The 72,089-nt window shown below is 39.2% G+C and overlaps 1 protein-coding gene and 2 long non-coding RNA genes across 3 annotated transcripts in view; 2 read left to right on the top strand and 1 right to left on the bottom strand.

The window, feature by feature from the left end:
* Nucleotides 1-39,136: 39,136 nt before the first annotated feature.
* On the top strand, nt 39,137-62,391 carry LOC147759956 (uncharacterized). The gene is made up of 3 exons (XR_015331163.1): nt 39,137-39,444; nt 61,708-61,864; nt 62,270-62,391. It is a non-coding gene; the product is annotated as an uncharacterized LOC147759956 (long non-coding RNA).
* LOC106173332 (zinc finger protein 862-like) lies at nt 53,410-57,829 on the top strand. The gene is made up of 3 exons (XM_086996080.1): nt 53,410-54,516; nt 54,870-56,156; nt 56,493-57,829. Exon 3 carries the CDS (start codon nt 56,496-56,498, stop codon nt 57,708-57,710), a length of 1,215 nt encoding a protein of 404 aa, XP_086852206.1. The 5' UTR covers nt 53,410-54,516; nt 54,870-56,156; nt 56,493-56,495; the 3' UTR covers nt 57,711-57,829.
* Nucleotides 62,392-69,939: 7,548 nt separating the features above from the next.
* The window catches only part of LOC147759955 (uncharacterized), a 2,395-nt gene continuing 245 nt past the window's right edge, over nt 69,940-72,089 (bottom strand). The window contains exons 1-2 of the long non-coding RNA XR_015331101.1: nt 71,376-72,089; nt 69,940-70,526 (exon numbers count right to left, since the gene is read on the bottom strand). The exon at nt 71,376-72,089 is cut by the window's right edge and continues 245 nt beyond it. This is a non-coding gene — a long non-coding RNA (uncharacterized LOC147759955). The remainder of the gene's footprint in view (nt 70,527-71,375) is intronic.

Here is a 72,089-nt window from a genome sequence, read left to right as displayed (position 1 = left end):
TGAGACGGACCTTTCGGGACCCTTAAGACCCACTGATTGCGATAGTTGCGACGGAGTCCATGATTTTTAAAGTACTTTTAATGGGACTAGAGCCAATTTTGACGGCTTTGACTTTCCGATTGCGTTAGTTGAGACGGACCTTTCGGGACGCTTAAGACCCACTGATTGCGATAGTTGCGACGGAGTCCATGATTTTTAAAGTACTTTTAAAGGGACTAAAGCCAATTTTGACGGCTTTGACTTTCCGATTGCGTTAGTTGAGACGGACCTTTCTGGACCCTTAAGACCCACTGATTGCGTTAGTTGCGACGGAGTCCATGATTTTTAAAGTACTTTTAAAGGGACCGGAGCCAATTTTGACGGCTTCGACCTTCCGATTGCGTTAGTTGAGACGGACCTTTCGGGACGCTTAAGACCCACTGATTGCGTTAGTTGCGATGGAGTCCATGATTTTAAAAGTACTTTTAAAGGGACTGGAGCCAATTTTGACGGCTTCGACTTTCCGATTGCGTTACTTGAGACGGACCTTGCGGGACCCTTAAGACCCACTGATTGCGTTAGTTGCGACGGAGTCCATGATTTTTAAAGTACTTTTAAAGGGACTGGAGCCAATTTTGATGGCTTTGACTTTCCGATTGCGTTAGTTGAGACGGACCTTTCGGGACGCTTAAGACCCACTGATTGCGATAGTTGCGACGGAGTCCATGATTTTTACAGTACTTTTAAAGGGACCGGAGCCAATTTTGACGGCTTCGACTTTCCGATTGCGTTAGTTGAGACGGACCTTTCTGAACCCTTAAGACCCACTGATTGCGATAGTTGCGACGGAGTCCATGATTTTTACAGTACTTTTAAAGGGACCGGAGCCAATTTTGACGGCTTTGACTTTCCGATTGCGTTAGTTGAGACGGACCTTTCGGGACGCTTAAGACCCACTGATTGCGATAGTTGCGACGGAGTCCATGATTTTTAAAGTACTTTTAAAGGGACTAGAGACAATTTTGACGGCTTCGACTTTCCGATTGCGTTAGTTGAGACGGACCTTTCGGGACCCTTAAGACCTACTGATTGCGTTAGTTGCGACGGAGTCCATGATTTTTAAAGTACTTTTAAAGGGACTAAAGCCAATTTTGACGGCTTTGACTTTCCGATTGTGTTAGTTGAGACGGACCTTTCTGGACCCTTAAGACCCACTGATTGCGTTAGTTGCGACGGAGTCCATGATTTTTAAAGTACTTTTAAAGGGACCGGAGCCAATTTTGACGGCTTCGACTTTCCGATTGCGTTAGTTGAGACGGACCTTTCGGGACGCTTAAGACCCACTGATTGCGTTAGTTGCGACGGAGTCCATGATTTTTAAAGTACTTTTAAAGGGACTAAAGCCAATTTTGACGGCTTTGACTTTCCGATTGCGTTAGTTGAGACGGACCTTTCTGGACCCTTAAGACCCACTGATTGCGTTAGTTGCGACGGAGTCCATGATTTTTAAAGTACTTTTAAAGGGACCGGAGCCAATTTTGACGGCTTCGACTTTCCGATTGCGTTAGTTGAGACGGACCTTTCGGGACGCTTAAGACCCACTGATTGCGTTAGTTGCGACGGAGTCCATGATTTTTAAAGTACTTTTAAAGGGACTAAAGCCAATTTTGACGGCTTTGACTTTCCGATTGTGTTAGTTGAGACGGACCTTTCTGGACCCTTAAGACCCACTGATTGCGTTAGTTGCGACGGAGTCCATGATTTTTAAAGTACTTTTAAAGGGACCGGAGCCAATTTTGACGGCTTCGACTTTCCGATTGCGTTAGTTGAGACGGACCTTTCGGGACGCTTAAGACCCACTGATTGCGATAGTTGCGACGGAGTCCATGATTTTAAAGTACTTTTAAAGGGACTAGAGACAATTTTGACGGCTTTGACTTTCCAATTGCGTTAGTTGAGACGGACCTTTCGGGACGCTTAAGACCCACTGATTGCGATAGTTGCGACGGAGTCCATGATTTTTAAAGTACTTTTAAAGGGAGTAAAGCCAATTTTGACGGCTTTGACTTTCCGATTGCGTTAGTTGAGACGGACCTTTCGGGACGCTTAAGACCCACTGATTGCGATAGTTGCGACGGAGTCCATGATTTTTAAAGTACTTTTAAAGGGACTAGAGACAATTTTGACGGCTTCGACTTTCCGATTGCCTTAGTTGAGACGGACCTTTCAAGACCCTTAAGACCCACTGATTGCGTTAGTTGCGACGGAGTCCATGATTTTTAAAGTACTTTTAAAGGGACTAAAGCCAATTTTGACGGCTTTGACTTTCCGATTGCGTTAGTTGAGACGGACCTTTCTGGACCCTTAAGACCCACTGATTGCGTTAGTTGCGACGGAGTCCATGATTTTTAAAGTACTTTTAAAGGGACCGGAGCCAATTTTGACGGCTTTGACTTTCCGATTGCGTTAGTTGAGACGGACCTTTCGGGACGCTTAAGACCCACTGATTGCGATAGTTGCGACGGAGTCCATGATTTTTAAAGTACTTTTAAAGGGACTAAAGCCAATTTTGACGGCTTTGACTTTCCGATTGCGTTAGTTGAGACGGACCTTTCGGGACGCTTAAGACCCACTGATTGCGATAGTTGCGACGGAGTCCATGATTTTTAAAGTACTTTTAAAGGGACTAGAGACAATTTTGACGGCTTCGACTTTCCGATTGCCTTAGTTGAGACGGACCTTTCGGGACCCTTAAGACCCACTGATTGCGTTAGTTGCGACGGAGTCCATGATTTTTAAAGTACTTTTAAAGGGACTAAAGCCAATTTTGACGGCTTTGACTTTCCGATTGCGTTAGTTGAGACGGACCTTTCGGGACCCTTAAGACCCACTGATTGCGTTAGTTGCGACGGAGTCCATGATTTTTAAAGTACTTTTAAAGGGACCGGAGCCAATTTTGACGGCTTTGACTTTCCGATTGCGTTAGTTGAGACGGACCTTTCGGGACGCTTAAGACCCACTGATTGCGATAGTTGCGACGGAGTCCATGATTTTTAAAGTACTTTTAAAGGGACTAAAGCCAATTTTGACGGCTTTGACTTTCCGATTGCGTTAGTTGAGACGGACCTTTCTGGACCCTTAAGACCCACTGATTGCGTTAGTTGCGACGGAGTCCATGATTTTTAAAGTACTTTTAAAGGGACCGGAGCCAATTTTGACGGCTTTGACTTTCCGATTGCGTTAGTTGAGACGGACCTTTCGGGACCCTTAAGACCCACTGATTGCGATAGTTGCGACGGAGTCCATGATTTTTAAAGTACTTTTAAAGGGACTAGAGACAATTTTGACGGCTTCGACTTTTCGATTGCGTTAGTTGAGACGGACCTTTCGGGACGCTTAAGACCCACTGATTGCGATAGTTGCCACGGAGTCCATGATTTTTAAAGTACTTTTAAAGGGACTGGAGCCAATATTGATGGCGTCGACTTTCCGATTGCGTTAGTTGAGACGGACCTTTCGGGACGCTTAAGACCCACTGATTGCGTTAGTTGCGACGGAGTCCATGATTTTTAAAGTACTTTTAAAGGGACTAAAGCCAATTTTGACGGCTTTGACTTTCCGATTGCATTAGTTGAGACGGACCTTTCTGAACCCTTAAGACCCACTGATTGCGATAGTTGCGACGGAGTCCATGATTTTTATAGTACTTTTAAAGGGACCGGAGCCAATTTTGACGGCTTCGACTTTCCAATTGCATTAGTTGAGACGGACCTTTCGGGACGCTTAAGACCCACTGATTGCGTTAGTTGCGACGGAGTCCATGATTTTTAAAGTACTTTTAAAGGGACTAAAGCCAATTTTGACGGCTTTGACTTTCCGATTGCGTTAGTTGAGACGGACCTTTCTGGACCCTTAAGACCCACTGATTGCGTTAGTTGCGACGGAGTCCATGATTTTTAAAGTACTTTTAAAGGGACCGGAGCCAATTTTGACGGCTTCGACTTTCCGATTGCGTTAGTTGAGACGGACCTTTCGGGACGCTTAAGACCCACTGATTGCGTTAGTTGCGACGGAGTCCATGATTTTTAAAGTACTTTTAAAGGGACTAAAGCCAATTTTGACGGCTTTGACTTTCCGATTGTGTTAGTTGAGACGGACCTTTCTGGACCCTTAAGACCCACTGATTGCGTTAGTTGCGACGGAGTCCATGATTTTTAAAGTACTTTTAAAGGGACCGGAGCCAATTTTGACGGCTTCGACTTTCCGATTGCGTTAGTTGAGACGGACCTTTCGGGACGCTTAAGACCCACTGATTGCGATAGTTGCGACGGAGTCCATGATTTTAAAGTACTTTTAAAGGGACTAGAGACAATTTTGACGGCTTTGACTTTCCAATTGCGTTAGTTGAGACGGACCTTTCGGGACGCTTAAGACCCACTGATTGCGATAGTTGCGACGGAGTCCATGATTTTTAAAGTACTTTTAAAGGGAGTAAAGCCAATTTTGACGGCTTTGACTTTCCGATTGCGTTAGTTGAGACGGACCTTTCGGGACGCTTAAGACCCACTGATTGCGATAGTTGCGACGGAGTCCATGATTTTTAAAGTACTTTTAAAGGGACTAGAGACAATTTTGACGGCTTCGACTTTCCGATTGCCTTAGTTGAGACGGACCTTTCAAGACCCTTAAGACCCACTGATTGCGTTAGTTGCGACGGAGTCCATGATTTTTAAAGTACTTTTAAAGGGACTAAAGCCAATTTTGACGGCTTTGACTTTCCGATTGCGTTAGTTGAGACGGACCTTTCTGGACCCTTAAGACCCACTGATTGCGTTAGTTGCGACGGAGTCCATGATTTTTAAAGTACTTTTAAAGGGACCGGAGCCAATTTTGACGGCTTTGACTTTCCGATTGCGTTAGTTGAGACGGACCTTTCGGGACGCTTAAGACCCACTGATTGCGATAGTTGCGACGGAGTCCATGATTTTTAAAGTACTTTTAAAGGGACTAAAGCCAATTTTGACGGCTTTGACTTTCCGATTGCGTTAGTTGAGACGGACCTTTCGGGACGCTTAAGACCCACTGATTGCGATAGTTGCGACGGAGTCCATGATTTTTAAAGTACTTTTAAAGGGACTAGAGACAATTTTGACGGCTTCGACTTTCCGATTGCCTTAGTTGAGACGGACCTTTCGGGACCCTTAAGACCCACTGATTGCGTTAGTTGCGACGGAGTCCATGATTTTTAAAGTACTTTTAAAGGGACTAAAGCCAATTTTGACGGCTTTGACTTTCCGATTGCGTTAGTTGAGACGGACCTTTCGGGACCCTTAAGACCCACTGATTGCGTTAGTTGCGACGGAGTCCATGATTTTTAAAGTACTTTTAAAGGGACCGGAGCCAATTTTGACGGCTTTGACTTTCCGATTGCGTTAGTTGAGACGGACCTTTCGGGACGCTTAAGACCCACTGATTGCGATAGTTGCGACGGAGTCCATGATTTTTAAAGTACTTTTAAAGGGACTAAAGCCAATTTTGACGGCTTTGACTTTCCGATTGCGTTAGTTGAGACGGACCTTTCTGGACCCTTAAGACCCACTGATTGCGTTAGTTGCGACGGAGTCCATGATTTTTAAAGTACTTTTAAAGGGACCGGAGCCAATTTTGACGGCTTTGACTTTCCGATTGCGTTAGTTGAGACGGACCTTTCGGGACCCTTAAGACCCACTGATTGCGATAGTTGCGACGGAGTCCATGATTTTTAAAGTACTTTTAAAGGGACTAGAGACAATTTTGACGGCTTCGACTTTTCGATTGCGTTAGTTGAGACGGACCTTTCGGGACGCTTAAGACCCACTGATTGCGATAGTTGCCACGGAGTCCATGATTTTTAAAGTACTTTTAAAGGGACTGGAGCCAATATTGATGGCGTCGACTTTCCGATTGCGTTAGTTGAGACGGACCTTTCGGGACGCTTAAGACCCACTGATTGCGTTAGTTGCGACGGAGTCCATGATTTTTAAAGTACTTTTAAAGGGACTAAAGCCAATTTTGACGGCTTTGACTTTCCGATTGCATTAGTTGAGACGGACCTTTCTGAACCCTTAAGACCCACTGATTGCGATAGTTGCGACGGAGTCCATGATTTTTATAGTACTTTTAAAGGGACCGGAGCCAATTTTGACGGCTTCGACTTTCCAATTGCATTAGTTGAGACGGACCTTTCGGGACGCTTAAGACCCACTGATTGCGATAGTTGCGATGGAGTCCATGATTTTTAAAGTACTTTTAAAGGGACTAGAGACAATTTTGACAGCTTCGACTTTCCGATTGCCTTAGTTGAGACGGACCTTTCGGGACCCTTAAGACCCACTGATTGCGATAGTTGCGACGGAGTCCATGATTTTTAAAGTACTTTTAATGGGACTAGAGCCAATTTTGACGGCTTTGACTTTCCGATTGCGTTAGTTGAGACGGACCTTTCGGGACGCTTAAGACCCACTGATTGCGATAGTTGCGACGGAGTCCATGATTTTTAAAGTACTTTTAAAGGGACTAAAGCCAATTTTGACGGCTTTGACTTTCCGATTGCGTTAGTTGAGACGGACCTTTCTGGACCCTTAAGACCCACTGATTGCGTTAGTTGCGACGGAGTCCATGATTTTTAAAGTACTTTTAAAGGGACCGGAGCCAATTTTGACGGCTTCGACCTTCCGATTGCGTTAGTTGAGACGGACCTTTCGGGACGCTTAAGACCCACTGATTGCGTTAGTTGCGATGGAGTCCATGATTTTAAAAGTACTTTTAAAGGGACTGGAGCCAATTTTGACGGCTTCGACTTTCCGATTGCGTTACTTGAGACGGACCTTGCGGGACCCTTAAGACCCACTGATTGCGTTAGTTGCGACGGAGTCCATGATTTTTAAAGTACTTTTAAAGGGACTGGAGCCAATTTTGATGGCTTTGACTTTCCGATTGCGTTAGTTGAGACGGACCTTTCGGGACGCTTAAGACCCACTGATTGCGATAGTTGCGACGGAGTCCATGATTTTTACAGTACTTTTAAAGGGACCGGAGCCAATTTTGACGGCTTCGACTTTCCGATTGCGTTAGTTGAGACGGACCTTTCTGAACCCTTAAGACCCACTGATTGCGATAGTTGCGACGGAGTCCATGATTTTTACAGTACTTTTAAAGGGACCGGAGCCAATTTTGACGGCTTTGACTTTCCGATTGCGTTAGTTGAGACGGACCTTTCGGGACGCTTAAGACCCACTGATTGCGATAGTTGCGACGGAGTCCATGATTTTTAAAGTACTTTTAAAGGGACTAAAGCCAATTTTGACGGCTTTGACTTTCCGATTGCGTTAGTTGAGACGGACCTTTCTGGACCCTTAAGACCCACTGATTGCGTTAGTTGCGACGGAGTCCATGATTTTTAAAGTACTTTTAAAGGGACCGGAGCCAATTTTGACGGCTTCGACTTTCCGATTGCGTTAGTTGAGACGGACCTTTCGGGACGCTTAAGACCCACTGATTGCGTTAGTTGCGACGGAGTCCATGATTTTTAAAGTACTTTTAAAGGGACTAAAGCCAATTTTGACGGCTTTGACTTTCCGATTGTGTTAGTTGAGACGGACCTTTCTGGACCCTTAAGACCCACTGATTGCGTTAGTTGCGACGGAGTCCATGATTTTTAAAGTACTTTTAAAGGGACCGGAGCCAATTTTGACGGCTTCGACTTTCCGATTGCGTTAGTTGAGACGGACCTTTCGGGACGCTTAAGACCCACTGATTGCGATAGTTGCGACGGAGTCCATGATTTTAAAGTACTTTTAAAGGGACTAGAGACAATTTTGACGGCTTTGACTTTCCAATTGCGTTAGTTGAGACGGACCTTTCGGGACGCTTAAGACCCACTGATTGCGATAGTTGCGACGGAGTCCATGATTTTTAAAGTACTTTTAAAGGGAGTAAAGCCAATTTTGACGGCTTTGACTTTCCGATTGCGTTAGTTGAGACGGACCTTTCGGGACGCTTAAGACCCACTGATTGCGATAGTTGCGACGGAGTCCATGATTTTTAAAGTACTTTTAAAGGGACTAGAGACAATTTTGACGGCTTCGACTTTCCGATTGCCTTAGTTGAGACGGACCTTTCAAGACCCTTAAGACCCACTGATTGCGTTAGTTGCGACGGAGTCCATGATTTTTAAAGTACTTTTAAAGGGACTAAAGCCAATTTTGACGGCTTTGACTTTCCGATTGCGTTAGTTGAGACGGACCTTTCTGGACCCTTAAGACCCACTGATTGCGTTAGTTGCGACGGAGTCCATGATTTTTAAAGTACTTTTAAAGGGACCGGAGCCAATTTTGACGGCTTTGACTTTCCGATTGCGTTAGTTGAGACGGACCTTTCGGGACGCTTAAGACCCACTGATTGCGATAGTTGCGACGGAGTCCATGATTTTTAAAGTACTTTTAAAGGGACTAAAGCCAATTTTGACGGCTTTGACTTTCCGATTGCGTTAGTTGAGACGGACCTTTCGGGACGCTTAAGACCCACTGATTGCGATAGTTGCGACGGAGTCCATGATTTTTAAAGTACTTTTAAAGGGACTAGAGACAATTTTGACGGCTTCGACTTTCCGATTGCCTTAGTTGAGACGGACCTTTCGGGACCCTTAAGACCCACTGATTGCGTTAGTTGCGACGGAGTCCATGATTTTTAAAGTACTTTTAAAGGGACTAAAGCCAATTTTGACGGCTTTGACTTTCCGATTGCGTTAGTTGAGACGGACCTTTCGGGACCCTTAAGACCCACTGATTGCGTTAGTTGCGACGGAGTCCATGATTTTTAAAGTACTTTTAAAGGGACCGGAGCCAATTTTGACGGCTTTGACTTTCCGATTGCGTTAGTTGAGACGGACCTTTCGGGACGCTTAAGACCCACTGATTGCGATAGTTGCGACGGAGTCCATGATTTTTAAAGTACTTTTAAAGGGACTAAAGCCAATTTTGACGGCTTTGACTTTCCGATTGCGTTAGTTGAGACGGACCTTTCTGGACCCTTAAGACCCACTGATTGCGTTAGTTGCGACGGAGTCCATGATTTTTAAAGTACTTTTAAAGGGACCGGAGCCAATTTTGACGGCTTTGACTTTCCGATTGCGTTAGTTGAGACGGACCTTTCGGGACCCTTAAGACCCACTGATTGCGATAGTTGCGACGGAGTCCATGATTTTTAAAGTACTTTTAAAGGGACTAGAGACAATTTTGACGGCTTCGACTTTTCGATTGCGTTAGTTGAGACGGACCTTTCGGGACGCTTAAGACCCACTGATTGCGATAGTTGCCACGGAGTCCATGATTTTTAAAGTACTTTTAAAGGGACTGGAGCCAATATTGATGGCGTCGACTTTCCGATTGCGTTAGTTGAGACGGACCTTTCGGGACGCTTAAGACCCACTGATTGCGTTAGTTGCGACGGAGTCCATGATTTTTAAAGTACTTTTAAAGGGACTAAAGCCAATTTTGACGGCTTTGACTTTCCGATTGCATTAGTTGAGACGGACCTTTCTGAACCCTTAAGACCCACTGATTGCGATAGTTGCGACGGAGTCCATGATTTTTATAGTACTTTTAAAGGGACCGGAGCCAATTTTGACGGCTTCGACTTTCCAATTGCATTAGTTGAGACGGACCTTTCGGGACGCTTAAGACCCACTGATTGCGATAGTTGCGATGGAGTCCATGATTTTTAAAGTACTTTTAAAGGGACTAGAGACAATTTTGACAGCTTCGACTTTCCGATTGCCTTAGTTGAGACGGACCTTTCGGGACCCTTAAGACCCACTGATTGCGATAGTTGCGACGGAGTCCATGATTTTTAAAGTACTTTTAATGGGACTAGAGCCAATTTTGACGGCTTTGACTTTCCGATTGCGTTAGTTGAGACGGACCTTTCGGGACGCTTAAGACCCACTGATTGCGATAGTTGCGACGGAGTCCATGATTTTTAAAGTACTTTTAAAGGGACTAAAGCCAATTTTGACGGCTTTGACTTTCCGATTGCGTTAGTTGAGACGGACCTTTCTGGACCCTTAAGACCCACTGATTGCGTTAGTTGCGACGGAGTCCATGATTTTTAAAGTACTTTTAAAGGGACCGGAGCCAATTTTGACGGCTTCGACCTTCCGATTGCGTTAGTTGAGACGGACCTTTCGGGACGCTTAAGACCCACTGATTGCGTTAGTTGCGATGGAGTCCATGATTTTAAAAGTACTTTTAAAGGGACTGGAGCCAATTTTGACGGCTTCGACTTTCCGATTGCGTTACTTGAGACGGACCTTGCGGGACCCTTAAGACCCACTGATTGCGTTAGTTGCGACGGAGTCCATGATTTTTAAAGTACTTTTAAAGGGACTGGAGCCAATTTTGATGGCTTTGACTTTCCGATTGCGTTAGTTGAGACGGACCTTTCGGGACGCTTAAGACCCACTGATTGCGATAGTTGCGACGGAGTCCATGATTTTTACAGTACTTTTAAAGGGACCGGAGCCAATTTTGACGGCTTCGACTTTCCGATTGCGTTAGTTGAGACGGACCTTTCTGAACCCTTAAGACCCACTGATTGCGATAGTTGCGACGGAGTCCATGATTTTTACAGTACTTTTAAAGGGACCGGAGCCAATTTTGACGGCTTTGACTTTCCGATTGCGTTAGTTGAGACGGACCTTTCGGGACGCTTAAGACCCACTGATTGCGATAGTTGCGACGGAGTCCATGATTTTTAAAGTACTTTTAAAGGGACTAGAGACAATTTTGACGGCTTCGACTTTCCGATTGCGTTAGTTGAGACGGACCTTTCGGGACCCTTAAGACCTACTGATTGCGTTAGTTGCGACGGAGTCCATGATTTTTAAAGTACTTTTAAAGGGACTAAAGCCAATTTTGACGGCTTTGACTTTCCGATTGTGTTAGTTGAGACGGACCTTTCTGGACCCTTAAGACCCACTGATTGCGTTAGTTGCGACGGAGTCCATGATTTTTAAAGTACTTTTAAAGGGACCGGAGCCAATTTTGACGGCTTCGACTTTCCGATTGCGTTAGTTGAGACGGACCTTTCGGGACGCTTAAGACCCACTGATTGCGTTAGTTGCGACGGAGTCCATGATTTTTAAAGTACTTTTAAAGGGACTAAAGCCAATTTTGACGGCTTTGACTTTCCGATTGCGTTAGTTGAGACGGACCTTTCTGGACCCTTAAGACCCACTGATTGCGTTAGTTGCGACGGAGTCCATGATTTTTAAAGTACTTTTAAAGGGACCGGAGCCAATTTTGACGGCTTCGACTTTCCGATTGCGTTAGTTGAGACGGACCTTTCGGGACGCTTAAGACCCACTGATTGCGTTAGTTGCGACGGAGTCCATGATTTTTAAAGTACTTTTAAAGGGACTAAAGCCAATTTTGACGGCTTTGACTTTCCGATTGTGTTAGTTGAGACGGACCTTTCTGGACCCTTAAGACCCACTGATTGCGTTAGTTGCGACGGAGTCCATGATTTTTAAAGTACTTTTAAAGGGACCGGAGCCAATTTTGACGGCTTCGACTTTCCGATTGCGTTAGTTGAGACGGACCTTTCGGGACGCTTAAGACCCACTGATTGCGATAGTTGCGACGGAGTCCATGATTTTAAAGTACTTTTAAAGGGACTAGAGACAATTTTGACGGCTTTGACTTTCCAATTGCGTTAGTTGAGACGGACCTTTCGGGACGCTTAAGACCCACTGATTGCGATAGTTGCGACGGAGTCCATGATTTTTAAAGTACTTTTAAAGGGAGTAAAGCCAATTTTGACGGCTTTGACTTTCCGATTGCGTTAGTTGAGACGGACCTTTCGGGACGCTTAAGACCCACTGATTGCGATAGTTGCGACGGAGTCCATGATTTTTAAAGTACTTTTAAAGGGACTAGAGACAATTTTGACGGCTTCGACTTTCCGATTGCCTTAGTTGAGACGGACCTTTCAAGACCCTTAAGACCCACTGATTGCGTTAGTTGCGACGGAGTCCATGATTTTTAAAGTACTTTTAAAGGGACTAAAGCCAATTTTGACGGCTTTGACTTTCCGATTGCGTTAGTTGAGACGGACCTTTCTGGACCCTTAAGACCCACTGATTGCGTTAGTTGCGACGGAGTCCATGATTTTTAAAGTACTTTTAAAGGGACCGGAGCCAATTTTGACGGCTTTGACTTTCCGATTGCGTTAGTTGAGACGGACCTTTCGGGACGCTTAAGACCCACTGATTGCGATAGTTGCGACGGAGTCCATGATTTTTAAAGTACTTTTAAAGGGACTAAAGCCAATTTTGACGGCTTTGACTTTCCGATTGCGTTAGTTGAGACGGACCTTTCGGGACGCTTAAGACCCACTGATTGCGATAGTTGCGACGGAGTCCATGATTTTTAAAGTACTTTTAAAGGGACTAGAGACAATTTTGACGGCTTCGACTTTCCGATTGCCTTAGTTGAGACGGACCTTTCGGGACCCTTAAGACCCACTGATTGCGTTAGTTGCGACGGAGTCCATGATTTTTAAAGTACTTTTAAAGGGACTAAAGCCAATTTTGACGGCTTTGACTTTCCGATTGCGTTAGTTGAGACGGACCTTTCTGGACCCTTAAGACCCACTGATTGCGTTAGTTGCGACGGAGTCCATGATTTTTAAAGTACTTTTAAAGGGACCGGAGCCAATTTTGACGGCTTTGACTTTCCGATTGCGTTAGTTGAGACGGACCTTTCGGGACGCTTAAGACCCACTGATTGCGATAGTTGCGACGGAGTCCATGATTTTTAAAGTACTTTTAAAGGGACTAAAGCCAATTTTGACGGCTTTGACTTTCCGATTGCGTTAGTTGAGACGGACCTTTCTGGACCCTTAAGACCCACTGATTGCGTTAGTTGCGACGGAGTCCATGATTTTTAAAGTACTTTTAAAGGGACCGGAGCCAATTTTGACGGCTTTGACTTTCCGATTGCGTTAGTTGAGACGGACCTTTCGGGACCCTTAAGACCCACTGATTGCGATAGTTGCGACGGAGTCCATGATTTTTAAAGTACTTTTAAAGGGACTAGAGACAATTTTGACGGCTTCGACTTTTCGATTGCGTTAGTTGAGACGGACCTTTCGGGACGCTTAAGACCCACTGATTGCGATAGTTGCCACGGAGTCCATGATTTTTAAAGTACTTTTAAAGGGACTGGAGCCAATATTGATGGCGTCGACTTTCCGATTGCGTTAGTTGAGACGGACCTTTCGGGACGCTTAAGACCCACTGATTGCGTTAGTTGCGACGGAGTCCATGATTTTTAAAGTACTTTTAAAGGGACTAAAGCCAATTTTGACGGCTTTGACTTTCCGATTGCATTAGTTGAGACGGACCTTTCTGAACCCTTAAGACCCACTGATTGCGATAGTTGCGACGGAGTCCATGATTTTTATAGTACTTTTAAAGGGACCGGAGCCAATTTTGACGGCTTCGACTTTCCAATTGCATTAGTTGAGACGGACCTTTCGGGACGCTTAAGACCCACTGATTGCGATAGTTGCGATGGAGTCCATGATTTTTAAAGTACTTTTAAAGGGACTAGAGACAATTTTGACAGCTTCGACTTTCCGATTGCCTTAGTTGAGACGGACCTTTCGGGACCCTTAAGACCCACTGATTGCGATAGTTGCGACGGAGTCCATGATTTTTAAAGTACTTTTAATGGGACTAGAGCCAATTTTGACGGCTTTGACTTTCCGATTGCGTTAGTTGAGACGGACCTTTCGAGACGCTTAAGACCCACTGATTGCGATAGTTGCGACGGAGTCCATGATTTTTAAAGTACTTTTAAAGGGACTAAAGCCAATTTTGACGGCTTTGACTTTCCGATTGCGTTAGTTGAGACGGACCTTTCTGGACCCTTAAGACCCACTGATTGCGTTAGTTGCGACGGAGTCCATGATTTTTAAAGTACTTTTAAAGGGACCGGAGCCAATTTTGACGGCTTCGACCTTCCGATTGCGTTAGTTGAGACGGACCTTTCGGGACGCTTAAGACCCACTGATTGCGTTAGTTGCGATGGAGTCCATGATTTTAAAAGTACTTTTAAAGGGACTGGAGCCAATTTTGACGGCTTCGACTTTCCGATTGCGTTACTTGAGACGGACCTTGCGGGACCCTTAAGACCCACTGATTGCGTTAGTTGCGACGGAGTCCATGATTTTTAAAGTACTTTTAAAGGGACTGGAGCCAATTTTGATGGCTTTGACTTTCCGATTGCGTTAGTTGAGACGGACCTTTCGGGACGCTTAAGACCCACTGATTGCGATAGTTGCGACGGAGTCCATGATTTTTACAGTACTTTTAAAGGGACCGGAGCCAATTTTGACGGCTTCGACTTTCCGATTGCGTTAGTTGAGACGGACCTTTCTGAACCCTTAAGACCCACTGATTGCGATAGTTGCGACGGAGTCCATGATTTTTACAGTACTTTTAAAGGGACCGGAGCCAATTTTGACGGCTTTGACTTTCCGATTGCGTTAGTTGAGACGGACCTTTCGGGACGCTTAAGACCCACTGATTGCGATAGTTGCGACGGAGTCCATGATTTTTAAAGTACTTTTAAAGGGACTAGAGACAATTTTGACGGCTTCGACTTTCCGATTGCGTTAGTTGAGACGGACCTTTCGGGACCCTTAAGACCTACTGATTGCGTTAGTTGCGACGGAGTCCATGATTTTTAAAGTACTTTTAAAGGGACTAAAGCCAATTTTGACGGCTTTGACTTTCCGATTGTGTTAGTTGAGACGGACCTTTCTGGACCCTTAAGACCCACTGATTGCGTTAGTTGCGACGGAGTCCATGATTTTTAAAGTACTTTTAAAGGGACCGGAGCCAATTTTGACGGCTTCGACTTTCCGATTGCGTTAGTTGAGACGGACCTTTCGGGACGCTTAAGACCCACTGATTGCGTTAGTTGCGACGGAGTCCATGATTTTTAAAGTACTTTTAAAGGGACTAAAGCCAATTTTGACGGCTTTGACTTTCCGATTGCGTTAGTTGAGACGGACCTTTCTGGACCCTTAAGACCCACTGATTGCGTTAGTTGCGACGGAGTCCATGATTTTTAAAGTACTTTTAAAGGGACCGGAGCCAATTTTGACGGCTTCGACTTTCCGATTGCGTTAGTTGAGACGGACCTTTCGGGACGCTTAAGACCCACTGATTGCGTTAGTTGCGACGGAGTCCATGATTTTTAAAGTACTTTTAAAGGGACTAAAGCCAATTTTGACGGCTTTGACTTTCCGATTGTGTTAGTTGAGACGGACCTTTCTGGACCCTTAAGACCCACTGATTGCGTTAGTTGCGACGGAGTCCATGATTTTTAAAGTACTTTTAAAGGGACCGGAGCCAATTTTGACGGCTTCGACTTTCCGATTGCGTTAGTTGAGACGGACCTTTCGGGACGCTTAAGACCCACTGATTGCGATAGTTGCGACGGAGTCCATGATTTTAAAGTACTTTTAAAGGGACTAGAGACAATTTTGACGGCTTTGACTTTCCAATTGCGTTAGTTGAGACGGACCTTTCGGGACGCTTAAGACCCACTGATTGCGATAGTTGCGACGGAGTCCATGATTTTTAAAGTACTTTTAAAGGGAGTAAAGCCAATTTTGACGGCTTTGACTTTCCGATTGCGTTAGTTGAGACGGACCTTTCGGGACGCTTAAGACCCACTGATTGCGATAGTTGCGACGGAGTCCATGATTTTTAAAGTACTTTTAAAGGGACTAGAGACAATTTTGACGGCTTCGACTTTCCGATTGCCTTAGTTGAGACGGACCTTTCAAGACCCTTAAGACCCACTGATTGCGTTAGTTGCGACGGAGTCCATGATTTTTAAAGTACTTTTAAAGGGACTAAAGCCAATTTTGACGGCTTTGACTTTCCGATTGCGTTAGTTGAGACGGACCTTTCTGGACCCTTAAGACCCACTGATTGCGTTAGTTGCGACGGAGTCCATGATTTTTAAAGTACTTTTAAAGGGACCGGAGCCAATTTTGACGGCTTTGACTTTCCGATTGCGTTAGTTGAGACGGACCTTTCGGGACGCTTAAGACCCACTGATTGCGATAGTTGCGACGGAGTCCATGATTTTTAAAGTACTTTTAAAGGGACTAAAGCCAATTTTGACGGCTTTGACTTTCCGATTGCGTTAGTTGAGACGGACCTTTCGGGACGCTTAAGACCCACTGATTGCGATAGTTGCGACGGAGTCCATGATTTTTAAAGTACTTTTAAAGGGACTAGAGACAATTTTGACGGCTTCGACTTTCCGATTGCCTTAGTTGAGACGGACCTTTCGGGACCCTTAAGACCCACTGATTGCGTTAGTTGCGACGGAGTCCATGATTTTTAAAGTACTTTTAAAGGGACTAAAGCCAATTTTGACGGCTTTGACTTTCCGATTGCGTTAGTTGAGACGGACCTTTCTGGACCCTTAAGACCCACTGATTGCGTTAGTTGCGACGGAGTCCATGATTTTTAAAGTACTTTTAAAGGGACCGGAGCCAATTTTGACGGCTTTGACTTTCCGATTGCGTTAGTTGAGACGGACCTTTCGGGACGCTTAAGACCCACTGATTGCGATAGTTGCGACGGAGTCCATGATTTTTAAAGTACTTTTAAAGGGACTAAAGCCAATTTTGACGGCTTTGACTTTCCGATTGCGTTAGTTGAGACGGACCTTTCTGGACCCTTAAGACCCACTGATTGCGTTAGTTGCGACGGAGTCCATGATTTTTAAAGTACTTTTAAAGGGACCGGAGCCAATTTTGACGGCTTTGACTTTCCGATTGCGTTAGTTGAGACGGACCTTTCTGGACCCTTAAGACCCACTGATTGCGTTAGTTGCGACGGAGTCCATGATTTTTAAAGTACTTTTAAAGGGACCGGAGCCAATTTTGACGGCTTTGACTTTCCGATTGCGTTAGTTGAGACGGACCTTTCGGGACGCTTAAGACCCACTGATTGCGATAGTTGCGACGGAGTCCATGATTTTTAAAGTACTTTTAAAGGGACTAAAGCCAATTTTGACGGCTTTGACTTTCCGATTGCGTTAGTTGAGACGGACCTTTCTGGACCCTTAAGACCCACTGATTGCGTTAGTTGCGACGGAGTCCATGATTTTTAAAGTACTTTTAAAGGGACCGGAGCCAATTTTGACGGCTTTGACTTTCCGATTGCGTTAGTTGAGACGGACCTTTCGGGACGCTTAAGACCCACTGATTGCGATAGTTGCGACGGAGTCCATGATTTTTAAAGTACTTTTAAAGGGACTAAAGCCAATTTTGACGGCTTTGACTTTCCGATTGCGTTAGTTGAGACGGACCTTTCTGGACCCTTAAGACCCACTGATTGCGTTAGTTGCGACGGAGTCCATGATTTTTAAAGTACTTTTAAAGGGACCGGAGCCAATTTTGACGGCTTCAACTAACGCAATCGGAAAGTCGAAGACGGACCTTTCGGGACGCTTAAGACCCACTGATTGCGATAGTTGCGACGGAGTCCATGATTTTTAAAGTACTTTTAAAGGGACTAGAGACAATTTTGACGGCTTCGACTTTCTGATTTCGATAGTTAAGTCGGGACGTGTAGAGAATGTGAAAAGAGAGGAAAAGAGACGGTGAAAAGAGACTTGTAGAGACGGTGAAAAGAGACGTGTAGAGAAAGCGAAATGATACGTTAAAGAAGTATAAAAGAAAGGAAAAGATACGTGAAAAGAGACGTTTAAGGAAGGATAAAAGGTACGAAAAGAGACGTGTAGAGACGGTGAAAAGAGACGTGTAGAGAAGGTGAAAAGAGAACAAAAATAGAAACGAAATGAAGGCTAAAACAAAGGAAAAGAGACATGAAAAGAGATGTTTAAAAAAGATAAAAGAATGGAAAGGAGATGTGAAAAGAGACGTGTAGAGACGGTGAAAAAAGATTTATAGAGACTGTGAAAAGAGACGTGTAGAGAAGGTGAAAAGAAAGGAAAAGAGATGTGAAAAGAGACGTGTAGACACGGTGTAAAGAAAGGAAAAGAGACGTGACATGAAGAATAAAAAAAAGAAAAAGAGGCGTGAAAAGAGACGTGTAGAGACGGTGAAAAGAGATGTGTAGAGACGGTGTAAAGAAAGGAAAAGAGACGTGTAAAGAAGGATAAAAGAAAGGAAAAGAGACGTGTAAAGAGACGTGTAGAGACATGAAAAGAGACGTGTAAAGAAGGTAAAAAAAGGAAAATAGACATGAAAAGAGATGTTTAAAGAAGGATAAAAGAAAGGAAAAGAGACGTGTAAAGAGATGTTTAAAGAAAGATAAAAGAAAGAAAAAGAGACGTGTAAAGAAGGATAAAAGAAAGCAAAAGAGACGTTTAAAGAGACGTGTAGAGACATGAAAAGAGACGTGTAAAGAAAGAAAAAAAGGAAAAGAAACATGAAAAGAGACGTGAAAAGAAAGATAAAAGAATGGAAAGGAGATGTGAAAAGAGGTGTGTAGAGACGGTGAAAAAAGATTTGTAGAGACGGTGAAAAGAGACGTGTAGAGTAGGTGGAAAGAGACGTGTAGAGAAGGTGAAAAGAAAGGAAAAGAGATGTGAAAAGAGACGTGTAGAGTAGGTGGAAAGAAAGGAAAAGAGATGTGAAAAGAGACGTGTAGACACGGTGTAAAGAAAGGAAAAGAGACGTGTAAAGAAGGATAAAAGAAAGGAAAAGAGACATGAAAAGAGACATGTAAAGAAGGAAAAAAAAGGAAAAGAGACGTGTAAAGAGACGTGTAGAGACATGAAAAGAGACGTGTAAAGAAGGAAAAAAAAAAGGAAAATAGACATGAAAAGAGATGTTTAAAGAAAGATAAAAGAAAGGAAAAGAGACGTGTAAAGAAGGATAAAAGAAAGCAAAAGAGACGTGTAAAGAGACGTGTAGAGACATGAAAAGAGACGTGTAAAGAAAGAAAAAAAGGAAAAGAAACATGAAAAGAGACGTGAAAAGAAAGATAAAAGAATGGAAAGGAGATGTGAAAAGAGGTGTGTAGAGACGGTGAAAAAAGATTTGTAGAGACGGTGAAAAGAGACGTGTAGAGTAGGTGGAAAGAGACGTGTAGAGAAGGTGAAAAGAAAGGAAAAGAGATGTGAAAAGAGACGTGTAGAGTAGGTGGAAAGAGACGTGTAGAGAAGGTGAAAAGAAAGGAAAAGAGATGTGAAAAGAGACGTGTAGACACGGTGTAAAGAAAGGAAAAGAGACGTGTAAAGAAGGATAAAAGAAAGGAAAAGAGACATGAAAAGAGACATGTAAAGAAGGAAAAAAAAGGAAAAGAGACGTGTAAAGAGACGTGTAGAGACATGAAAAGAGACGTGTAAAGAAGGAAAAAAAAAAAGGAAAATAGACATGAAAAGAGATGTTTAAAGAAAGATAAAAGAAAGGAAAAGAGACGTGTAAAGAAGGATAAAAGAAAGGAAAAGAGATGTGAAAAGAGACGTGTAGAGACGGTGAAAAAAGATTTGTAGAGACGGTGAAAAGAGACGTGTAGAGTAGGTGGAAAGAGACGTGTAGAGAAGGTGAAAAGAAAGGAAAAGAGACGTGTAAAGAAGGAAAAAAAAGGAAAAGAGACATGAAAAGAGACGTGTGGAGACGTGTAAAGAGACGTGTAAAGAAGGAAAAAAAAGGAAAAGAGACGTGTAATGAAGAATAAAAAAGGAAAAGAGACATAAAAAGAGACGTGTAGAGACGGTGAAAAGAAGAATAAAAGTAAGGAAAAGAGACATGAAAAGAGATTTTTAAAAAAGATAAAAGAAACGTGTAAAGAGACGTGTAAAGAGACGTGTAGAGAAAGATAAAAGAATGGAAAGATGTGAAAAAAGACGTGTAGAGACGGTGAAAAAAGATTTGTAGAGACGGTGAAAAGAGACGTGTAGAGACGGTGTAAAGAAAGGAAAAGAGACGTTTAAAGAAGGAAAAAAAAGGAAAAGAGACATGAAAAGAGACGTGTAGAGACGGTGAAAAAAGATTTGTAGAGACGGTGAAAAGAGACGTGTAGAGTAGGTGGAAAGAGACGTGTAGAGAGACGTGTAAAAGAAGAATAAAAGTAAGAAAAAGAGACATGAAAAGAGATTTTTAAAAAAAGATAAAAGAAAGGAAAAGAGACGTGTAAAGAGACGTGTAAAGACATGAAAAGAGACGTGTAAAGAAAGAATGGAAAGGAGATGTGAAAAGAGACGTGTAGAGACGGTGAAAAGAGAGGACAAGAGACGTGAAATGAAGAATAAAAGTAAGGAAAAGAGACATGAAAAGAGATGTTTAAAGAAAGATAAAAGAAAGGAAAAGAGACGTGTAAAGAGACGTGTAGAGACATGAAAACAGACGTGAAATGAAGAATAAAAGTAAGGAAAAGAGACATGAAAAGAGATGTTTAAAGAAAGATAAAAGAAAGGAAGAGAGACGTGAAAAGAGAAGTGTAGAGACGGTGAAAAGAAAGAAAAAGAGACGAGAATATTGATGTAAAAAGAGACGTTGAAAAGAAGTTTAAAAAACAATAAAAGAAAATTATAAAAAGAAGAAAAAAGAGAGAAAATTGTGAAAAGAAAGAATATAAGAGAAATCCATCTCTACACGTCTCTTTTTATGTCTCTACACGTCTCTTTTATCCTTCTAATTGTGTATTTTTTCATTTTCTTTACATATATCTTTTCCTTTCTTTTATCCTTCCACACGTCTCTTTTTCTGTATCTTTTCCTTTCTTTTATCTTTCTTTTAACGTCTTTTCATGTCTCTTTTCATCGTCTCTACACGTCTCTATTCCTCTTTTTTATCCTTCTCTACACGTTTCTTTTTACCGTCTCTACCCGTCTCTTTTCACGTAACTTTTCTTTTCTTTTCACCTTCTCTACACGTTTCTTTTCACCTTCTCTACACGTCTCTATTCCTCTCTCTTATCCTTCTCTATTTGTCTCTTTTCACCTTCTCTACACGTCTCTTTTCACCTTCTTTACACGTCTCTTTTCACCGTCTCTACACGTCTCTATTCCTCTCTTTTATCGTTCTCTACAGGTCTCTTTTCACGTAACTTTTCCTTTATTTTCACCTTCTCTACACGTCTCTTTCCACCTACTCTACACGTCTCTTTTCACCTTCTTTACACGTCTCTTTTCACCGTCTCTACACGTCTCTATTCCTCTCTTTTATCGTTCTCTACACGTCTCTTTTCACGTAACTTTTCCTTTATTTTCACCTTCTCTACACGTCTCTTTCCACCTACTCTACACGTCTCTTTTCACCTTCTTTACACGTCTCTTTTCACCGTCTCTACACGTCTCTATTCCTCTCTTTTATCGTTCTCTACACGTCTCTTTTCACGTAACTTTTCCTTTATTTTCACCTTCTCTACACGTCTCTTTCCACCTACTCTACACGTCTCTTTTCACCTTCTTTACACGTCTCTTTTCACCGTCTCTACACGTCTCTATTCCTCTCTTTTATCGTTCTCTACACGTCTCTTTTCACGTAACTTTTCCTTTATTTTCACCTTCTCTACACGTCTCTTTCCACCTACTCTACACGTCTCTTTTCACCTTCTTTACACGTCTCTTTTCACCGTCTCTACACGTCTCTATTCCTCTCTTTTATCGTTCTCTACACGTCTCTTTTCACGTAACTTTTCCTTTATTTTCACCTTCTCTACACGTCTCTTTCCACCTACTCTACACGTCTCTTTTCACCTTCTTTACACGTCTCTTTTCGCCGTATCTACGAATCTCTTTTCACCGTCTCTACACGTCTCTTTTCATGTCTCTTTTGCTTTTTTTTATCCTTCATTTCATTTCTCTTTTGTTCTCTTTTCACCTTCTCTACACGTCTCTTTTCACCGTCTCTACACGTCTCTTTCCGTACCTTTTATACTTCCTTAAACGTCTCTTTTCACGTATCTTTTCCGTTATACTTCTTTAACATATCTTTTCACCTTCTCTACACGTCTCCTTTCACCGTCTCTACAAGTCTTTTTTCACATTCTCTACACGTCCCGAAAGGTCCGACTTAACTAACGCAATCGGAAAGTCGAAGCCGTCAAAATTGGCTCCAGTCCCTTTAAAAGCACTTTAAAAATCATGGACTCCGTCGCGACTAACGCAATCACCTACTCTACACGTCTCTTTTCACCTTCTTTACACGTCTCTTTTCACCGTCTCTACACGTCTCTATTCCTCTCTTTTATCGTTCTCTACACGTCTCTTTTCACGTAACTTTTCCTTTATTTTCACCTTCTCTACACGTCTCTTTCCACCTACTCTACACGTCTCTTTTCACCTTCTTTACACGTCTCTTTTCACCGTCTCTACACGTCTCTATTCCTCTCTTTTATCGTTCTCTACACGTCTCTTTTCACGTAACTTTTCCTTTATTTTCACCTTCTCTACGGTTCTCTTTCCACCTACTCTACACGTCTCTTTTCACCTTCTTTACACGTCTCTTTTCGCCGTATCTACGAATCTCTTTTCACCGTCTCTACACGTCTCTTTTCATGTCTCTTTTGCTTTTTTTTATCCTTCATTTCATTTCTCTTTTGTTCTCTTTTCACCTTCTCTACACGTCTCTTTTCACCGTCTCTACACGTCTCTTTCCGTACCTTTTATACTTCCTTAAACGTCTCTTTTCACGTATCTTTTCCGTTATACTTCTTTAACATATCTTTTCACCTTCTCTACACGTCTCCTTTCACCGTCTCTACAAGTCTTTTTTCACATTCTCTACACGTCCCGAAAGGTCCGACTTAACTAACGCAATCGGAAAGTCGAAGCCGTCAAAATTGGCTCCAGTCCCTTTAAAAGCACTTTAAAAATCATGGACTCCGTCGCGACTAACGCAATCAGTGGGTCTTAAGGGTCCCGAAAGGTCCGTCTCAACTAACGCAATCGGAAAGTCGAAGCCGTCAAAATTGGCTCCAGTCCCTTTAAAAGTACTTTAAAAATCATGGACTCCATCGCAACTAACGCAATCAGTGGGTCTTAAGGGTCCCGAAAGGTCCGTCTCAACTTACGCAATCGCAAGGTCGAAGCCGTCAAAATTGGCTCCAGTCCCTTTAAAAGTACTTTAAAAATCATGGACTCCGTCGCAACTAACGCAATCAGTGGGTCTTAAGGGTCCCGAAAGGTCCGTCTCAACTAACGCAATCTGAAAGTCGAAGCCTTCAAAATTGGCTCCAGTCCCTTTAAAAGTACTTTAAAAACCATGGACTCCATCGCAACTAACGCAATCAGTGGGTCTTAAGGGTCCCGAAAGGTCCGTCTCAACTTACGCAATCGCAAGGTCGAAGCCGTCAAAATTGGCTCCAGTCCCTTTAAAAGTACTTTAAAAATCATGGACTCCGTCACAACTAACGCAATCAGTGGCTCTTAAGGGTCCCGAAAGGTCCGTCTCAACTAACGCAATCGCAAAGTCGAAGCCGTCAAAATTGGCTCCAGTCCCTTTAAAAGTACTTTAAAAATCATGGACTCCGTCTCAACTAACGCAATCGCAAAGTCGAAGCCGTCAAAATTTGCTCCAGTCCCTTTAAAAGTACTTTAAAAATCATGGACTCCGTCGCAACTAACGCAATCAGTGGCTCTTAAGGGTCCCGAAAGGTCCGTCTCAACTAACGCAATCGAAAACTCGAAGCCGTCAAAATTGGCTCCAGTCCCTTTAAAAGTACCTTAAAAATCATGATCTCCGTCGCAACTAACGCAATCAGTGGGTCTTAAGGGTCCCGAAAGGTCCGTCTCAAGTAACGCAATCGCAAAGTCGAAGCCGTCAAAATTGGCTCCAGTCCCTTTAAAAGTACTTTAAAAATCATGGACTCCGTCGCAACTAACGCAATCAGTGGGTCTTAAGGGTCCCGAAAGGTCCGTCTCAACTAACGCAATCGGAAAGTCGAAGCCGTCAAAATTGGCTCCAGTCCCTTTAAAAGTACTTTAAAAACCATGGACTCCGTCGCAACTAACGCAATCAGTGGGTCTTAAGGGTCCCGAAAGGTCCGTCTCAACTAACGCAATCGGAAAGTCGAAGCCGTCAAAATTGGCTCCAGTCCCTTTAAAAGTACTTTAAAAAACCATGGACTCCGTCGCAACTAACGCAATCAGTGGGTCTTAAGGGTCCCGAAAGGTCCGTCTCAACTAACGCAATCGGAAAGTCGAAGCCGTCAAAATTGGCTCCAGTCCCTTTAAAAGTACTTTAAAAATCATGGACTCCGTCGCAACTAACGCAATCAGTGGGTCTTAAGGGTCTCGAAAGGTCCGTCTCAACTAACGCAATCGGAAAGTCGAAGCCGTCAAAATTGGCTCCAGTCCCTTTAAAATTACTTTAAAAATCATGGACTCCGTCGCAACTAACGCAATCAGTGGGTCTTAAGGGTCCCGAAAGGTCCGTCTCAACTAACGCAATCGGAAAGTCGAAGCCGTCAAAATTGGCTCCAGTCCCTTTAAAAGTACTTTAAAAATCATGGACTCCGTCGCAGCTAACGCAATCAGTGGGTCTTAAGGGTCCCGAAAGGTCCGTCTCAACTAACGCAATCGGAAAGTCGAAGCCGTCAAAATTGGCTCCAGTCCCTTTAAAAGTACTTTAAAAATCATGGACTCCGTCGCAACTAACGCAATCAGTGGGTCTTAAGGGTCCCGAAAGGTCCGTCTCAACTTACGCAATCGCAAGGTCGAAGCCGTCAAAATTGGCTCCAGTCCCTTTAAAAGTACTTTAAAAATCATGGACTCCGTCACAACTAACGCAATCAGTGGCTCTTAAGGGTCCCGAAAGGTCCGTCTCAACTAACGCAATCGGAAAGTCGAAGCCGTCAAAATTGGCTCCAGTCCCTTTAAAAGTACTTTAAAAATCATGGACTCCGTCTCAACTAACGCAATCGCAAAGTCGAAGCCGTCAAAATTTGCTCCAGTCCCTTTAAAAGTACTTTAAAAATCATGGACTCCGTCGCAACTAACGCAATCAGTGGCTCTTAAGGGTCCCGAAAGGTCCGTCTCAACTAACGCAATCGAAAACTCGAAGCCGTCAAAATTGGCTCCAGTCCCTTTAAAAGTACCTTAAAAATCATGATCTCCGTCGCAACTAACGCAATCAGTGGGTCTTAAGGGTCCCGAAAGGTCCGTCTCAAGTAACGCAATCGCAAAGTCGAAGCCGTCAAAATTGGCTCCAGTCCCTTTAAAAGTACTTTAAAAATCATGGACTCCGTCGCAACTAACGCAATCAGTGGGTCTTAAGGGTCCCGAAAGGTCCGTCTCAACTAACGCAATCGGAAAGTCGAAGCCGTCAAAATTGGCTCCAGTCCCTTTAAAAGTACTTTAAAAACCATGGACTCCGTCGCAACTAACGCAATCAGTGGGTCTTAAGGGTCCCGAAAGGTCCGTCTCAACTAACGCAATCGGAAAGTCGAAGCCGTCAAAATTGGCTCCAGTCCCTTTAAAAGTACTTTAAAAACCATGGACTCCGTCGCAACTAACGCAATCAGTGGGTCTTAAGGGTCCCGAAAGGTCCGTCTCAACTAACGCAATCGGAAAGTCGAAGCCGTCAAAATTGGCTCCAGTCCCTTTAAAAGTACTTTAAAAACCATGGACTCCGTCGCAACTAACGCAATCAGTGGGTCTTAAGGGTCCCGAAAGGTCCGTCTCAACTAACGCAATCGGAAAGTCGAAGCCGTCAAAATTGGCTCCAGTCCCTTTAAAAGTACTTTAAAAATCATGGACTCCGTCTCAACTAACGCAATCGCAAAGTCGAAGCCGTCAAAATTTGCTCCAGTCCCTTTAAAAGTACTTTAAAAATCATGGACTCCGTCGCAACTAACGCAATCAGTGGCTCTTAAGGGTCCCGAAAGGTCCGTCTCAACTAACGCAATCGAAAACTCGAAGCCGTCAAAATTGGCTCCAGTCCCTTTAAAAGTACCTTAAAAACATGATCTCCGTCGCAACTAACGCAATCAGTGGGTCTTAAGGGTCCCGAAAGGTCCGTCTCAAGTAACGCAATCGCAAAGTCGAAGCCGTCAAAATTGGCTCCAGTCCCTTTAAAAGTACTTTAAAAATCATGGACTCCGTCGCAGCTAACGCAATCAGTGGGTCTTAAGGGTCCCGAAAGGTCCGTCTCAACTAACGCAATCGGAAAGTCGAAGCCGTCAAAACTGGCTCCAGTCCCTTTAAAAGTACTTTAAAAATCATGGACTCCGTCGCAGCTAACGCAATCAGTGGGTCTTAAGGGTCCCGAAAGGTCCGTCTCAACTAACGCAATCGGAAAGTCGAAGCCGTCAAAACTGGCTCCAGTCCCTTTAAAAGTACTTTAAAAATCATGGACTCCGTCGCAACTAACGCAATCAGTGGGTCTTAAGGGTCCCGAAAGGTCCGTCTCAACTAACGCAATCGCAAAGTCGAAGCCGTCAAAATTGGCTCCAGTCCCTTTAAAAGTACTTTAAAAATCATGGACTCCGTCGCAACTAACGCAATCAGTGGGTCTTAAGGGTCCCGAAAGGTCCGTCTCAACTAACGCAATCGGAAAGTCGAAGCCGTCAAAATTGGCTCCAGTCCCTTTAAAAGTACTTTAAAAACCATGGACTCCGTCGCAACTAACGCAATCAGTGGGTCTTAAGGGTCCCGAAAGGTCCGTCTCAACTAACGCAATCGGAAAGTCGAAGCCGTCAAAATTGGCTCCAGTCCCTTTAAAAGTACTTTAAAAATCATGGACTCCGTCGCAACTAACGCAATCAGTGGGTCTTAAGGGTCTCGAAAGGTCCGTCTCAACTAACGCAATCGGAAAGTCGAAGCCGTCAAAATTGGCTCCAGTCCCTTTAAAATTACTTTAAAAATCATGGACTCCGTCGCAACTAACGCAATCAGTGGGTCTTAAGGGTCCCGAAAGGTCCGTCTCAACTAACGCAATCGGAAAGTCGAAGCCGTCAAAATTGGCTCCAGTCCCTTTAAAAGTACTTTAAAAATCATGGACTCCGTCGCAACTAACGCAATCAGTGGGTCTTAAGGGTCTCGAAAGGTCCGTCTCAACTAACGCAATCGGAAAGTCGAAGCCGTCAAAATTGGCTCCAGTCCCTTTAAAATTACTTTAAAAATCATGGACTCCGTCGCAACTAACGCAATCAGTGGGTCTTAAGGGTCCCGAAAGGTCCGTCTCAACTAACGCAATCGGAAAGTCGAAGCCGTCAAAATTGGCTCCAGTCCCTTTAAAAGTACTTTAAAAATCATGGACTCCGTCGCAGCTAACGCAATCAGTGGGTCTTAAGGGTCCCGAAAGGTCCGTCTCAACTAACGCAATCGGAAAGTCGAAGCCGTCAAAATTGGCTCCAGTCCCTTTAAAAGTACTTTAAAAATCATGGACTCCGTCGCAACTAACGCAATCAGTGGGTCTTAAGGGTCCCGAAAGGTCCGTCTCAACTTACGCAATCGCAAGGTCGAAGCCGTCAAAATTGGCTCCAGTCCCTTTAAAAGTACTTTAAAAATCATGGACTCCGTCACAACTAACGCAATCAGTGGCTCTTAAGGGTCCCGAAAGGTCCGTCTCAACTAACGCAATCGGAAAGTCGAAGCCGTCAAAATTGGCTCCAGTCCCTTTAAAAGTACTTTAAAAATCATGGACTACGTCTCAACTAACGCAATCGCAAAGTCGAAGCCGTCAAAATTTGCTCCAGTCCCTTTAAAAGTACTTTAAAAATCATGGACTCCGTCGCAACTAACGCAATCAGTGGCTCTTAAGGGTCCCGAAAGGTCCGTCTCAACTAACGCAATCGAAAACTCGAAGCCGTCAAAATTGGCTCCAGTCCCTTTAAAAGTACCTTAAAAATCATGATCTCCGTCGCAACTAACGCAATCAGTGGGTCTTAAGGGTCCCGAAAGGTCCGTCTCAAGTAACGCAATCGCAAAGTCGAAGCCGTCAAAATTGGCTCCAGTCCCTTTAAAAGTACTTTAAAAATCATGGACTCCGTCGCAACTAACGCAATCAGTGGGTCTTAAGGGTCCCGAAAGGTCCGTCTCAACTAACGCAATCGGAAAGTCGAAGCCGTCAAAATTGGCTCCAGTCCCTTTAAAAGTACTTTAAAAACCATGGACTCCGTCGCAACTAACGCAATCAGTGGGTCTTAAGGGTCCCGAAAGGTCCGTCTCAACTAACGCAATCGGAAAGTCGAAGCCGTCAAAATTGGCTCCAGTCCCTTTAAAAGTACTTTAAAAACCATGGACTCCGTCGCAACTAACGCAATCAGTGGGTCTTAAGGGTCCCGAAAGGTCCGTCTCAACTAACGCAATCGGAAAGTCGAAGCCGTCAAAATTGGCTCCAGTCCCTTTAAAAGTACTTTAAAAACCATGGACTCCGTCGCAACTAACGCAATCAGTGGGTCTTAAGGGTCCCGAAAGGTCCGTCTCAACTAACGCAATCGGAAAGTCGAAGCCGTCAAAATTGGCTCCAGTCCCTTTAAAAGTACTTTAAAAATCATGGACTCCGTCTCAACTAACGCAATCGCAAAGTCGAAGCCGTCAAAATTTGCTCCAGTCCCTTTAAAAGTACTTTAAAAATCATGGACTCCGTCGCAACTAACGCAATCAGTGGCTCTTAAGGGTCCCGAAAGGTCCGTCTCAACTAACGCAATCGAAAACTCGAAGCCGTCAAAATTGGCTCCAGTCCCTTTAAAAGTACCTTAAAAATCATGATCTCCGTCGCAACTAACGCAATCAGTGGGTCTTAAGGGTCCCGAAAGGTCCGTCTCAAGTAACGCAATCGCAAAGTCGAAGCCGTCAAAATTGGCTCCAGTCCCTTTAAAAGTACTTTAAAAATCATGGACTCCGTCGCAGCTAACGCAATCAGTGGGTCTTAAGGGTCCCGAAAGGTCCGTCTCAACTAACGCAATCGGAAAGTCGAAGCCGTCAAAACTGGCTCCAGTCCCTTTAAAAGTACTTTAAAAATCATGGACTCCGTCGCAGCTAACGCAATCAGTGGGTCTTAAGGGTCCCGAAAGGTCCGTCTCAACTAACGCAATCGGAAAGTCGAAGCCGTCAAAACTGGCTCCAGTCCCTTTAAAAGTACTTTAAAAATCATGGACTCCGTCGCAACTAACGCAATCAGTGGGTCTTAAGGGTCCCGAAAGGTCCGTCTCAACTAACGCAATCGGAAAGTCGAAGCCGTCAAAACTGGCTCCAGTCCCTTTAAAAGTACTTTAAAAATCATGGACTCCGTCGCAACTAACGCAATCAGTGGGTCTTAAGGGTCCCGAAAGGTCCGTCTCAACTAACGCAATCGGAAAGTCGAAGCCGTCTAAATTGGCTCCAGTCCCTTTAAAAGTACTTTAAAAATCATGGACTCCGTCGCAACTAACGCAATCAGTGGGTCTTAAGGGTCCCGAAAGGTCCGTCTCAACTAACGCAATCGGAAAGTCGAAGCCGTCAAAATTGGCTCCAGTCCCTTTAAAAGTACTTTAAAAATCATGGACTCCGTCGCAACTAACGCAATCAGTGGGTCTTAAGGGTCCCGAAAGGTCCGTCTCAACTAACGCAATCGGAAAGTCGAAGCCGTCAAAATTGGCTCCAGTCCCTTTAAAAGTACTTTAAAAATCATGGACTCCGTCGCAACTAACGCAATCAGTGGGTCTTAAGGGTCCCGAAAGGTCCGTCTCAACTAACGCAATCAGAAAGTCGAAGCCGTCAAAATTGGCTCCAGTCCCTTTAAAAGTACTTTAAAAATCATGGACTCCGTCGCAACTAACGCAATCAGTGGGTCTTAAGGGTCCCGAAAGGTCCGTCTCAACTAACGCAATCGGAAAGTCGAAGCCGTCAAAATTGGCTCCAGTCCCTTTAAAAGTACTTTAAAAATCATGGACTCCGTCGCAACTAACGCAATCAGTGGGTCTTAAGGGTCCCGAAAGGTCCGTCTCAACTAACGCAATCGGAAAGTCGAAGCCGTCAAAATTGGCTCCAGTCCCTTTAAAAGTACTTTAAAAATCATGGACTCCGTCGCAACTAACGCAATCAGTGGGTCTTAAGGGTCCCGAAAGGTCCGTCTCAACTAACGCAATCGGAAAGTCGAAGCCGTCAAAATTGGCTCCAGTCCCTTTAAAAGTACTTTAAAAATCATGGACTCCGTCGCAGCTAACGCAATCAGTGGGTCTTAAGGGTCCCGAAAGGTCCGTCTCAACTAACGCAATCGGAAAGTCGAAGCCGTCAAAATTGGTCCAGTCCCTTTAAAAGTAATTTAAAAATCCCATATGGACTCCGTCGCAACTAACGCAATCAGTGGGTCTTAAGGGTCCCGAAAGGTCCGTCTCAACTAACGCAATCGGAAAGTCGAAGCCGTCAAAATTGGCTCCAGTCCCTTTAAAAGTACTTTAAAAATCCCATATGGACTCCGTCGCAACTAACGCAATCAGTGGGTCTTAAGGGTCCCGAAAGGTCCGTCTCAACTAATGCAATCGGAAAGTCGAAGCCGTCAAAATTGGCTCCAGTCCCTTTAAAAGTACTTTAAAAATCATGGACTCCGTCGCAACTAACGCAATCAGTGGGTCTTAAGGGTCCCGAAAGGTCCGTCTCAACTAATGCAATCGGAAAGTCGAAGCCGTCAAAATTGGCTCCAGTCCCTTTAAAAGTACTTTAAAAATCATGGACTCCGTCGCAGCTAACGCAATCAGTGGGTCTTAAGGGTCCCGAAAGGTCCGTCTCAACTAACGCAATCGGAAAGTCGAAGCCGTCAAAATTGGCTCCAGTCCCTTTAAAAGTACTTTAAAAATCATGGACTCCGTCGCAACTAACGCAATCAGTGGGTCTTAAGGGTCCCGAAAGGTCCGTCTCAACTAACGCAATCGGAAAGTCGAAGCCATCAAAATTGGCTCCAGTCCCTTTAAAAGTACTTTAAAAATCATGGACTCCGTCGCAACTAACGCAATCAGTGGGTCTTAAGGGTCCCGAAAGGTCCGTCTCAACTAACGCAATCGGAAAGTCGAAGCCATCAAAATTGGCTCCAGTCCCTTTAAAAGTACTTTAAAAATCATGGACTCCGTCGCAACTAACGCAATCAGTGGGTCTTAAGGGTCCCGAAAGGTCCGTCTCAACTAACGCAATCGGAAAGTCGAAGCCGTCAAAATTGGCTCCAGTCCCTTTAAAAGTACTTTAAAAACCATGGACTCCGTCGCAACTAACGCAATCAGTGGGTCTTAAGGGTCCCGAAAGGTCCGTCTCAACTAACGCAATCGGAAAGTCGAAGCCGTCAAAATTGGCTCCAGTCCCTTTAAAAGTACTTTAAAAATCATGGACTCCGTCGCAACTAATGCAATCAGTGGGTCTTAAGGGTCCCGAAAGGTCCGTCTCAACTAACGCAATCGGAAAGTCGAAGCCGTCAAAATTGGCTCCAGTCCCTTTAAAAGCACTTTAAAAATCATGGACTCCGTCGCAGCTAACGCAATCAGTGGGTCTTAAGGGTCCCGAAAGGTCCGTCTCAACTAACGCAATCTGAAAGTCGAAGCCGTCAAAATTGGCTCCAGTCCCTTTAAAAGTACTTTAAAAATCATGGACTCCGTCGCAGCTAACGCAATCAGTGGGTCTTAAGGGTCCAGAAAGGTCCGTCTCAACTAACGCAATCGGAAAGTCGAAGCCGTCAAAATTGGCTCCAGTCCCTTTAAAAGTACTTTAAAAATCATGCACTCTGTCGCAACTAACGCAATCAGTGGCTCTTAAGGGTCCCGAAAGGTCCATCTCAACTAACGCAATCGGAAAGTCGAAGCCGTCAAAATTGGCTCCAGTCCCTTTAAAAGCACTTTAAAAATCATGGACACTGTCGCAGCTAACGCAATCAGTGGGTCTTAAGGGTCCCGAAAGGTCCGTCTCAACTTACGCAATCGCAAGGTCGAAGCCGTCAAAATTGGCTCCAGTCCCTTTAAAAGTACTTTAAAAATCATGGACTCCGTCACAACTAACGCAATCAGTGGCTCTTAAGGGTCCCGAAAGGTCCGTCTCAACTAACGCAATCGCAAAGTCGAAGCCGTCAAAATTGGCTCCAGTCCCTTTAAAAGTATTTTTAAAATCATGGACTCCGTCGCAACTAACGCAATCAGTCGGTCTAAAACGTCCCCTTTGGCTTGGCTCAACTATCACAATCAGCAAGTCGAAGCAGTCATGCCCAGGAGTCGGGGAAACGTTATTTTGAAAAATTTGTCAGATTTAAGCAATTTAACATATTACTTAATTTTTAAATGCTGAAAATTTTAAGCTTTTACCGTAGTCCCTTTAAAAGTACTTTAAAAAATCTGGAATCTGTCGCAACTATCGCAATCGATCAGTCTTAAATGTCCCCTTCGGTCCGGCTCAGCTACCACGATTGTAAAGTCGAAGCAGTCAAAATTGGCTATAGTCCCTTTAAAAGTACTTATAAAATTCAGGATTTCGTCGCAAAGATCGCAATTGGTCAGTCTAAAGCATCCCCTTTAGTCCAGCTTAACTAACACAATCGAGAAGTCGAAGCATTCAAAATTGGCTCTAGTCCCTTTATAAGCACTTTAAAAATTATGGAATCTGTTGCACATTTCTATCGCAATCAATCTAAAGCATCCCCTTAGGTCCAGCTCAACTACTAGAATTGTAAAGTCCAAGCTGTCAAAATTGTCTCTAGTCCCTTTAAAAATTCTGGAAACTGTCCACCTATAGTAATACAAACAGTCCTTCTGTTCTCTATGGCAGTTTAAAGACAAAATTGTGGTACCTCCAGCACTCATACTGGTGGTACAATAAAATATCAATTCAATATTAGATATAAAAATCATTATCAAAAATTATCTCAAGTGCTGATGAATTCAATATATTCAATATATATATATCAACAATATATAATCAACATACCACTGATGTGATAATAATAAATGAGAAGGCAATCATTTTCTGGAGCATTGGCTATATTTTTAAAAATGTCTTTTTTTCTGGTCTTCTGAGTGAATTAAAAATTGTCACACATCTGAATGATTCAATGTAAAAGAGGCAGGTATTTGTTAACTAGACAAGTAGCGACTGACAAGCAATGTCATCTCAAAACATTCAGACACTTACTGTCACTAGTGCAATACCCATCATGGACACTCACATATAGATCAAATATGGCAAAAGTAGCAAAACTTTAGGGAAAAACATAAAGGACAAATAATAGGTAAAACAAATGTTGTTTTGTACTTGTTATAAATAAATAAATAAATAAATAAATAAATAAATAAACTAAATGGTGTCGATTTGGTAGCCATCACATATCCCCACACTTCTCCACTTTACAAAGATGAAAAGAACTTAGAATTACACTTCCTGTAAGGACAGCCCTAGTGCAATAAAGTTCCCTGAAGATAGGCCTAACAATAAGCAAAGTATCACCTTTCTACACTTATGGTTCAGCAGCAATATCATTTTAGAATCAACAACCCCCAGGGACAGCCCAACCCCCCGGCATTATAAAATTATGAAGTGCCCATGCCCATTTCTGTTGACAGGTCTACCAATCACCTAAGTGTAAACTTCCTAACTCTAATGGTCTAGGAGGAGATAACACTAATTATAATGTGAAAAGAATGCAGAATCAACCAGCCTAGGGATGACCCAATCCCCCGTTGAACTTACTCTATAATGTCTATGCATATCCTTGAAGAAATAACTACTTGTCAACAATGTTTCAACTTCTTATGTCTCATGGTTTAAGAGACAACAGAAATCACAATTATGAAAATGATTCAGAATCTACCCCTCCCCCCACCCCCAAATGATAGCCGAGCTCCCTGTTGCACTAAATTTTTAAAATGCCCATGCACATCCACGATGACAGCTTTACAAATCACTAAAGTTTTATCTTCCACTATGAAAAGTATTTAGAATCAACCAAACACCCCGGAGACAGTATAACCCCATGATGCACTAAAATTCTGAAATGCCCATGCCCATCCCTGTTAACACCTTTAACTATCACGAAAGTTTCAACTTCCTAAGTCTAACAGTCTAGGAGGAGATAGCGGAAAGTACACTGTAAAAAGAATTGAGAATCAACCCACACCTGAGGGACAGTCCAACCCCCAGGCATGATTAAATTTTTAAGCGCCTATGCACATCCCTGAAAAAAGTTCAACCAATCACCCAAAAATTCAACTACTAAACTCAATTGATCACAGAAAATACAAAGTAAAAAGAATTTAGATTCAACCCCCCCCTCCCCCCCCCCCCCCCAGGACAACTCAACCCTATGTTTGTTATACTAAAATTCAACCCTATGTTTGTTATACTAAAATTCCAAATTGCCCATGTACATCCCTGACAACAGTTCAACCAATCACCAAAGTTTCAACTACCTAAGTCAAATGGTCTAGGAGGAGATAGCGGAAATTACAAAAAGGAAAGAATTCAGGATCCCCCCCAGGGACAGCCCACCCCCTCCCTGATTCACTTAAATTTCAAAATGCCAACACCCATCCCTGATGACAGCTTTACCCATCACCAAAGATTCAATTTCTCAATTCATATGGTCTAGGGGGAGATAGGGCAAATTTTAATGTGAAAAGGATTCAGAATCAACCACTCCCCAAGGACAGCCCAACCCCCTGTTGTACTAATTCCGAAATGTCCATACACATCCTTGAGGCCACGTCTACCAACCACCACAGTTTCAACTTCCTAAGTCTAACAGTCTACAAGGAGATAGCCAAAAGTACAATGTTAAAAGTACCATGTGAAAAGAATTAAGAATCTCTCTCTCTTTCTCTCTCTCCCCCCCCTTCCGGGACAGCCCAGCCGCCTGTTGCACTAAATTTCATCTACATGTATCCAGCTTTATCTATTGCCAAATGTTCAACTTCCTAACTATTATGATCTAGTGGGAGATAGGGCAAGTTATAATGTGAAAAGAATTCATAATCAACCAAACCCCCTAGGGGCAGCCCAACACCCTCAGTGACAGGAATATACATAGACACAAGCATTGTCTGTAATAATAAACAACTCACATGGGGAAAGAGTATATAACTGCCAGAAAAATTTCCCAGTCCGGCTGGTATTTGAGGTTGAGCTATATTTTATAGCTAGATGGTGTCGACGGGTAGCCATAACATATCCCCCCATTTCCCCATATTATCAAGAGCAGCTCACCCCTAGGGACCATTTACTACAAACACATGTACACAAGCATGTACGCACACACATACAGACACATCACTGCTTCATCCAAAGGTATTTAAAAACATAAATGTAAAAATATCTACATTGTTAAAAGAATTTAGAATCAACCAACCCCCAGGGACAGCCCAACCCCCTGTTGCACTAACATTCAAAAGTGCCCATGCACATCTCTGATGATGGGTAGACTAATCACCAAAGTTTCAACTTCCTACCTGTAATGGTCAAGGAAAAAATAGCAGAAACCACAATGTGAAAAGAATTCAGAATCAACCACCCCCAGGGACAGCCCAACACCCTGTGGCACTAAAATTCTAAAGTGCCCATGCACATCCCTGAAGAAGGGTCTACCAATTCCCAAAGTTTCAACTTCCTACCTGCAATGGTCTAGGAGCAGATAGCAGAAATTACATTGCCATAAGAATTTAGAATCAACCCCCCCCCCAGGATACAGCCCATCCTGTTGCACTAAAATTCTTAAGTGCTTATGCACCTCCCTGATGATGGGTAAACTATTCACCAAAGTTTCACCTTCCTAACTCTGATGGTTTAGGAAGAGATAGCAGAAATTTCAATGTGATAAAAATTTAGAATCAACCACCCCCCGGGGACAGCCAAACACCCTGAGGCACTAATATCCCAAAGTGCCCATGCACATCCCTGATGATGGGTCTACCAATTCCCAAAGTTTCAGTTTCTTAACTTTAATGGTCTAGGAGGAGATAGCAAAAATTACAATGTGAAAAGAATTTAGAATCAACCCCCCCCCCCGCCCCCATTTCAGATTCATATGTTGTCTGTACATAAAATACATTAAGTACTCTGACATATATTCCTAGTTTTGTAACACTGAAAGTTTCAATTGGAAATCAATGTGAAGTGTCCAAGATGGGTCTCTTTCCAAAATTCATCATATGTTATGCTTAAAAAGGAAAACACGTGAGACAGTGATAATGATGATATCCATGAATTTGAGGTTTGATAAAAAACACTACTGAGTGATGACATTATTGTCAATTTTTTAACCATTCGTTGTCAATTGCAGTATAAAAACTCATCACTTCAAGAAAAAAGGTGAAACATTTTGCAAGATATGATAGCTCACTGTTTCTTTCAGTTGTAAATGATAGCTTACTGACGATGGCTGAGGCAAAACAAAGGTTTGTTCTTCAACACAGTTTTTATTTATACATTAAAAAAAAGACCAAGCTCATTGGACAAACATCAAGAGAGAGTGTCAGAAGTTGGTATGTATACATGTACAATGCGAGTTGAGTCTAGCAGGAATTATCATGTGAAAATTTAATCATCCACCCCCAGGGACAACCCAAACCCCAGGCACAATAAAATTCCAAAAAAGGTTTATGCCTTATTCTAATAAAATGTCTATCAATGTAATTTTTATAGTCTAAGAAAAGATAGTATGTTACAAAGGAAAAACCTTGAAGTCCACCACCCCTAGGAGCAGCCCCACCCCCAGGAACACTAAAAGCCTGTTCAATTCAACTAGCAAACATATATCATACTTTGGTTTGATACATTACAATACAAATCAGATGGATCTATTATCGTACGTTAAAAACCTTATGCTTTAATTCACTTAATTGTCAGTAAACAACCATTCACTTTTGAAAGATGCCAATACAATACAATACAATACAATACAATACAATACAATACAATACACAATGATGGGCCATCATATCTGGCAAAATTTTTTACCTGTAATTTTAGACAGTTCTTAAAAATGTGAGTGTACTGCAATCAATACTATTCGAAACTAAAATGTTAGTTTCTTTGCAAAACACTTAGTTAGCCAGTAAGTTTTGAGTGACTTACTGTTTAGACAAGTCACTATTATATTTTTTTGTGAAATGGTGGCACAATTCTGTAACAAAAAATATTAAGTCAGTTTTGTCTAAAAGCTTAGTTTACAAAGATCTGGCTAAGCTGTGTTACACAAAGAATCTAAAATTGATCAACAATTAACAACTCTATGTATTAGCACAAAAATTAATGCATTGGCACTCCTTAACAATGCATATTAAAATATGTACTAGTACTCTTTTGCAAAGAAAAACTTTCAAGAGCTCTTGCATTGGTCTCGATTTGCTACATGAAGTTACAGTTAACTACACATTGATTGTTCATGTGATAGCACATACAAAATTTATTTTTTTTTAATTTTTATAAGGGAGTGCCAAAGTATAATTTTCTTTTGCTAACATTAATAATGCTGTACAGTACTTACTTTCTGTGTCTTTGCATTTACTTGTACCAGTCTGGTCAGAACAGAATTTTAGAAGTGTTGATGTGCCTTGAGTACCACTGTGGTGAGTTTGTTGTCCATGATCCACAAATCCTTAGGCAGCCTAATCTTGCTGAAATTGTAAAATGGTGAATTTTCATTAGGATATGTTATTTACGATTTCTCTTTCTTCCAGACAATGTTCACACCAAAATACTACTAAAACGTCTTTCAAAACAGGTATGCATCATATGTCATGCAAATAACCAGTAGCATGAAAATCTCCAATATTATGCTTTTGACATAATAACTTCTCTCAAAGTTGTGTTTTCAACTTACTAGTAAAGTGATTGTTTTGGTACCTCTTTTGAAAATAATTTTGGGCAATGCTTTATTTTATCAGTTTTGGGAATTTTAATGCAGCGGCTGATGTCCATCGATACTCCCCCACATCACTGCTTCCCTGCATTGATATTGCTGGGGAGTATCGGTGCGGGGGAGTATCGGTGCGGGGATGTATAGGGATGTAATCTATGTGCTGCAATTTGCTTTGGTAAATATTGGCAGTTCAGTACCAGGAGTGCTCACAATAACATGATTTTGACATGTAGATCAAGAATATGCAGAGGAAATAGTGCAATCTATAGGCAACTATATGTAATAAATTCCTTTAAATTCTTCATGAGATCATTTGCCTTATCTTCTAGAGAAGTAACCTAAATAAATTCTTTGTAAAATGTTTTTTAATCCTGTATTCATGTACAATACAATACAATACAATACAATACAATAAATTTTATTTCATGTCGGGTATAAATTGAAAGGAAACATTAGCTTTACAGCTATTTGCCGACTGAAAATGATGTGTCAATAAAAAAAAATAATGGTAAAACTTGATAAATCGTCAATATCATATATTTGAAAAACAAAACATAAAGCCACTTTTATTTATAAACCTCATATTTGATTACCAACTAATCATATTATTAAAATATTCTAATAATCTTAACCTACATAAATGTAAATGTACTTCAAATATAACAAACACAATAACATTAATAAATAACCAAATAAATACATAAATCATATATTACCAACAGGCTGCCACTATACAAGGTACTATTCTCTAATGAAACAATTAAAAGGTGAAATATTTATTTGAAAACATGGAATATCCGAAAAATGGCTTTGTTAGCGGTTTATTCAATATTAAACTTGAATAAAAGAGAGATTATTACCTGCCAGATTCATCTGCCTGTAATTCGAATTGCAGAATAAATGGCCTCTGTAATATAGCTAAATATAATATCTCATACCTCTAATGACCAGAAATCCCACTCTATTGTATAACACTACAGTACTAGTATCGCCGGTTTTCTCTCTCCCTCTACTCACTGCAGGCTCTCTTGTTTCATACAGTCCCTCTTTGTTTCAAAACTCCCGCTAGTGTCTCGCTAGTTTTCCGGTCCCAGATAGTCCCAGATCACTTCTGAAGAGTACGAAACTCTTTCAAATACGAAAAAGAAGCGTCTATTCTTTTACTTTAAGTGTTTATGATAACCTTTTTATACATAGATCTATTAAAGTAATTATACATCGTACTTGTTAAAATATAGATCTAACGTTTAACTTACACTCACTGCTGCGTTTTGAGAGAGGTTGTTGGGCTTTTCTTGCATAGATGCAACATGTTTGTCGTCTGCTCTCTGTTGTAGAAGCAGCTTGTGTTTTTAGTGTCTAAATCTAGATTGTTTTTCAAACACGCTAAATTAGTTTCAGCCTGGTACATTATGTCAAGTGAAATACTCGAGTTTAAGGAATTTTATGTGCAGTGGGTGTCCATCGATGTTGGAACAGCTGACTCTTGAACGTCTGAATTGCAAAGAGTTACAAACAGGCGGTGTCCAGTCTACATACTTTCTAAATTATATATTCCATGCAGCAGGTGTGAAAATGTGTAGAGATATCATGCCATACCATGCCGATGAAAAGGTAAGTCTTGTTAAGACATGGGGATAGCAAAATTACGTCATTTTTCAGTTTTTAAATAGATCTATGATACGTGGGTGCAGGTACTTTTGTAGTATACCCCCCCCCCCACCCTGTAACTTCCTGAAACTTTCATTTTTCAAACATTTTTTTTAATTTTTCCTTTTCACCTATGTCAAAGCTGTTGAAATAAAATGTTTTTGTAATTACCTGTGGTCTTTTTATTAGTTTTAATCACGTTTAATCCACCCCATTGAAATACAATGTGAAAATTTACAATGTACCTGCAGTCAATAACTTGCCGCGTTTTCGTTGGCTAACTGTACCTTATTTTATGTGAACATAGGATTGATACATTGTATACTTGGACTTCCTCTGGCAAATTATTATGAGCTACTTGTTCACATAAAATTACCTTAGAGTTAGCCAACGAAAACGCAGCAAGTTATTGACTGCGGGTGTAAATTGAAGATTCTAACATTGTATTTCAATGGGCTGGATTAAACGTGATTAAAACTAATGAAAAGTCCACAGGTAATTACAAAAGCATTTTATTTCAACAGCTTTGACAAAGATGAACAAGAAAATGTAAAAAACTGTTTGAAAAGTGAAAGTTACAGAAAGTTACAGGGTGGAGGGGTATTTTCGGTCTTCATTTTTTTGATAATTTTCTCAAATCGTCTAAATCTGGTGGGAGTGCTGGTCAGATTGTATTGAATGGCCAAACCTAACTGTAGAGGCTACATCCCTTTTCTTGCCTGCACCGATTTTAAGGGATGTATACCTTATTTTTGTTTGTTTTTTTTTTTTAGTTTTTGAAGCAGATTTTCGGTCAACAGACATAGCAATTCGTATATATAGTAATTTCCACCTTCTTTAGTTATATATTTACAAAATAGCTATGCGACTGATGTATTTTGTTGGTCAATATTGACTTAGAAGTAGAGATTCTCTATTTCTATGATATTGAGTGACTCCTCAAGACATTCAAACAAAATACTAGTACATGTGGTACATTGTACATGTACCCCCCCCCCCCCCCCCCCCCAATCCCCAAAACCAAGTTTGAGCATGGAGATTTTGAGAGTCATATACCCACTAGAAGAGGACCTTAATGGCTATTAAACATGTACATTAGGGAGCCCGGAGGTAAAATACAAAAGAGATCCTGGTCGCCTTTTATTTTGTTGATGATAATTGATGTCTGAAAATTTACATGTAGACTATGAATTTAGATTGATGTTGCTCTAGACCACAGTTTTGACCATAATACCTGCTCATTTTTTCTAATCATGCAATATGCTGAACGAAGGGTAGAGTAGGTAGTTATCTTCTAACACAGCCTACCTTGGGAATTTAAACCTTCATATTCATTTTTGGTGGTTAATTATTGAAATATATAGTGTTGGTCAAGACGTTAACCCTTTCCAATCTGCTACTTGTGTCAGTTCCATGCTTTGCACAATTGCTTGCAATAATTAATGAATTGTACAACTGGCAGTGCTTTTCCTCCTAGTATTATAGTTTACAGAATGATAAAATAAGATTAGGCTACTAGTACGAGTACTCTTGTATCCTATAACTGAATAAGACACATGCAATGGTTTGACTTTTCCAATTAACTTGGTCATTTAACTTGCCCATTATGCTGTTAACAATGCAAAGACACCATAAAGAATGGGCCCAGCCAGGGCGTAATAAACATGGGGTCTGGGCTTTTTATGCATAGGAATAGATTTGATCCAGGCCTTTGACATATGTATATATATGTGTTACCTGCAGTGCATAATAAAAATTATTGGTAATTATAAGCTGATAAGCATTATGTAACATTCATAAATGAAAATTATCAAACACAAGCCAAAAAATTTTCATACTGTTAGCTTTTATAAGAGGCATTTATAACAGGATCCTGGCCGCTCTATCATGGGATGGGACAATTAATTTCATAAGAGAAGAATGCATGACAATAAGCCAAGGGTCACTGATAATGGGTCAAAGGTCACATGAGGTAATATTTTATGGATTTTTCATTTATGTTTGAGAAAGAATTTAAATTTTGGTAAATTAATTGTAGGCATGGTATAGTCTAATTCTGAAGAACAAAATTTGTGTCCTCAACTGTCTTTATTTAAAAAATCATGTTAACTAATAAAATGAGAACATAACATTCAGAGTATGGGTTCTTTGAAAGTGGGGGTACGAGAGAGAAAATGCTTACTTTATCATTTTGCTCAAAGATATAACAATGCATTATATATCATCATAGTGGCAAACGATGGAACAATTAATTTCATAAGTCATGAATGTGTGGCAATTAGTCAAGGGTTATTGATATATGGTCAAAGGTAACAAGTGGTCATACTTTGTAGATTTTTCATGAATTAAAATTTTTTAGACATTGTTTAAGTAAGAAATTGGTATTTGGTGAATGATTTGTAAAGTTCGTGTAGTCTTATGCTTACATTTATAAACAAAATTGGAGCATCAGCAGTGTTTTTCTTTATAAAGTTATGTTTACTATTTAAGTGTGAACCCAACAGTCAAAATATGCCCTCTTTGAAAGTGGGGGTAGGGGGGAACTGTTCATTATTTGATAGAAGAAGATACAGCAACAAATTGCACATAGTTGTGCATCTGTGGGATAGGACAACTAATATCCTGATTAAGACACTTGAAAAGAAAGCAATCTCATTAAAAATACCCTATAGGTTTGACGGTTAGTCAAGGTCAAATTTTAAGGAGTTTTTTTTTTTAGGTCTAAATGATTATTTTTTGTTTCAAAGAAATTATATTTAGGGATAACTTGATATTATATAATTATTTATGACTAATGCATTTAGTTTGAGACTGTATATATTCAATTTTCAGATTTTTTTATTCAAATATATGACTTCAATTCAAAGTAGAAGTGGGGTCTTTCCATAAAAAGGAGCATTGGAGAGAAGTAATATTCTGAATGTTATTTGAAGATGGACTACAGCTTATATATTGCAAATTAAGCAATTTCCTAAAATGTATATATATATTTTTTTATACAACTTAAAGTATATTTTGTTATTTGTGGGTCAATGACAATAGGTCAGAGGTCACATTTGGTTACTTTTTCCCAAAAAAAAAGCCTATGTACACTGTTTATTTTGATTCAGTATTCAAGGGGAATAGGTATTGTTTTTAATACTAGCATTCAGAAACTTTGTTTTTTTATTATATTTTTAAAAGGATTTTAAAATTTTGTATCATAATGCAACTGTCCATTGAAAATATGACAAAAATTAAAGTCTGCTTCATTCTTATCTCAGTAGGAGATAAAGGTAAACAAACTGTCTGATATATCCAGTATGAAGAGGAGATATCAGAATGCCCTTTAGCCTCATTCTGTCTTAAACATGGTGCCAATACCACAACAAGAGAATTTAAGTACCATGCAGTTAGTCGACAGTTATGCATTTTAAAATGCATCAAAATATTGCCCAGTCCTCTCATGAAGTCAAACATTTGCAGATATTATTATTTTTTCAATATTCATATTCAACATCAACATAATGTGCATTGCTAATTTAGAAAGCACTGAATCTTTCAATTTCTACATTTTGCTTAGATGGAACACTATCCAATGTGTAAACTGAATTGGCAACAGGGGCGGATTTAGGATGTCTTCTGGGTCTTCCAGAAGACAGTCAGATTTTCAAGTTTACATCTATAGATACCCTCGGTAGGTATCTAATTTTTTCTGTTGGAAGAGGGTCAAAATTGGAGGATTGATCAACAAAGATAATCTGGAAGACTGTCAGAAAATAGCTCTGGATCTGCCCCTGGGCAATCACTTTTAACTGCTGGGGCTCAGATACTGTCTGATGTTGAACTGCATAATGTTGGTTATACCCTCTACGAAAGCTCCAGGCATAACACAGGTGGAAAGTATTGATAATTTGAATTTTCTTTTTGTCGGTCAGCAAGAAAGTAGAGTACAGGTCAATGTTGCGATAAGACTTGATATGTGAGCAGACATTATTCCAATTATAAAGGTATCTCAGCTTTTGCTCTGCATAAAGTTATAAATTTCTTAATGAGCAATATGACAATATGAAGACCCGGTAGCCTGTTATCAATGGTACCCAAAACTAACATTTCTATTATTCTCTCAAGCTGTAACTCGTAATTTTGTTGAATACTCTGCAGCAGACATGTCCATATATTCTGGACATGAACACATTCCCATAATAAATGTTTTAATGTTTTGGCCTCAATTTTACAGAAAGTGCATATCTGTGACTCACTCAACTTTATTTTTTCCAGCCAATAATCAGTAAAATAGATACCATGATTGATCTTGAACTGTAATGTTTGTAAGCTCGCATCTTGTGTATACAAAAGGTCCAATGTAAATCAGAGCCCACGTCTCTTCTCCGAGTAAGGCCCCAATTCTTGTTTCCCAGTACCTGTTAGCCCTATTTAAGGATGGGTTGCTGTTTTTCAAGAGCATGTTATAAAAAAAACTTTGTTATCTTATCTTTTGATTTGAGTATTTTTATGTTATCATTCAAAATCCCGTCAATATTTTTCCCATACTCTTTTATGACTGGGCACCAATCTCTTGGAATTGACTTTTTCAGCCCCAGATATTGAAGAAAGCTGAAGTTAGCGGTATATTTTCAGTTTAATTCTTCTAATGTGCTAAGTTCCCCCTAGTGTTCACAATATCAGAAATAAAGTAAACCCCTTTCTTACACTAGTTCTTAAAACAGAAGCTTTTACCTTCAATTATTAATTTTTCATTGTACCATAGAGGCTGTGATAAAATATCTGTAGAAATTCTAGAAGCTTAAATGCTACAGACCTTTTTTTTTTTTTTTTTTTTTTTTTTTTTTTTTTTTTTTTTTTTTTTTTTTTTTTATGTAGAGCTTGTCAAGTGCAATACTGGAAGTAGTGTGCGTTTTTTTATGATACAGTTTAGGAGTTGCGCCTATATCAAAAAGTACAATGTTGCAATATTCAGTGGTGAAAATAAAATGTGAAATACTCCAAACTTAGAAGAGATATGTCCATACAGTACTTACAACTGTGACCTTTAAATTGACCTTTGACCTACTTTTCACCATAAATTGAACTTTCTAAATTTTCTGTTCCTTATGACTGTGATCCCATGCCTAGATCGATCCATCTGTATCAGTCTAACTCTCTGGGAAGTCTTACTAAATTGCTATCAACTTAACCTGCTTAAATGTCTGAATCAGCTAGGGGGTAAAGATAATTACCCCCTAATAATACTAGGCGTGACAGACATTTAAGTCGGTCAAGTTGATAACAATTTAGTGAGACTCCCCAGGGAGATAGATCAATCCAAATATCTGTGGGAATGGTCCCTATATCTCCAGAACTGGCAGAGATACCCCATAGTTACTATATTGAACTGGAAGGAAGCCATGTATTGGCAATCTTACTGTAGCCTTGACTTTGAACTTTGACCTCCTTTTCACCATAGATTGAACTTTGCAAAATTTCTGTCTCATATGTCTTGAAAACTAGCATTGGTTAGCCCATAGTTTCTATTGTATTTGAATAGGAAGTCACATATTGGCAATCTTATTGTGACCTTGAGTTTGTCCTTTGACCTTCTTTTTGACCAAGAACTACATATTTTCTCCCCCCCCCCCCCTTCAAAACTGACAGACATAGCCCAGTATTATCCTAGCTAGGTTTCAAGGTCTGCAAGTTGGCAGGGCAATTTACCCAGTGGCCAAATCATGTTGTTTCAAACAATGAAACAATGTTGAACTATAACGTTGACAAGACATTAGATTAACGTTGGATTTGAAAGTTGGATCAATGTCAAATAACAACGTTGTATCAATGTCAGATAACAACATTGTATCAACCCCAGTTGTTAACAACATTCTTGCATGAAAAGACATTAAAATGACCTGTTTTTATATTTTATATAAAACACAGGTACACAATTATAACGTACACTGTAAAAAACATCTAAGTGCCTGCTTTGTCTCATTGTTTCAACGCATTAACCCAGCAGGCATAGTTGCGTTGGATCAACGTTGAAAACAGGTTGATACGTTGAATTGCCGTTGATCTACCTAAATTCAACGTAAAATCAACGTTGATCCAGCCACGTCGAAACACCGTCATAATGTGACGTTGACTCAACGTTGTATTTTGGTCATGCATTGACACAACCTTGCAGACATGGATTATATTTTAAGATATTATTTGTTGAAAACGTGATACTTTGTTTATCAATACTGTTACTAACTTTATCAAAATAATCAAAAAAAAAAAGTGTTAAAAGTAAAAGTGACAGTTGTTTTGTGTCTTTAGTGAACTAGTAAATTTTCTTAACTTGTTATTCAGAAATACATTCAAATAAACTGAATTCCTTGCAAGGTCAGCTAACACTAGGATGAATAAGTTGATGTAAATGTGATGGAGTGAATTAATAAAGTTAACAGTTCTTGGTAACCTGTAATACATAGACAGGTTGAGGTGACTGTGACTTTGTTATATATATATATATATATATATATATATATATATATATATATATATATATATATATATATATGTTAATCTAAACCTTGGAAATTTTAACTTAAAGGCCATACTTTTATACCCTACCCTCAGGTCATTTCAATGTCTTTTCATGTTGTCTAACAACTGGTGTTGATACAACGTTGTTATCTGAGGTTGAGTCAACTTTCAAATCAAATGTTTATCCAACATCTTATCAACATTATGGTCCAAGGTTGTTTCAATGTTAAAACAACATATTTTGCCCACTGGGTTAGCTCCTAAGCATGTTACATGCTTTTAGACTGAATGTATTTAGCAGTACTAGGACACATTTGATGGCTAAATATGTGTCGAGTGTATATGTATGGCCTATAAGTTAGGATTTCCCAGGTTTATATATATATATATAAGAAAGTCATGGTCACCTCAACATGGTTTTAGGGTGCATTTTCAGAGATTTAGGTCGATCCAGAGATTAAGATTTAGATCGACCTAACTCCCTTGGGGGTTCACGCTAAATTGCAGTCAGCCGAGCGCGCACCATAGTTAATTATCCCCTTACAGCTTTTAGTAGGCAGGACAGACGCTTAAGCCAGCTAAGCTGACAGTAATCTAGTGAGACTCCCCACAGGGATAGATCGATCTAAAATCTATGGAAATGGGGTCTTAGTCCTGACCCGTATGCTCTGCCGCCAAGTCACCGTTACCGCTTCTCCACCTAGATTACTAGGGCCTATGTACCCATCTCTTGGCTTTAATTCACCTATAATCTCAACTCGTTCCACATAAAATTTAGGCTTTGTCGGTGCTGGGGTCTAGGTGTGGCGCACATTGCAATGCACCCTTGTCCAAAAAAGGCAAAAGTAAATGCTAATAATCTACCATACCGAAGGAATTATAGGAAAAGTTTCTACAGACGGCTGACCAAAAGTCATGTGTGGAGATTTCAAATATTCCTTTGGATTTGACCTTTGACCTTAATTTCAAGGTCGAAGGGGCCAAATTTTTCAAATAAAAAAAACGAATTTTTTTACGAAAAAAAAAATTATTTGTACTGATATTCAGAAACTACACAGACCTAACCTATAATATAATTGGAAGGTGTTACCCTTCAGGTCATTTTTTATCTCCGTGAGTTTGGGGTCAATTGGTGCATTTTCACGGGAGTAGCGGCCATAAGATACCGACACTGAAAACTGTCTCTAATTCGGAAACCTATTCTTTTTTGCATTTTGTAGAGCATGTCAAGCCCAACACTGGGGGTGGTCTCCATTTTTTTTTTTTTTTTTTTTTTTTTGTTTTCCATTTGGTTTACAAGTTATGCTGTATCAAAAAGTACATTGTAGTGGTGAAAGCAAAATGTGCAATATGGTAATGTGTAATAAATTTTGAACCATGGGAAAATAAAACATAAGGCTTGGCCAGGCAGACAACTTCTGGTCAAACATAACATTATTTCATGAAATTTGAACATCTGGAACTTCTGAGCACTTCCCATTTCAAGAATTTTAACCAAAATGACCTTTTCTTTATTTTAATTAATTAATTTTTTTCTGTAGGAAATTTATGGCACATTATTGTAACTCCAAAATTGTAACATTTAGTCCCTTATACTGTATCTCCAAAACTGGCAGAGATAGGTCCATAGTTACTTAGTTACTATTGAAGTTGAATAGGAAGTCACATACTGGCAATTTAACTGTGACCTTGAAATTGACCTTTGACCTACTTTTCACCATGAACTGAACTTTAAAACATTTAAGTCCCTTATCTCTCCAAAACTGGCAAAGAAATGCCCATAGTTACTATTGAAATTGAATAGGGAGTCATATACTGGCAATCTAACTGTGCCCTTAAAATTGACCTTTGACCTACTTTTCACCATAAACTGAACTTTGCAACTTTTTTAATGCTGTTACTTTCAAAACTGGCAAAGATACGACTACAGTTACTATTGAATTTGATAGGAAGTCATGTGAGGCAATTTAACTGTGACCTTTAAATTGACCTTTGACCTACTTTTCATCATGAATTGAGCTTTGCAAATTTTCAGAAATCATATACTGGTAAACTGTGACCTTGAAATTGACCTTTGACCTACTTTTCATGATAAACTGCACTTTGCAAATTTTCTGATCTTTATATCTCAAAAACTGGCAAAGATACGTCTGTCAAGATACTTCATGGTATATTACCACTTCATGGGATAAATGCTCTGATTTTACTGTCAAATCGACTTCATAGGATAAGTTGCGACTTCATCTCCACATAAAATTGACATTGAATTTAGGTAGATCAGCGGCGATTCAACTGTTTTCAACGTTGATCCAACGTCATTATGCATGCTGGGTAACCCCCGTGAGGATATAAAATATCTTTATATATCTTTAACTATATTGATAAAGTAAGCATTTTCTCTTCCCTACTCCCACTTTCCAAGTGGGCATATTTTGACTGTAAGGTTTACATTCTTTTACATATTTTTTAAAAAATAAGACAGCTAAGGCTCCAAATTTCGTTGATAAGTATGGGACTATACCAATTTTCAAATCAAACACTAAATACCATATTCTTACTCAAACAATGATTGAAAAAACTTTTTTGGTTTTAATATATAAAAAATCCCCCAAAACGACCTCCTATGACCTTTGACCCATTATCTGCACTCTGACTAATTGTCATGCATTCTTGATTTTTGAAACTATTTGCCCAATCCCTTTCCACCATACATACATACACAATTTATTGATATGCCTGTTACCATGTAGGTATAGAGTAAGTTTATTTTTTCTCCCCTACCCCTATCTAAAAAAAATCCTTGCTGCTGCAGAGGTGGGGTTATATAAGGTGTGATAACACACAGACAGCTACCAGTACGAGAAGGCTATCACACTAGAGACATACCCCTTGACGAAAAAGGCACTGTGAGAATTCATCGATTATTTGGTACCAATAGCAGAAAATAATGCAGGCATCTGGCTGATTGCACATTGGACATTTTTAATTATTATTACTATTTTTTTTATAGCAAACTATCATAAGTGGTTATGATATAATTTGGGATTCATCCTGGTGGTTTTATATGGTAGACTCACAGAATAAGGGCATAGCCACATTGCATTGGGATTTGGACTGGTTTTAAAATCTGTGGTTGAAAAATGGACAAATCACAATTATTTTTCCTCATGTGTATATGTATTTCCATTTGTTTTTTGGTCTTGTCAAAATAAGATTGGACATAATTCAGTTATTTTTTTTCATGATTTAAATCTTTGCGTGGTAAATTCATTGCTTGTAGTAACTTCCCCTTAATGTTTCATTGAATGATTCAATATTACAAGGACAGGATACATATAATAAAGGTCAGTAATTATGTCAGATATTTTTGTTCAGATGTGACAGGGACATTTCAGAATGCATTTCATTTGAAGTTACAATTTTATGCTGTCATCCATGGGGATGGGTCAATCTCTTTAAGATATATATATATATATATATATATATATATATATATATATATATATATATATATATATATATATTTTTTTTTTTTTTTTTTTTTTTTTTTTCACCACAAGTCATTCATTGTATTCAAAGAATTGTTACTTGGAATTCAAGGCGTGACAGTGTGACATTTATAAAGGTTTCAAGTTTTCCTGATTTTCAGAGAAAAATTGGTACTTTGGACTCCATTAAGGTGTGAATTTTTATAGAGGAGTTAGTTAATGTAGGGTATGATGTTCCATCAGGCAACAGTATTATCAAATATTTTTGTTCAGATGTGACGGGGACATTTCAGAATGCATTTCATTTGAAGTTACAATTTTATGCTGTCATCCATGGGGATGGGTCAATCTCTTTAATATATATATATATATATATATATATATATATATATATATATATATATATATATATTTTTTTTTTTTTTTTTTTTTTTTTTTTACCACAAGTCATTCATTGTATTCAAAGAATTGTTACTTGGAATTCAAGGCGTGACAGTGTGACATTTATAAGGGTTTCAAGTTTTCCTGATTTTCAGAGAAAAATTGGTACTTTGGACTCCATTAAGGTGTGAATTTTTATAGAGGAGTTAGTTAATGTAGGGTATGATGTTCCATCAGGCAACAGTATTATCAAAAATTAATACAGCATTGAAAATTAATACAGTATTGAAAACAGATGTTAAAACTTTCCATGGGTGATTTATAGTATGCATTGATGCATTCCAAAGAAGTGGCTTTTAACCACTTTTTCTAGTCTGGCCATCTGTCATACTTCATTTGCTGTTATTTTTATCAAGTCAATTGCTTCATGTGGTTTCAACTGAGGAACATTCAATATCTGGCCTGTTATTTTAATTATTAAAATAATAGAACATGGCTTTTGAGTTTCATTTGAATATATACTTATTATATATACCCGTTGGGTCTTCTTTGTAGCAATCAGACAATTAATACCCTGGTAGACACTTATCTGAGAAGCAAGACAGATGTGTTCCATAAGCATAAGTGTATTGGCTGTGTTTTAACTGATAAATGATTTTCATGATTGGATTAAATTGAAGGAAGATATTGACGCAGTTCAAGTGGAAAGTAATTTTTATGTACACATAGTTGTCACCTGCGTCTATCGTTGCTGTTGCCGTGCACTTTCAGTGATAACAAGATAAGTGGAAAACCATATTTTACCTTTTGCGTTCAAACTTATGGAAATAATGATTGTTCATAAAATACAAGTGAAGTTAAAAAATCAGCATGAACTGGCCATATTTTCAAAAGTTTTATTTTATTTTTTAATATTGATTGGAACTTTTTTTTGCAAAATTTGTTTATTTATTTATTTTTTTTTTCAGCAACTTTTATCCACCTTTATTTGGATAACACGAACACTATCATAGTTTGCTTTGAAACTTGTAGGACTAATTCATAGGACTAATATACTGATCAGATTTGAAAATAAGCTTGATTGTTTCAGTTTTGGTAATGTTACCATGCCTTTTGTATGTGTGGTTTTTCCTCAGATTCAATTTTTAGGCATGTAAACAGTCTCATTGTTGAGCCAATATGATATGTAAATGTGATCTTTTGACATTTTCTGCATTTAACAATATTGTTAGTTGATATATAAAATTGATGGTAAACCTGTTATTGTGAACTGGTATTGTGTAATAGAGTGTCAAAAATGGAAATAAACTCATATCATTGCAGTTTGTCAGCTTCAATCATTCACTATGTTCATAGTCTCAGAATGGAGCAAATTCTAACTTTCATATATATGACTTTTTCTGGTCTTGAGTCATACATTTTATATTATCTTAAAACAGTTCTTGGTTTGCATGTATTTGGCTTGTTTTTAAAAGTCTTTTCTCCTTTTGAACACATGAATTGTGGACAAGGATGGCCCCAGCATGATCCACAAGCTGCACTGTAGACTGGCCTGGTCCATTGTTCACCTTGAGGACTGCACTGTGTGTCCCAGCTGCCATTGAAATTCCTTGGCATGGTGACACATTTTGGGTTTGCTGATGAATTAGTGTTAGTGGTTTACTGCTTCTACTTCTGGCTGTTACTATTAAATTGCTGAGAGAGCACGTACTGCATTTCTGTCTGTTTTGAAGCCATCATTCATATGTATAGCCTGTAGCCTTCTGCTGGCATGGGCTTGTTCCAATGGAACCATTTTGTACCCTGGCATGTGAATAACTTGCCTCTTTTACACAAGTTATGGTTCACATTGCAACATTCAATCATGGCATCAGTGGTATAGGTCAGTTTTTTATCATCATGTTCAGATTCCCAGCACCTGCCTAATATTATACAGTGAACATTTCATAGCACACTGTTGCTTAACATATCATCATCTGTTAATCAGTTTTTAATTGTCCCATTTTTAGTTGTCTAGAAAACATCCCAGAGCTCAAAGATACTTTGGCCTGTGCACATGAATTCTGTCCGAGACTGAAGTGATGGATGTCTTAAAATTTCAGTAGGAGTAGAGGGATATTACTTGTTGATGTCTGTGAGGTAGGTTGGTAGCACTTTAGTGCATGTGAATCACCATCTAAAATGCAGTAATTCACAGGTGTTGGCTCAGTGTCCTTTTGCATTTCCACCACACATGCCTTCAAGGTCGGCTTTATCACCAATGCTGGAGTTGGTGGTTGCTGTATGCTGGTTGCATAGTATGGACCCCAGTGGTCTGGACACATCTCACGGCAGGCCCGAATATAGCCAGCAATTTCAAAAGGAGGGGAGGGGAGGTTCGATGGAGTAGACCTTTTTTGTGTTAGAGAATTTAGTGTTAAAATTAAAGCTCCAAAAACTTCAAAATTGATATAAAAAAACTAAACCAGATAAAGTTATGAGATCATGCTGATGTTGAAAGCTGTATTAATTTAAAGTCAAAAACAAGAAATTTAAAAGAAACAAGTGTACGTTCAGCTTATCAAGTATTATCATAACATTACAATTAATTTAAAGCTCCATATAACATGTAGGCCTACATGACCAGGGAGGAAATCTATTTAGAACTATAACATTGTGTCATGCTTCTGTGTCTTCACTTAAGTGCAAGTTTTTCTAACCACCAGACAAATCAGCCAGAAAGTGGCAATTGGTTGGGTTCTCACAGAATACACTCATATTACTCACAGTGAATCATCTTTATGACTTTATTGAATGTGTGAAATAGTAAAGCTTTGCGTTGCGTTTTTACCGAGATACAGCCCCATGCATATTTAACCCTCGCGCAGAGAGTCCGCTTAACTTTTCAGCTGTGTGAGTGATGCATTTTCCCTCAAATTTGCTCTACAAAATGCACATGATTTGTTCAGTACATTACTTCGACCTTTACTATATTTGAAAGATTGATAAATTGAAAGATTGATGAATAGTCTTTATAACAACAGAAAATTTTATCATAATTTTGTTGCTATGGTTACAAACTATCGAGGTCATTTGGGGTCAATTGATGCTTCTTTCAGATACCCACCCTACATATAGCCTAATATCTCCACTGGTAGAGCACCTTATATATTATCATTGGTATTTCCTGAGAACATAGGCATAATATGGATTAAAAATCGGCATGGACTTTTTTCCTGCACCATTGACGCAAATCTTCCTATTTACAGGCTATTTCATCGTAAAACATACCAGTCAAATCTTACTTCCCAAAGTTTCGATTTTTATCAAAGACTGTTGAAATCAGTTCCAACATGAATCAGTGCCAAAATTACAAAAATAAGCTCTGGTATCTTCTATGAATTTATTCCCAGTGTACCATGAAAATCTGACTCCCCTAAAATGTGACTCCCCAGTCAGATTTTCATCATGAAAATGTGACTCCCCAGTCAAATTTTCATCATGAAAATGTGACTCCCCCTATGAAATTTTGACTCCCCCCCAAAAAAAAAAAAAAAATTCATTAATCTCATTTTATTTGAATAAATGACTATGATCTTGTAGTATGCATAATGGAGGATACATTCGCACTTTTTTTTTGTAGTTTGCAGGTGAAAATTTTCATGAAAAATAAGAAAATTAAAAATGTGCACATAATGAAAATCTGACTCCCCAATGAAAATTTGACTCCCCCTCCACAAAACTTCATAAATCTTATTTCATTTTGAGTATATGACTGTGATCTTGTAGTATGTAAAATGGAGGATACATTGGCACTTTTTTTTTTTGTAGTTTGCAGGTGAAAATTTTCATGAAAAAATAAGAAAATTAAATGTGCACATAATGAAAATCTGACTCCCCCATGAATATTTGACTCCCCCTAATTGCAATTAACCATGTACCACAGGTAAGGCATGGAGCACTGAAATGCCTGTGGTCATTGTTTGATTGTGCCAATGTATCCACCATTTTACATACTACAAGATCACAGACATATGTTCAAAATAAAATAAGATTTATGAAGTTTTGTGGAGGGGGAGTCAAATTTTCATGGGGGGAGTCAGATTTTCATTATGAAAATCTGACTGGGGGAGTCAGATTTTCATGGGAGTCAGATTTTCATGTTACACCGGATGCAATTATATACCAAGTTGAAATGCTGGTTAACCTTGCAATCAAAACTAAGTTCGTGAAACTAGTAATGGCTGGTTCAAGTAGGAGGAAGGCGCACGCTGCAGATTTCCCGAATTTCAAGTAGCAAACAGCACATGCACTGTGCGTTGTTGTTCAGTAGACACTTACAAAGGCAAAAAAGTGGTGTGACATTCAGGAGATACGACAAAGATGTATGGGCCACCTCTCCATGCTTGAATTACGTCTAAAATAAGAGGATACTAATGCCAAAAATGGACCATGGCCTGCGTCATGCATATCACGTATGGTGTAGATCAGTTTCATCATCTTAAGCAATTTGGAGTGAACTCGACTCAGTCATCTGCCTAGCGTATAGTTACATGCTGTGGTCTTTTGGGTAGCCACAAGAACATATCAACAGTTATTTCCTTGGACCTAACGGGAGCTTTCACGCACAGTTGATCCAGTTTTTATCAAAACAATGGGAAAGTTTTCTCTCCAGAGGTCTCAGGTAATACAAATGTTTACATATATTAAACTAACATAAAACTTACATTAAACCTTTTATTATTAATGTACTCACCGAATTAATATTAGACAGAGGATTGAGAAGGATATTATGATGTTCTACTTGTTAAAATGTACTAGTTAATGTGTAGTAGTAAGATAAAGCATATAACTTCCTAGTTCCCAAGTTGGATATCATAACAGTTTTAATGCATGCTGAATTGTTAATTTGATTTTGATACTTAAAATATATATGAAATAAAGCTTTGTTGTTAAACGCTGTTCATGATAAGTTTTGTCAGTTGAAAATTAAACCCATTTAATAAAATGGAGAATGAAATTTCCTTATTATTTCAGCTAGAATATGTCTGAAGACTGGTCAGAGAAAGCCAGTAAATATGACAAAGAAAATAAAGTGGTTAATCCAGGTGCTGAAAAAAAGGAAGTGTGAGGAGGATTGGCTCACTGCCAAAAGGAGTATATTGTTTTCACATTTATTTACTTGAAAAAGTATACTATCTCAGCGATACAGAAACGGCGCGACTTTGCGACATTTGACCCATAAATTTCATTATTGTCTCATAAAAACGATCGTAATGCGACAAAACATGAGGCCATTGTCGCATAAATAGCATCACCTTTGCGACCAGGAAATCAGAAAAATACGCATATAGTCAAATTTAATAAAAATCAGGAATGATCCAAACAGTTTAACAAAGTAAAAGTCGTTCAGTGAGTGCGCAATATCACCTGAAACTGAGTGGTACTCATCAGCCAATCACATCGCACCTTTCAAATTCAGTTATAGCGCTTAGCAACGCTTGCGAATTCAGCGAATCATGCTTCTTCTTGCATTCACCGCAAATTTCCTCCTCGCACATGGCGGAGCAAAGTGACAGTGAAACTGAACCTCGTGACCAGTCGGCTGCTTGTTTGCCTCGGAAACGTGTAAAACGAGTGTTCAATGAAGCTTGGAAATCCTAATGGACATGGCTAGAAAACAAAGACAACCATATGTTTTGCACACTATGTGTAAAAAGCCAAAAAAAGAACGTTTTTACCGAAGGCTGTAGCAACTTCAGAACCACGACTTTGGAGCGGCATGCTTCAGCAGCTGACCATCGCCAGTCGGTACAAGATGAAATCTCAAGGTCAACTCTATCGAGAATGGTAAAAAATCAGTTTAGTGAGAACGACAGTGCCATAATCCATGCTCTACGAACAATATATTTCTTGGCAAAGCAGGACATAGCAACATCCAAGTACCCAGATTTTGTTGATTTTTTGATAAAGCAAGGCTGCAGTGATCTTGCGCCAATTGCAAAAAGCTACCAATCCTACACTATTACCAAAGACTTTCAAGAGAGTATATACGAAGTGATTCTCCGAGATATTTGAAAAAAGCTGACAGATGCAGACTATATCTCTGTGCTTTGTGATGAATCATGTGACATTACTAGTACAAAAAAACTGAGTGTGTATGCGAGGATATCATCAGGCTGTAAACCAGAGACCATTTTCTTAGAGAATTGTGAAATACTGGATGGGAAAGCAGACACCATTGCAACATCTGTCAAAAATCTCCTGACAAAGTTTGAAGTGCCGCCTGATAAGGTAGTAGGACTAGGAAGTGACGGTGCATCGGTCAGTATTGCATAAAATTATCAAGAAACAATAAATAAAAAACAACTGGTGTGAAGTTGATAAATAGAATAAATTAAATAATGTACTGGATATATAATATATTACAAGGAAACAATAAATAGAATAAATATTTGAAATTTCATTCATTAATTTTATTTAGTCAGGATTATAATTATTACTGTCAGTCTGTTATATTTATGAAAAATTCCAAAATATTAAATAGTTTGGAAACTTTTTAATAATGAAAAATATTAATAGTTCCAATTTTTTCTAAAATATTGGTTTGTTCATCAGATGTTGATATGGAAAAATTAATTTCAATCTTTATCTCATCAGGTTATGACCGGAAAACACAATGGAGTCGGTACAAGACTAAAAAGAGAAACAAATCCACAGCTCATTCAACTGCACTGCATTGCTCACCAACTTGCACTCGTGTCTAGCCAAGCAGCCAATGGAGTGCCATATTTGAAGACCTACCAGGAGTTCATGACAAATATCTACTACTGGTTCAAACACTCCGCCAAGCGCATTAGTGGACTGGCTTCTCTACAGGATGTATTAGATGCTCCCAAGATCAGGATAAAGGAAGTACATTCTGTCCGTTGGTTTAGCTTTTATAACAGTCTAGATGCTTTGTATCGCTCTTGGCAATCTTTGGCAATGTTGTTTGAGCAACAGGTTGCTGAAAACGGCAATCCACAGTCTAAAGGTTTCTTGAAAACCATGGCAACATCACAGTTTCTTCTTGTGACAAGCTGTCTTATGGATATCATCCCTATAATTACACATCTAAACATGATATTCCAAAAAGAAAATCTGGATTTGGCTGTTGTATCCCCAGCTGTTCGTGGTGTGAAAAATCAACTGCAGGAATTGCTACAGACACCTGGAGCTCATGAACAGGCTACAAAAGAAGATCTTGGAGAAACCTCTCAGTCAGAGTCCTACTACAAAGGTGTGAAAATTAGAGACACTACACAACTGAGGAATGGTGCAGACTCTGCGAAAACTTCCTTTATCAACAATCTCCTGGAAGAACTTGATAAGCGGTTTCCAGATAATGACCAGTCAGTGGTTTCTGCCCTATCAGTTTTAGGTCTCAGAGGCATCAGGTTTCAAAATCAGGATGCCCAAGCTGCTTTTGGAAATAAGGAATTGGACGTTGTCATTAAACATTACGAGGACAAGTATGTTGATGGCAATGTGGTCAAACAGGAATGGGCAATACTGAAGGAATTGGTCCTGGCAAACACTTACAGTTGTGACAGTATGAAAGAACTCTGGGAAATTATCAACGCATTTCATAAGGAGAATTTCCCTAACTTGTGCAAATTGGCTGGCATAGCACTTGCCCTCCCAGTGCATACTGCAGACGTAGAACGTGGCTTTAGTGCTCAAAATATAATCAAATCTAGCCTTAGAAACAGACTGATCAGTGAAAACTTACAAATGTTGATCGCCATAAAACTTAATGGCCCCCTTTCTCAGGATTTTGACTTTAGAAGTGCTCTAAGTGTGTTTAAAACAAAACGTCAAAGGCATTTCTCATGAATATTGATGTAAGAGACAATAATGACATTTGTGGTGTAATGACATTACTTTATTGACATTACTACATTGACATGACATTAATAATGGCACTTCTGGTAATCATGCCTAAGAGTGTTTCAAAGAGCAAATGTTTTTTTTTTTTTTTTTTTAAAGAATAAAACTTGTTTTATGGAAACAAAAAATGTTGTTTATGATGTGTCCCTTGTTTTGAACCTTGTGTCTCATATTTTTATGAAACAGGAGACACATGTCTCTCTTTTCACATAAGGTTTCTGTATCACTGCTATCTACGGTTGGAAGACACAATGACCAGATAGATAAAGCATTTTTCAGTCATGGAGTAACAAAAAGAGTCCCTAGAAAGTGCAGCAATTTATTGGAACTTCATCAGAATTTGAGAGCTGATACATTTTGATTAACTTTTCAATAAAGGAGATTTTTGTCTTGTTTCATTTCATTGAAGATATTCATGAATGCAACCTTTAATTGAACATATGTTACTAAAACGCTGATAATGGATATCAATATTTTAATCTTTCAAGCAAAGATCAGTATGACATATTTTGTAGCAATTCATCGCCCTGGTCTTGAGTACTGGTAGTGCAAAACAATCCAGGGTGTATGATGGCATGATACAAGTTCTTTTCGCATCAATTTTCATTTTTCTCTTAAAGGGCAAAAAATTAAGTGGATTTTTTGAAGTTCTGTTGGTTTGATGTGTTTGTATAAAAAAAAACAAACAAGTGTTTCTGTCTTTATCTTTAGTTGAAAAAAATATCTAAAAATTTTCATGAGTCAAAACTTTGCATGTTTTCTTATTCACTTAAGGAAACAAGAGCACTATTATGGGAATGTCAGTTAAAATGACTTCTACCTATAGATAACCTATAGAGATTATGGTTATAAGTATTTTTTGTATGTAGTTTCGGTCATTATACTTTCAAGTAATTCACTTATTTATAGGTACATATCCCATGAAAATGATGATTATGTATTGTAGAATGAATAGTTAGTTGATTGATTGATGCCCATTTGTGTTCAATATTATTTGCTGAAGAAGTGATTGATTGATGCCCATTTGTGTTCACTTTTATTTGTTGAAGAAGTAATCTATTTTTGATAATAAGTAGACTACCTGTACTACATGTACAATGTAATCTGAAGTTTCTGTGAACTTGTTGAAGGACATTCACTTTCTCTATAAAATAATAACATATATAAAAACGTGGGTTGTTTGTTGTTTTCTCTTCTCAATTCACAAAGATTCTAGACTAATCTTATTTTTAATTAATTTTGTATGCTATAGCATTATAGAAAATGCACTGCTGCATAGTTGAACAATGGCAATATAAGCACTTGAGCAAAGGATAGACACTTGTCGGTTGAAAAGGGTTAACATCTTGACCGGTGCTACATAAATTTCAGTAACAAATGACCAAAATATAAGAATGGACGTTTAAATTTTCAAAAGTAGGCTTTGATAGAGGGACATTACCTTCTTTTGTAAAGTATACTGTTTAAATTTGCCGTGATTAGAGGAAGTGAGCATTTACTGGCCAAGACAAGAGCAACACCAATCTAAATTCTTACATTTTCAGACATCAATATATCCCCAACAAAATAAAAGTCCACGAATATCTCTTTTGTATTTTATCACCCTAATGTTCCTTTATAAACACATGTAGGTTTTACAGTCATAGGACCTCTACCAGTGGGTATATGACTCTTTGAAAATCGCCATGCTCAAATATGATTTTAGGGGGTGGGGTGCAAAATGTGGGTACAGTGTGGACTAGGTGGGTGATATTTTTTGTTTGAATGTCTTAGGAAGGTGAATATTGATTGACAAAAAATATCATATAGGAATATTGTAAATATATAGCTAGATAAAGGGGAAATAAGCATATATATGAGTTGCATAGCTGCTGACTGAAAATCTGCTTCGAAAGCCGGAAAAAATCGAAAATTGGGCATAAATCCTTTGAAATACGGTTTTTGGAGCCTAACGTTTGGCAGAAGTTAATAGGGTCCTCAGGCAAGTATTTAAGCCCAATAAGGTCAAATTCAGTGAACCCTCACCTTGCTGCACTTGTTTGGTGCTTAAAAAACTGGCACTTAATCTCAAAGATGACTTGATGTGTGTGTCTGTATGTGTGTGTGTCGATCTGTATGTATGAGCAAGACATGCAGAGATAGAATTTATACATCTTGTCATGCTACGTTGCCTTCACACAATCTCAGTGATGAGTTCGTATGTGCGTGTCTGCAGGTGTGTGTATGTGTGTGTAAGAGAGAGATAGACGTTATACATCACTTTTTGGTCAGCCTTATTTGATAATTTTGAGGCAAGAAGATTTGCATATAAGGGAAAATTGACGTTTTTCCTCTATTTCCGATTGTTTGAAAGGTTTTTAATGAATTATAGGAATTAATTTGTTCATTTTCTTTTAGTTTGGTGTGTTATTTTCTATTTCAAGGTGATATTTTACTGCCTGCAGTCAGTTTTGCATACCCTCCCCTCTGCTGCATTTTAGTGCTTTTTTCATCTGCTTGGGGGCAGCACCTTACAGTAAAGTTCTTGTGACTGGGAGGCTGTGCTGATAAGATATCTTGATTTTTATATACAGACACAATAAGTGTATTTACAGTAATTAGGACTAAAATGCAGCCTCAGTTGGAAAGGCAGTGTTAATTGGCTTCTTTTTCTTAAGTTATACATTTTTGTGAAATTTATTGGCATTTTCACTATGGGACCTTGAACTCCCACAAGCATGAAGCTGAAAAAAAATCAAATTTTCTACACATTCATGTTATTTATGTTAGATATTTTAGTTGGTGGTAATTTCAGATTTAATCAGTATGTAATATTGCATCAAAATTGACAAGCAAACTGCTTTGTGCACTGCCACCACAAACGTTATGAAAAAAAACTGTGTTACCATACTTACAGTGAAATTATTGTGACTGGAAGGTTATACTGGTAAGGTATACTGTTTAAATCTTAGGTGGAAGTGTTTGTTGAACAAGGAAAGAATTAAACCTTACAATGAAAGTGAATGGGATTTTTTATAGTGGTTTGTAACCTAGCGGTATGTCTTATGATCACTATCTGTGCCCTGAATATCCCGCGGCGTAATTACTGGCAGCGCGAGCCAGTTACTATAAGTTACTATAAGTAACTGGCTCGCGCTTCCAGTAATTACGCCGCGGGATATTCAGGGCACAGACCATGATCATAAGATAGCGCGAATAGAAAATAGAATTTAGAAAATAGACATTGCATGTGAACGAAGCCTAAGCCTACCTTTAATCATTACCCTAACATTAAGCCCAACTTTTAGGACTGGGTTCCCGTGCCTAGACCGATCCATCTGGATCGATCTAACTCCCCGGGGAGGCTCACTAGATTACTGTCAACTTAACCAGCTTAAATGTCTTAATCAGCTAGAGGGTAAAGGTAATTACCCCCTAACAGTTTTACAAGGCGTGACAGACATTTAAGCCCTTTAAGTTGATGGGAATTTAGTAAACTCCCCAGGGAGATAGACTGATCCAAATATCTGTGGGAATGGTCCCTAAGACTAACCCTAATTCTTATCCTAGCCCTTAGTCTAGCCCTATGTCTTACCCTTACTCTAACCTTAAAATTAACCCCACTTTTTAAAGTGTGACCCTTGAAAATTAGCCAGTTCTTTTAAGTGTTACTTTAAAATCAACCCTACCTTTCACTCCCAATCCATAAAAAACAGTTTAATGAATAAATAACAGACAACAGTGTATGTAAAAAATTCAATTTGTTTATTATTATTCTGATCTGGATGGCATCTAATGGATTTCTTTGGCAGCTTGTCATGCATATATCTTTTCTGTACTGATAACTTTACTTGGTCTTGAGTCATACATTAGATATTTTCTCAAAACAGTTCTTGTTTTGCATGTATCTGGCTTGTATTTAAAAGTCCTTTCTCATTTTCACTTGTTCATCTTCACTTTTCAGCTAGCGCCGAACACAGGAATTGGGGACAAGGATGGCCCCAGCATGATCCACAAGTTGCACTGTACCGGTAGACTAGCCTGGTCCACTGTTTACCTTGAAGACTGCACTGCGTGTCCAAGCTGCCACTGAAATTCCTTGACATGGTGACACATTTTGGGTTTGTTGATGTATTAGTTTCAGTGGTTCCCTGCTTCTGCTTCTGGCTGTTACTATTAAATTCCTAAAAGAGCACGTACTGCATTTATGTCTTTTTTTTAGCCAATAGCTTGTCTTAATTTATCTTTCTCCTCATCAGTCATATGTAGCCATCTGGTAGCATGGGCTTGTTCCAATGGTACCTATTTGTACCCAGGCATATGTGAATGACTTGCCTCGTGTTATGCACAAGTAATGGTTCACATGGTAACATTCAATCATGGCATCACTGGTATAGGTCAGTTTTTTTATCATCATGTTCACATCCCCAGCACCTGCCTGATATATACAGTGAAAATTTCATAGCACACTGCCGCTTAACATCATCATTGAGTCTGTTAATCAGTTTTTAATTGTCCATTTTCAGTTGTCTAGAAAACATCCCAGAGCTCCAGGATACTTTGGCCAGTGCACATGAATTCTGTCCAAGACTGAGGTGATGGTTGGCTATGAATTTCAGTAGGACTGGAGGAGAATTACTGTGAAGTAGGTTGGTAGCTCTTAGTGCATATGAATCACCTGCTAAAATGCAGTATTTCTCAAGTGTTGGCTCAGTGTCCCTTTGCATTTCCACCACACATGCCTTCAAGGTCTGCTTTATCACCAGTGCTGGAGTTGGTGGTTGCTGTAGCAGAGTAGAGACCCCAGTGTTCTGAACACATCTCACAGCAGATCCCTTAGCAAGCAATTTCAAAAGGGGAGGAGGGGTCTTTTATTGAAGGAGTGGACCTTTTTTGTGTTTGAGAATTTAGTGTTAAAAGCTTCATAAACTTCAAAATTTATGTAAAAAACTAAACAAAATAAAGGTATGAAATCATGCTGATATTGAAAGCTGTATGAATCGAAAGTCAAAAACAGAAGAAATTTAAAAGAAACAAGTGTTCATCTTATCAAGTATTGTCATAACATTACAATTAATTTAATGCTCTACATAACACATAGGCCAACGTGAACAGGGAGAATATCTGTTTAGAACTATAACATTGTGTCATGCTTCTGTGTCTTCACTTAATCTCAAAGAAGACTTGGTGTGTGTGTGTGTGTGTGTGTGTGTGTGTGTGTGTGTGTGTGTGTTAGAGAGAGAGAGATGGAATTTATACATCTAGTCATATGCTACGTTGTCTTCATATAATCTCAGTGATGACATCATTTGTGCCTGTCTGCAAGTTTTTAATTGTCCATTTTCAGTTGTCCAGAAAACATCCCAGAGCTCCAGGATACTTTGGCCAGTGCACATGAATTCTGTCCAAGACTGAGGTGATGGTTGGCTATGAATTTCAGTAGGACTGGAGGGATATTACTGTGAAGTAGGTTGGTAGCCCTTTAGTGCATATGAATCACCTGCTAAAATGCAGTATTTCTCAAGTGTTGGCTCAGTGTCCCTTTGCATTTCCACCACACATGCCTTCAAGGTCTGCTTTATCACCAGTGCTGGAGTTGGTGGTTGCTGTAGCAGAGTAGAGACCCCAGTGTTCTGAACACATCTCACAGCAGGCCCCTTAGCAAGCAATTTCAAAAGGGGAGGAGGGGTCTTTTATCGAAGGAGTGGACCTTTTTTGTGTTTGAGAATTTAGTGTTAAAAGCTTCATAAACTTCAAAATTTATGTAAAAAACTAAACAAAATAAAGGTATGAAATCATGCTGATATTGAAAGCTGTATGAATCGAAAGTCAAAAACAGAAGAAATTTAAAAGAAACAAGTGTTCATCTTATCAAGTATTGTCATAACATTACAATTAATTTAATGCTCTACATAACACATAGGCCAACGTGAACAGGGAGAATATCTGTTTAGAACTATAACATTGTGTCATGCTTCTGTGTCTTCACTTAATCTCAAAGAAGACTTGGTGTGTGCGTGTGTGTCTGTGTGTGTGTGTGTGTGTGTGTTAGAGAGAGAGAGATGGAATTTATACATCTAGTCATATGCTACGTTGTCTTCATATTATCTCTGTGATAACATCATTTGTGCCTGTCTGCAAGTGTGTGTGTGTGTGTGTGTGTGTGTGTGTGTGTGTGTGTGTGTGTGTGTGTAAGAGAGAGATAGACATCATACATCACTTTTTGGTCAGCCTTATTTGATAATTTTGAGGCAAGAAGATTTGCATACAAGGGAAAATTAAGGTTTTTCCTCTATTTCAGATTGTTTGAAAGCTTTTTAATGAATTATAGGAATTAATTTGTTCATTTTCTTTTAGTTTGGTGTGTTATTTTCTATTTCAAGGTGATATTTTACTGCCTGCAGTCAGTTTTGCATACCCTCCCCTCTGCTGCATTTTAGTGCTTTTTTCATCTGCTTGGGGGCAGCACCTTACAGTAAAGTTCTTGTGACTGGAAGGCTATGCTGAAATGATATCTTGATTTTTATATACAGACACTATAAGTGTATTTACAGTAATTAGGACTAAAATGCAGCCTGAGTTGGAAAGGCAGTGTTAATTGGCTTCTTTTTCTTAAGTTATACATTTTTGTGAAATTTATTGGCATTTTCACCATGGGACTTTGAACTCTCACGAGCATGAAACTGAATAAAAATCAAATTTTCTACACATTCATGTTATTTATGCTAGATATTTTAGTTGGTGGTAATTTCACTTTTAATCAGTATGTAATATTGCATCAAAATTGACAAGAAAACTGCTTTGTGCACTGCCACCACAAATGTTATGAAAAAAAACTGTGTTACCATACTTACAATGAAATTATTATGACTGGAAGGCTATACTGGTAAGGTATACTGTTTAAATCTTAGGTGGAAGTGTTTGTTGAACAAGGAAAGAATTAAACCTTACAATGAAAGTGAATGGGATTTTTTAAAGTGGTTTGTAACCTAGAGGGAAAGTGTTTTTTTAAATTTCTATGGCAACTGTAATGCTTAAAATGGATCAATATCAAAACACAATTATGTGTCCTGCACTGAGCAATATCAGAAGTATGTCCTGTAAGGCTTCATTCACATGCAATGTCTATTTTCTAAATTCTATTTTCTATTTGCGGTATGTCTTATGATCACTATCTGTGCCCTGAAGATCCCGCGGCGTAATTACTGGCAGCACGAGCCAGTTACTATAAGTTACTATAAGTAACTGGCTCGCGCTGCCAGTAATTACGCCGCGGGATATTCAGGGCACAGACCGTGATCATAAGATAGCGCGAATAGAAAATAGAATTTAGAAAATAGACATTGCATGTGAACGAAGCCTAAGCCTACCTTTAATCATTACCCTAACATTAAGCCCAACTTTTAGGACTAGGTTCCCGTGCCTAGACCGATCCATCTGGATCGATCTAACTCCCCGGGGAGGCTCACTAGGTTACTGTCAACTTAACCAGCTTAAATGTCTTAATCAGCTAGAGGGTAAAGGTAATTACCCCCTAACAGTTTTACAAGGCGTGACAGACATTTAAGCCCTTTAAGTTGATGGGAATTTAGTAAACTCCCCAGGGAGATAGACTGATCCAAATATCTGTGGGAATGGTCCCTAAGACTAACCCTAATTCTTATCCTAGCCCTTAGTCTAGCCCTATGTCTTACCCTTACTCTAACCTTAAAATTAACCCCACTTTTTAAAGTGTGACCCTTGAAAATTAGCCAGTTCTTTTAAGTGTTACTTTAAAATCAACCCTACCTTTCACTCCCAATCCATAAAAAACAGTTTAATGAATAAATAACAGACAACAGTGTATGTAAAAAATTCAATTTGTTTATTATTATTCTGATCTGGATGGCATCTAATGGATTTCTTTGGCAGCTTGTCATGCATATATCTTTTCTGTACTGATAACTTTACTTGGTCTTGAGTCATACATTAGATATTTTCTCAAAACAGTTCTTGTTTTGCATGTATCTGGCTTGTTTTTAAAAGTCCTTTCTCATTTTCACTTGTTCATCTTCACTTTTCAGCTAACGCCGAACACAGGAATTGGGGACAAGGATGGCCCCAGCATGATCCACAAGTTGCACTGTACTGGTAGACTGGCCTGGTCCACTGTTTACCTTGAAGACTGCAGCTGCGTGTCCAAGCTGCCACTGAAATTCCTTGACATGGTGACACATTTTGGGTTTGTTGATGTATTAGTTTCAGTGGTTCCCTGCTTCTGCTTCTGGCTGTTACTATTAAATTCCTGAAAGAGCACGTACTGCATTTATGTCTTTTTTTTAGCCAATAGCTTGTCTTAATTTATCTTTCTCCTCATCAGTCATATATAGCCATCTGGTAGCATGGGCTTGTTGCAATGGTACCTATTTGTACCCAGGCATATGTGAATGACTTGCCTCGTGTTATGCACAAGTAATGGTTCACATGTTAACATTCAATCATGGCATCACTGGTATAGGTCAGTTTTTTTATCATCATGTTCACATCCCCAGCACCTGCCTGTTATATACAGTGAAAATTTCATAGCACACTGCCGCTTAACATCATCATTGAGTCTCTTAATCAGTTTTTAATTGTCCATTTTCAGTTGTCCAGAAAACATCCCAGAGCTCCAGGATACTTTGGCCAGTGCACATGAATTCTGTCCAAGACTGAGGTGATGGTTGGCTATGAATTTCAGTAGGACTGGAGGGATATTACTGTGAAGTAGGTTGGTAGCCCTTTAGTGCATATGAATCACCTGCTAAAATGCAGTATTTCTCAAGTGTTGGCTCAGTGTCCCTTTGCATTTCCACCACACATGCCTTCAAGGTCTGCTTTATCACCAGTGCTGGAGTTGGTGGTTGCTGTAGCAGAGTAGAGACCCCAGTGTTCTGAACACATCTCACAGCAGGCCCCTTAGCAAGCAATTTCAAAAGGGGAGGAGGGGTCTTTTATCGAAGGAGTGGACCTTTTTTGTGTTTGAGAATTTAGTGTTAAAAGCTTCATAAACTTCAAAATTTATGTAAAAAACTAAACAAAATAAAGGTATGAAATCATGCTGATATTGAAAGCTGTATGAATCGAAAGTCAAAAACAGAAGAAATTTAAAAGAAACAAGTGTTCATCTTATCAAGTATTGTCATAACATTACAATTAATTTAATGCTCTACATAACACATAGGCCAACGTGAACAGGGAGAATATCTGTTTAGAACTATAACATTGTGTCATGCTTCTGTGTCTTCACTTAATCTCAAAGAAGACTTGGTGTGTGCGTGTGTGTCTGTGTGTGTGTGTGTGTGTGTGTTAGAGAGAGAGAGATGGAATTTATACATCTAGTCATATGCTACGTTGTCTTCATATTATTTCTGTGATAACATCATTTGTGCCTGTCTGCAAGTGTGTGTGTGTGTGTGTGTGTGTGTGTGTGTGTGTGTGTAAGAGAGAGATAGACATTATACATCACTTTTTGGTCAGCCTTATTTGATAATTTTGAGGCAAGAAGATTTGCATACAAGGGAAAATTAAGGTTTTTCCTCTATTTCAGATTGTTTGAAAGCTTTTTAATGAATTATAGGAATTAATTTGTTCATTTTCTTTTAGTTTGGTGTGTTATTTTCTATTTCAAGGTGATATTTTACTGCCTGCAGTCAGTTTTGCATACCCTCCCCTCTGCTGCATTTTAGTGCTTTTTTCATCTGCTTGGGGGCAGCACCTTACAGTAAAGTTCTTGTGACTGGAAGGCTATGCTGAAATGATATCTTGATTTTTATATACAGACACTATAAGTGTATTTACAGTAATTAGGACTAAAATGCAGCCTGAGTTGGAAAGGCAGTGTTAATTGGCTTCTTTTTCTTAAGTTATACATTTTTGTGAAATTTATTGGCATTTTCACCATGGGACTTTGAACTCTCACGAGCATGAAACTGAATAAAAATCAAATTTTCTACACATTCATGTTATTTATGCTAGATATTTTAGTTGGTGGTAATTTCACTTTTAATCAGTATGTAATATTGCATCAAAATTGACAAGAAAACTGCTTTGTGCACTGCCACCACAAATGTTATGAAAAAAAACTGTGTTACCATACTTACAATGAAATTATTATGACTGGAAGGCTATACTGGTAAGGTATACTGTTTAAATCTTAGGTGGAAGTGTTTGTTGAACAAGGAAAGAATTAAACCTTACAATGAAAGTGAATGGGATTTTTTAAAGTGGTTTGTAACCTAGAGGGAAAGTGGATGGCATGTTTTTTACATTTCTATGGCAACTGTAATGCTTAAAATGGATCAATATCAAAACACATTTATGTGTCCTGCACTGAGCAATATCTGAAGTATGTCCTGTAAACCTACCTTTAATCATTACCCTAACATTAAGCCCAACTTTTAGGACTGGGTTCTCATGCTCAGACCGATCCATATGGATCGATCTAACTCCCTGGGGAGTCTCACTAGATTACTGTCAACTTAACCAGCTTAAATGTCTTAATCAGCTAGAGGGTAAAGTAATTACCCCCTAACAGTTTTACAAGGCGTGACAGACATTTAAGCCCTTTAAGTTGATGGGAATTTAGTAAACTCCCCAGGGAGATAGACTGGGAATGGTCCCTAAGGCTAACCCTAATCCTTATCCTAGCTAGCCCTAAGTCTAGCCCTATGTTTTACCCTTACCCTAACCATAAAATTAACCCCACTTTTTTAAGTGTGACCCTTAAAATTTGGCCAAATCTTTTAAGTGTTACTTTAAAATCAACCCTACCTTTCACTCCCAATCCATAAAAAACAGTTTAATGAATAAATAACAGACAACAGTGTATGTAAAAAATTCAATTTGTTTATTATTATTCTGATCTGGATGGCATCTAATGGATTTCTTTGGCAGCTTGTCATGCATATATCTTTTCTGTACTGATAACTTTACTTGGTCTTGAGTCATACATTAGATATTTTCTCAAAACAGTTCTTGTTTTGCATGTATCTGGCTTGTATTTAAAAGTCCTTTCTCATTTTCACTTGTTCATTTTCATTTTTCAGCTAACGCCGAACACAGGAATTGTGGACAAGGATGGCCCCAGAATGACCCACAAGTTGCACTGTAGACTGGCCTGGTCCATTGTTCACCTTGACGACTGCACCGCGTGTCCAAGCTGCCACTGAAGTTCCTTGACATGGTGACACATTTTGGGTTTGTTGATGTATTAGTATCAGTGGTTCCCTGCTTCTGCTTCTGGCTGTTACTATTAAATTGCTGAAAGAGCACATACTGCATTTCTGTCTATTTTGTAGCCAATAGCTTGTCTTAATTTATCTTTCTCCTCATCAGTCATATGTAGCCTGTAGCCATCTGGTAGCATGGGCTTGTTCCAATGGTACCCCAGATAGCATGCATACGTTGGGCCAACGTTGGCCCAACGTTGCCTTGGTTGACCATGCAACGTTGGCCCAACGTTGGGTTTCCATCTAAGTGCTCACTTTGGCCAACGGTTGGCTGAACATCTTTTTAATGCCAACGTATTCCCAACCAAACTGCGTTGGCCCTACATTGGGCCAACTAATAACCAACATTGGTCCAACAATTACCCAACCTGTAACCAACAGTGTATTTACGTTGGTCCTACTAATAACCAACGTCAGTCCAACTATTACCCAACCAAACTGCGTTGGCCCTACATTGGGCCAACTAATAACCAACATTGGTCCAACAATTACCCAACCTGTAACCAACAGTGCAATTACATTGGTTCTACTAATAACCAACATCAGTCCAACAATTACCCAACCTCAAACCAACAATGTATCCGCGTTGGCCCAACGGTAGGCCAACTGGTCACCAAATTATCTGCAATTTGCACAACAAATTATGATCCAACCTAAAACCAGGGACACAGTGATTTACAGTAACCCATTGAGCTAAAGGCAAAATCTTTTTTTTTTTTTTGGAATCACATAGGTAGTAGGGCACTGTAATTACACATCTGATGCACAGGCAGATCAATGTCCTGATGAAATATCTTGACCATCTGAAATCTGCAAACTGCAAGATATGGCTGAAAAATTGGCAAGGTTTCTAAGGGATGAATCCTTCAGAGGACTTGATCTGCCTGTAATCATTTACACTACACCTGGAAAATTGTCAATTAATAATTGTAGTTGAAACAAAAAGATTAGTGATATATTTTGAACTGTTTAATTAATTCATAACATTACATAAAACAAATACATTACACCAACTAAATAATGATATGTGAATTGAAATATAATACAAAAAGACAACAAAGAAAATTTTTATAACATATTATAATATTAAATTTAAACATTAATAAGTGTGTCTTATATCAATTGTTACATGATGCACATCAAAAAAATTTTAACAGTCCTATGACTTTTCACCTTATTCCTGTAGTCAAGGCATTTTTCTACTAGTAAAATCTTTTTTGCCCCATTTCAATTTTTAAAAATATTTTCATCAAATTAAATTTTAAACCTGAAACCCTTGTTAATGTCAGGTAAGATGCTTTTCATAGGAACTTTAATAAGTTATATGTCAAGTCTATAAAATCACAGTCTCTTCCATCAGGCAAAATCTCAGACATTGTCTCTTTAAAAATCAAATCAGTGGTCATATGAGTTCAATCTTTGTATTTTTTTCTCTCTTTCCTGTCCTGCACCTGCATGATCTTTGGCAAAGCACGATTAGTTAGGTGTATCTTCAACATCTTTTTCTGAACAGTCACAGAAGAGTGTGCTGCACCTACAAATTTAAATATTAAAAACACTTGAAATATAATGCTAGAATTGGTATGATACATGTACATAACATGACTGTACCTCTTCCCCCATATTTCATATACAAACTAGTACTAGTAGGTGTGTATTATATGATAATCTCCCCACCTTTTCTAAGTTAGGCAAAAGCCAATATCTTAACTTTAAAAGTGTGTGTCTTGTGTGCAGTAATTTATAGTGATTTATTTAAATTAGTTCTTACGTGTACACTTGACCATGAATTCAGTTTTTAGACAACTGTAATGTACCACTAAATTCCACATCATTTAATCATTCCAACAACTCTATCACAGAATTTACTGGCCAGGATTCATACAGACACATAAGAACAATTGGCTTCCAAGGACTTTTAAGGCTCTAATTCAAATCATTTTCAATGATTTTAACTAATGAGGGCAAGTTATACATTAATACAGTTATATTTAAGTGTACATACCAAAGGAAAAAGGACCCATTTCATTTAAACTTTGTCTTTGTAACACATTGATGATGAAAAGTTGAAAATAAAAGTACAAGTAATGATGTATTAAAAGGTATTACCCCCATCTGTGAATTATTGTCTGTATTCATCTCAATAAACTACAAAGTTATAAATAATATTTTTACAAAGACAAAATGCTGAAATGCAAACCTTTTTCAAGCCTAATAGCATTTTCAAGTACTTTTCAAAGTTACATTTAAACTAGAGCCATTTAAACTAGTTACATTTAAACTAGTCCAAAGTGCTGGACTAAATTTGAACACTTTTCAAGGCTGTATGGATCCTGGTGCATCAGTAAATAATGGGAAAATACACAATTAAAAAGTCACTTACCAGTACATGCTCACTTCTTATCCTGTCTCTTTATCTCTTCATTTTCTAATTTCCAAAAAGATGTCTTCTTTTTATATCCAGAAATCAATGCTTTCAGCTGTAATTCTTGCCTCTTCCTTAGAACATTTCTGACCTTCTGGCTTAGATTTTTGAATTGGCTCAACGGTCAGCGCGCTTAAGACTGTGCTATGTATAGTTATTTGACATGTTTGAGCAGGCAGTAGGCAAACTGTTTATATCAAACTGACAGTTAAGATAAACACCTGGCTTGTAATGAATCTGGTCCAGTGAAAGTTACCAGTGTACTTTAATCAAAAGTCAATTGATGCTAACTATAAAGTTAAAAATTTATATATTGTGCAGTTGTACATTATAATAAGATTTTAATCATTTGTCTGATTTCAATAATAATAAATATGTTTCACAGCATTATTTAAAAATATAAATCTGTTCACTCAGTAATTTTTTTTATAGGTGAAGTCTATGTACTATATACTATATCCATTCAGAAAAAAAAGACAAAATTAAAAATATATATATATATATGAGAGATATATAGCTTGGAAGACAAATAAAAGTAGAACACTGTTTTTTGGCCCAAGGAATTTGACAAACTCTTAATAAAAAAAAAAATTTAATCCTAAAAACTATATGTTACTGATCAATAGATAAGCACATGTGATTCTCAGTTGTGAACAGAAACATTTTTATTAT

This window comes from Lingula anatina, chromosome 9 (assembly GCF_051362555.1).
Source record: "Lingula anatina isolate TDL-2025a chromosome 9, LinAna3.0, whole genome shotgun sequence".
Classification (NCBI taxonomy): domain Eukaryota; kingdom Metazoa; phylum Brachiopoda; class Lingulata; order Lingulida; family Lingulidae; genus Lingula; species Lingula anatina.
The sequence above is the reverse complement of the archived record's forward strand: the minus strand, read 5'-3'. Positions and strand labels throughout refer to the sequence as shown.

Excerpts from the sequence above, each read along its gene's own strand:
- LOC106173332 (XM_086996080.1), top strand. The coding sequence starts at position 56,496 with ATGACCGGAAAACACAATGGAGTCGGTACAAGACTAAAAAGAGAAACA.